This window comes from Primulina eburnea, chromosome 15, assembly GCF_022965805.1.
Source record: "Primulina eburnea isolate SZY01 chromosome 15, ASM2296580v1, whole genome shotgun sequence".
Classification (NCBI taxonomy): Eukaryota; Viridiplantae; Streptophyta; class Magnoliopsida; order Lamiales; family Gesneriaceae; genus Primulina; species Primulina eburnea.
In genome coordinates this window covers 26,190,998-26,263,086 of record NC_133115.1, presented here as the reverse complement: position 1 = coordinate 26,263,086, position 72,089 = coordinate 26,190,998, and the positions used below count along the sequence as shown (strand labels likewise).

Sequence of the window (72,089 nt, the reverse complement as noted above, 5' to 3'; positions counted from 1 at the left end):
ACCAAGCATATAGATGTCAGGCATTCATTAGGGATCATGCTTTAAAGAAGGTTATTCGATTGGAATACATTTCAATGGAACAGCAAGCAGCTGATATCTTCACAAAACCATTACCCGAGGCTACGTTTTCTTACTTTCGAAATATTTTTGGGTTAATTGATCTATCATAAACTTGTTATTAATACTGTCTTGATTATAAAATCATTTATCACAACTGACTACCTTCTGTCAACTGATGTCAGCTATCATATGTCAGTTTGTTATAAACTTTCTGTTAACAATAATTTGATTGCAGAAAAATAAAGTGACATTAAATGGTGAAGAAGTTGAAAAGACTAAAGCCAACCGAAACGTCATCGCAATTACCTAGGTTTTTTCTTCACTAGTTATTTATTATCAGTTGATACTAGTTTAACAATTATTATATTTTTACCCTCAACTGATATGAAGAACCTAAAGGGGGGGTGAATAGGTTCTTTTAGGCCCTTTAGCGTTTTTAAAACGAGTTTGCAAAAATTGCAAGCGGAAGACTTGAGGGACAATCACAAATAAAATGAATGCGTAAAGTAAGTGCGTAAAATAAATGCGTAGTAAAGTAAATGCGTAAAGTAAAGAGGGATAGAGATGTTTATGGAAGTTCGACGAAGAATCGTCTACGTCTCCCCTTCTCGATGAGGATCGAGGTATCACTATATCGACTTGGCTTTAGGAGCTCCAAGCTAGCTTTTACAACCACGCCTCGATGCGTCTACTTGGCCTTGAGGGCTCCAAGGATAGCCACGAACTTTACAACCCACTCGAGAGTATTACTTTCACTCTTTTTCTACAACTCTTTTGATATTACAACTCTTTTAATCAACGCACACAAGAGATAGTAGAAAGCTTTGTAAGAGACAAGAGAGTGGAGTGGGATGATTGAAAATGCATCCTCAAAGGCCTATTTATACTAGTCTTGGACGCCAAGGTTCGGATCTTCTGTTTATACTTCGGAACGTCCGATGTGATTGAAATCAATTTGCGTAATTCTGGGATGGCTTCGGATCGTCCGTTCTTGACTTCGTAGGGTCCGAACATATGCTTCGGAGGAACCGATCAAACTTCGTTGCTTCCGAACAGTTCTTTCAGACCGTCTATGCACAGCTTCGGAAGGTCCGAACTCCAGTTCGTACCGTCCGAACATTCCCGCGTTTCCGGAGATTTGAAATCTTCAACACTTCGTAGCGTCCGAAATGTCCTTCGTAGCGTCCGAAATCTTACTCGATCAATCAGTCATATCAATTTGTCTCCGCATTGAAGTGATTTGATTGCTTGTGTTCGGAACGTCCGATCACGTCTTCGGAACGTCCGAACTCTCTCCTCGCAGCTTCCGAACAGCTTCTATTTTGCTTCTGAATTGCACAATTTCGGACCGTCCGAACCGAATGTCGGATCTTCCGAACGTAACCTGTTCTTAATTTCCTGCATGCCTCAATATAAAACATTAGTACATTTTTAATCCAAGTTTTGGTATCATCAAAACAAAAACTTTGGGATATGTTACAGCATTAAAAACATTAATCTCATCCTCGAGATTTGTATGCGTTTAAGGCGTAACAATCTCCCCCTTTTTGATGATCACAAAACTTGGTTAAAAATTGAGATAACAATAATCAACATAATCGAAATTATTATTAAATAACTCCCCCTTAATCAAATAACAAGTCTAAGAAGTTGAATTAAGGCGAATTTTATTTAATAACCATTTAATAGCAATTTTAACCAAATAAATTCTCCCCCTTTTTGTGATAAGCAAAAAGACATAAACATAAAGAGAGACAAATAAACAGGTAAAATATCCACTAATAAATGCAAGTCTTTTATACAATGATGCATAAAGATAAAATAAACAAAAATAACAAAAACATAATCTAAGAATCCGCATCCCGCGACTCTCTATGTCTCCTCATCTCAGCCTCGATGGAATGTTGAGCCATAATTATGGATAAATACAATTAATTTGTATTATCCGTCATTATAATGCTCACATTAATAATACTCCCCCTCAATTTAACAAATATGTACGAGAGTATTCGACTAGTGTTTACAACTCAATCATGCCAAGTTCACCACGCAAACGAGTAAAAGTAGATTCATCTAGTGGTTTTGTAAAAATATCAGCAATTTGATTCTTGGTGTCAACATAGTGAAGTTCAACATCATTTTGCTCAATGTGATCACGAATGAAATGATGTCGAATGTCAATATGTTTAGTACGAGAATGTTGAACTGGATTCTTTGTTAGACATATGGTGCTTGTATTATCACAAAAGATTGGAATTTTTGAAAAAGTAACACCATAGTCGAGTAATTGATACTTCATCCAAAGAATTTGTGCACAACAACTACCGGCAGCCATATACTCGGCCTCGGTCGTTGAAAGTGCAACACAGTTTTGCTTTTTAGAAAACCATGACACCAAGCAATTTCCCAAAAAGAAACAAGTTCCACTAGTGCTCTTTCTATCCACCTTATATCCTCCAAAGTCGGCATCACAGTAAGCTTTTAAATCGAAAAATGAGTTCTTAGAATACCATAATCCGAGATTTGGAGTATTTGAAAGATATTTGAAAATGCGTTTTAAGGCGAATAAGTGTGATTCCTTTGGACATGATTGAAATCGTGCACACAAGCAAACACTAAACATAATGTCAGGTCTACTAGCAGTCGCATAGAGTAGGGAGCCAATCATGCTACGAAATAACTTTTGGTCAACAGGTTTACCTCCCTCATCTTTGTCGAGTCTGACTGTCGTGCTCATAGGTGTGGATGAGGCTTTGGAAGACTCCATCCCAAACTTTTTTAGCATCTCCTTGATGTACTTTCCTTGGTTGACAAAGAAACCATCCTTGCATTGCTTGATTTGGAGACCAAGGAAGTAGTTGAGTTCGCCCATCATGCTCATCTCAAAGTGATCCTGCATAAGCTTAGAAAAATCTCTACACAAGTGTTCATTAGTAGCACCAAAAATAATATCATCTACATATATTTGTACTATCAGCAAATCATTATTTTTAGTCAAGGTAAATAAGGTAATATCAACTTTACCCCTACAAAAACCATTAGACAGCAAAAAGGTAGATAATTTCTCATACCAAGCTCTAGGAGCTTGTTTCAAACCATACAAAGCCTTATCAAGTTTATACACATAATCAGATAAGTGCACATCTTCAAAACCAATAGGTTGCTCAACATACACTTCTTCTTTCAAATCACCATTAAGAAAAGCACTTTTAACATCCATTTGAAACAATTTAAAGTCTCTAGAGCAAGCAAAAGCAAGTAGCATGCGAATGGATTCTAGTCTAGCAACAGGGGCATAAGTCTCATCATAATCAATTCCCTCTTCTTGACTATATCCTTTAGCTACTAGCCTAGCTTTATTTCTAGTGATTGTACCATGCTCATCTAACTTGTTCCTAAATACCCATTTAGTTCCTATGACAGGTTTATCAGTGGGTCTAGGTACAAGATTCCAAACTTTATTCCTTCTAAATTCATTTAGTTCATCTTGCATAGCAATAATCCAAGAATCATCAAGTAAAGCTTCTTCTATGTTCTTAGGCTCTATGTGAGAAAGAAAAGCAAGATAATTGCACATATTAGAAGAGCGAGTAGATACTCCCTTCGATGGGCTACCAATGATGAGGTCCATGGGATGATCCTTGTGTGTAGTCCACTCCTTCGGAAGAGGTGCGTCCTCTTGATCTTTAGGAACATCATCTAGGCTTGTGGACTCCAACTTTTCGCCAAGGATATCTATATCATCATCATCAGAAACAACAGTTCTAGGCAAGCAAGGGTTAGTTTCATCAAATATGACATGAATAGATTCTTCAACTAGTAAAGTACGTTTATTAAAGACTCTATATGCTTTGCTAGAAGTAGAGTAACCAAGAAAGATACCTTTGTCCGATTTAGCATCGAACTTACCCAGGTTGTCCTTACCATTGTTGTGGATGAAGCATTTTGATCCAAAAGCGCGGAAGTAAGAAATGTTAGGCTTTCTCCCTCTCCATAGTTCGTATGGAGTTTTCTTGAGAATTGGCCTTATTGATACGCGATTGATGATGTAACAAGCAGAACTCATTGCTTCAGCCCAAAAATATTTTGGTAGAGAATGCTCACATAGCATGGTCCTTGCAATCTCTACTAGGGTCCTATTCTTCCTCTCAACGACACCGTTTTGTTGAGGAGTTCTAGGACAAGAAAAATTGTGACCAATGCCTTTGCTTTGACAAAAAATTGAAAAATTTTCATTTTGAAATTCCGTTCCGTGGTCACTACGGATTTGTTTGATCAAAAGATTTTTCTCATTTTCAACCTTTTTGACAAAAATTTTGAAATGATCAAAGGCATCATTTTTGTGGGCTAAAAACAATGTCCAAGTAAAACGTGAAAAATCATCTACAATGACAAAAGCATAAGATTTTCCTCCTAGACTAGTTGTCCTCGAGGGACCACATAAATCTAGGTGAAGTAATTCAAGGGGCATAGAAGTGGATACAAAATTTTTATTTTTAAAAGATTCCTTTGTGTGTTTACCAAGTTGACAAGCATCACAAAAAGAATCTAATTTTAAATTCAGCTTTGGCATTCCGGAAACTAGGTCAAGTTTTAAAAGTTTTTCTATGGTGCTCATCCCAACATGACCAAGTCGTCTATGCCAAAGAATGTTGTCATCAACATTTAATGTTACAAGGCTTTTTATTTTTGAAAAAGATGAAATCTTTAAATCGACCTTGTAAACATTTTCACTTCTATAACCTTTGAAACTAATGGTTTTGTCAGTTGTGAGTGATACAGTGCAATCGTGTGGTGTGAATTTGACTTCATAACCCCTATCGCACAATTGACTAATGCTTAGGAGGTTATGTTTAAGCCCTTTCACAAGAAGTACATCATCAATAATAGTAGAGTTAGATATACCTATTGAGCCGATGCCTTCTATGATCCCTTTGCTGTTGTCTCCGAAGGTCACCGATCCTTTTTCTTTTGGTCGAATGGATTGTAGCAGCTTCTTTTCTCCCGTCATGTGTCGAGAGCATCCACTGTCAAGATACCAAGTGCTCGATGACTTGTCTCCCCTTTGTCCCTACAAGGTTGAGATACAGTTTGATAGTTGGTACCCGTTTCTTTGGGTCCTTTGGGGTTAGTAGTAGTTGGGGATTTGGGGATCCATTTCCAATAACTATTCTTGTTGTGTTGGTGTCTAAGTTTCTTGCATTTAGGTCTTATGTGGCCTATCTTACAACAGTAAGTACATGTTGGTGGTGTTCTTGGTTTTGCCTTTGCGATAAGACTAGCGAAGTTGACTGATTTCTTTTCATATCCTAGACCTCCTTTGTCGAAGTTACACCTTTGCATGCTCAAGAGGTTTTCTAGTTTACCGCTACTCACATTGAACTTGTTGAAGGCTTTCTCTAAGTCTCTTAGGTTTGTCTTGAGCTTAGTGTTGTCATGCATCCTAGCTTCTAGTTCAGTTTTAAGTTGCTTATTCTCATTTCTAAGTGACTTAGCCTTATTGTACATACTAGTGTAAGCGGAGAGTAATTCATCGTAAGAGGGTACCTCGTCGTCATCCGAGTCGGTCAGATGATCTTCCTTCGCCATGAAGCATAGGGTAGACTCCTCTTCGTTGTCGCTGTCGCTCCACGTGGCTAGAAGGGCCTTTTTCTTGTCTTTGCCGGCCTTCTTCTTGGAGGGACACTCGTTTGCATAGTGACCCTTTTGTTGACAGTTGTAGCAGGTCACTTCCTTCTCAAACTTTTTGTCTTTCTTGTTGAAGTTGGAACTCCGCATGAATCTTTTGAACTTTCTAGTGAGGAGTGCCATTTCTTCATCGTCGCTATCTTCAAGTTGACTGGTCAAGGCGATCCCTTTCGCCTTTACTTTATCGTCATCTTTCTTTGTCTCCTTCCGGGTAGATACTTCAAGTTCATGGGTCTTTAGGGTCCCATGAAGTTGATCAAGGTCGTAGGATGCCGCATCTCCCTTGTTGGATTCAATGATAGCCGTGCGCTTTGCATCCCATTCCGCCGGTAATGCTCGAAGGGCTCTCCTCCACACTTGTTTAGTTGGGTAGTTCTCACCAAGTTGGGCAAGCTCATTGATGATTTGGGTGAGCCGCCGGAACATGGTGTCGATATCCTCCTTGGGTTCCATCTCAAAGGTCTCGTACTTGAGTTGGAGAAGGTCTATCTTCGTTTCTTTGACTTGATTGGTTCCCTCGTGGCAAATCTCCAATTTGTCCCAAATCTCTTTGGCGGAGGTGCAAGCCGAGATTCGGTTGTATTCATTCATATCTAGAGAACAATGAAGAATATTCATAGCTTTAGCATTTTGAGAGATAAGTTTCATATCGTCCTTGGTGAAGTCATCCATTCCCTTAGGAATTTCCTTATTATCCACCGTTTTCATGGGGATATAGGGACCTTTCACCGTTATTTTCCAAAGGTCGTAATCGACGGATTGGATGTATAGAGATATTCTATTTTTCCAATATCCGTAATTTGTACCATTGAAAAGAGGGGGACGATTTGTGGATTGTCCTTGGGCATACTCGCTTGCTAGATTGGCCATTTTAAAAGATTTTGAAAAGCCTACGCTCTGATACCACTTGAAGAACCTAAAGGGGGGGTGAATAGGTTCTTTTAGGCCCTTTAGCGTTTTTAAAACGAGTTTGCAAAAATTGCAAGCGGAAGACTTGAGGGACAATCACAAATAAAATGAATGCGTAAAGTAAGTGCGTAAAATAAATGCGTAGTAAAGTAAATGCGTAAAGTAAAGAGGGATAGAGATGTTTATGGAAGTTCGACGAAGAATCGTCTACGTCTCCCCTTCTCGATGAGGATCGAGGTATCACTATATCGACTTGGCTTTAGGAGCTCCAAGCTAGCTTTTACAACCACGCCTCGATGCGTCTACTTGGCCTTGAGGGCTCCAAGGATAGCCACGAACTTTACAACCCACTCGAGAGTATTACTTTCACTCTTTTTCTACAACTCTTTTGATATTACAACTCTTTTAATCAACGCACACAAGAGATAGTAGAAAGCTTTGTAAGAGACAAGAGAGTGGAGTGGGATGATTGAAAATGCATCCTCAAAGGCCTATTTATACTAGTCTTGGACGCCAAGGTTCGGATCTTCTGTTTATACTTCGGAACGTCCGATGTGATTGAAATCAATTTGCGTAATTCTGGGATAGCTTCGGATCGTCCGTTCTTGACTTCGTAGGGTCCGAACATATGCTTCGGAGGAACCGATCAAACTTCGTTGCTTCCGAACAGTTCTTTCAGACCGTCTATGCACAGCTTCGGAAGGTCCGAACTCCAGTTCGTACCGTCCGAACATTCCCGCGTTTCCGGAGATTTGAAATCTTCAACACTTCGTAGCGTCCGAAATGTCCTTCGTAGCGTCCGAAATCTTACTCGATCAATCAGTCATATCAATTTGTCTCCGCATTGAAGTGATTTGATTGCTTGTGTTCGGAACGTCCGATCACGTCTTCGGAACGTCCGAACTCTCTCCTCGCAGCTTCCGAACAGCTTCTATTTTGCTTCTGAATTGCACAATTTCGGACCGTCCGAACCGAATGTCGGATCTTCCGAACGTAACCTGTTCTTAATTTCCTGCATGCCTCAATATAAAACATTAGTACATTTTTAATCCAAGTTTTGGTATCATCAAAACAAAAACTTTGGGATATGTTACAGCATTAAAAACATTAATCTCATCCTCGAGATTTGTATGCGTTTAAGGCGTAACATGATATTAGTGTATCTTTTACTAATTATTAATTGTTAACTGATCTTAGTCAGAAGTCAATTAATATCAGTTTATCTGATCAGTTAGTAATCAACTCATTATTTTCAGGAAAAAGAAAAACAGAGTTAAAACCAGATAAATATTTCATTACTTATAAATATTGGTCTGGATTACATCATCATACTTCTCCTCCACGACAATTATCCAAAATTTCAACCAAACAGATAGAAAAAAGAAGCAGTCATGAGAAAGCTGTGAGAATGAGCTATGCGCCTTAGGATCTTCAATTCCTTGCGGAGCATCAGCTGATACATGTGACCGTCTTTGAAGACGTCCACCCACACATCAATATTCAAGTGCTTTCGCATTTGCTTCAGTTCTGCCACCAATTCATGAGTGGTGGCCTCCCCAGAATTGTACAAAAGCTCAAGCTCCTGCAATCGCTCCCAGTAATGCAAACTTTCGTAGAAGACTTGATCTTCTATCTCGGCCTTCCTGGCCTCCAGAGAGAAAGGAGAAAGACTTGAGTCACTCGAATCAGACATCTTTCTTATCTTGAATACTTTGGATGATATGTCTGAAACTGACTGAGCCATTTCTATTTATAGCCAAGAAGTTATGGAAGCTGAAGGGCCGCGGTCATTTATCATATAATAAATTTTTAAAGCTTTAAATTTGTTTTTACATCGTCATTTTTAAATGTTTTATGCACCAATTTAGGGGGAATATTAATTTTAAAAAGTTAACAGAGAAGAAAATTGTTTGTAACTTCTTAACTGAAATGAATCGGTTTCCCAACTGATCGTTCAGTTGGATTGTTTACAAATCTTCTCACATACGTTAACTAATTAAACTTTATTATATTCTAAATCAATTGACGTGACTGCAGATTGACGACATGGCTTATTTTAAAACCGCTAACCTTTATACACACGATTACAGCACACGTACACTTATTTTTTATTCAAAATTTTCATGGACTGACACGTGTCCAGAATTTGAACAGTCACGTACAAATGTATTATACCCGCTTTAATTCAGTTATTCTTCTTCACGCATACAATCAGTTCTAAGAGCATACCAATTTCCGAAGATTATTTTCTACGAATTTCAGATCATCTTACCTTCCGAAATGGCTAATCAGATCCCTGCTCACATGATGAATGTCATGGCAATCGATTTTGACTCAGTTTTATCAATTCAAGAAGCTGATATCAAAAATGTCTTTCTGAAGATTGAATCTGATGGGCTCAGAATGTTTTTGGGACAATCTTCACAAGAAATATACACGAAGGAAGTTAATGATTTCTATCTGAAAGGGTATGTTACTGGTGAAGGAAATATCTCTGTCAATATTAATGATCAGTTGCTGATTTTATCTGAAGAAAACTTTGTAGAAATATTTTCCTTGCCAACTGATGGATATGTAAGTTTCTCTGAAGTTAAAACATCCGATATTGAGGAAATGCAATCCTCATTATCTGCTGATGGGCGGAAAATCAAAGTCTCCGACCCAAAGAAAGAACTGAAACCAGAAATTCAGTTATTGGCTGATATTGTAGCAAAGAGAATTTTAGCTAAAGCTGGCTCATATGCAGCTCTCACTCTTGAAAAATTCCAGGTGATGACAATCATCATGGGTGAGAAGAAAATCAACTGGAGGTACATTATTTTCAGCATTCTAAAGAATATGCTTAAATCAATAAAACAGTCCATGGGGTTTGCTATTCCAATCAGTTATATTCTGAAACTCAAAGGACTGGTAGCTAACAATGCCGAAAAATCTTCAAAATTTAAGATATTCACTGCCAAGAATATCTTGCCACCAAAGACCAAGTTGGATCCCTCGCCTAAACAATTCATAAAAGTCAAGAAGAAGATTGGGATGCAGCAAGTTGCTCCTAAATCAGTCAAGAAAGCCAAGACGCTGGCCCAACTGAAGGCTGCAAAGCGAAAACTGATTCTAAGTGAATCATATTCTGAAAAAACTCCCTCTCCCAAACTTATCAAGAAACCAAGGACACAAAGAACCAAACCAATACCAGCAGTGAAACCAACCATTACTGAGAAATTGTCTCAGTCAACTGCTGAAAAGCCGATTCAGGCTATCCCATTGCAAGTCATCCCTCTTGATGATTCAGTTCCAACTGAAAAGATATCCACTAGAGTAAAAGCTCCCTTTACTTGTGTAAATCAACCCACTATTTTACCTCAGGCTAGACAGAAAGGCGTCACATTGAAGGAACCAGTGGAGTCTACAAAATCTGGCTTACAAATTCCTCATATTCTAACCACGGAGAAGGGAAAAGGAAAGCTTGAGAAGGAGCCAAGGCCATCTCACGCCATTCAAACTCATATCGATCTAATTTGGGAAGAGGTAAATACATTTGCCACATCAAAACTCACATCTTTTGACCGTTGGAAAAGCTTCAGGACCGAAATTTTTTTCAAGAAATTGAAGCACAAAACCCAACTGAAGACGTTTATTAAACTGAAAAAAATAGTTTTGAGAGTAGTTAAAGCTGCTACCATTATTCAAGCACTGGAAAGGAGACAATATTTCTTCGATCAAATACGGGCTATTCAACTCACTAAGATGGTTAGAAAGTTGAAACAAAACTACAACCCCACAGGACCAACTGCATATCAAGATAGAGCTGTGTTCACTCAACTGGATGCAGATCTTAGTGGCCTACAGAGGGAAATAAGGTTTTGGGAAGAAGATCAAGAACTTGTTCATCCAGAAAAATCTTCAGGAACAGAGGAATACAAACCTTCATCGTCTCAGCAGAATGAATCCTCTGAAGAACTCATTGTTGACAAATCAGTCAAGGAATTTCCACAAACAACAACCGAAGATCAACATCTGTATTCTTAGGCCGAACTGACTTTCGCCAATATCGATGAAATCATTCAATCAGTTGTTCAGGAAGCACAAACTGAAGCACAAAATTTTGAATTAGTTGATCCCCTGACTGAAAAAACAGAACAAGAATTTCTGATTTCATCTGACTACCCAGTTCAAACTCTTGTCGCTGAAGAACATGTTCAAACTCTTGTTGCTGAAAAACATGTTCAATCTCCAGTTGCTGAAGAACATGTTAAATTCTCTGACAACGCAGAACAAGCTCAATTTCTTGTTGCTCCAGAAACAGTTCAGCGAGTGACATCTGAAACTGAAGAGCAAACTGAAATACTCACTCAGAACCAAGAGGAAACACCTACTGAATCCATGGAAGAGCAGTTGCCTAATGTTGAAAACCTTCAAACTGAAGAACCACCCCAAGTTTCAGCCGTTGATCAAACAGAAGAACAAGGCCATGATTCTCTAATAGCAGTTACCACAGATAACCCTGTTATTCTAGAACAAAGTGTTTCTGATGCTCATAATCAACCTTCTTTCTCTCAAAGTCAAGAAGAGACAGTTTATCGCACTATGATAATTTTCACTCCACCAGAACAAGTGCCACATCAGGAAGATATAGGAGTCATGTCTCCTGAAATCTCAAATCAGAAGCATTGTTCGATGAAATCAACACCATCAAGACAAATATGAATCAAATAATGGATGCCATCAAATCCATTCACCCAATTCTATCATTCTGTAAAGCTCAATGGATCCGAAGATTTTGTTTTTACAAAGCTGAAGAATATTCAAGAAGTTGTAACTGAACTCTCAGTTGCCATAGAACACAAGCAGAACAAAGCTACAATTGCTGCTCTTTTCGTTACTCAAGATGTGATCAATCAACGAGTTGAATGATTAGAAACATCTGTTGCAAACAAAATAGACTCACTGCAAACTTCAGTTCTTACTGCCATCTCCAGTATCTCAGCTGATGTCGGCATCTTATCTACTGAAGTTCGACAATTATCTATTCACATGGCTCAGTTTGACAAAAAGGGGGAAGATAGTCAGAAGAAACATTGAAGAGCAGTTAGCAGTCTAGCAGTTTGTTTTGAGACAGTTTTTGTTAAGAAGCAGTCTATAAGAGTTCAATTCCTCAGTTACTATATGCTTAGTTTTGTCAAACACCAAAAAAGGGGAAATTGTTGGAAACCAAATTTCGGAGTTTGACAAACTAAAGAAACTAACTAAATTATGAGACAACTGAATATGCTAAAGACGCGACTGATTACTTAACAACTGAAACCAGCTGAACTAATGAAGAAAACTGATCAGTTGGAAACCGACCAGTTAATACACTCAGCCGCATAAGTTTCAGTTAAAACATATCTCAACTGAATGTTTCTCGGGAAAGAACAATCGACAAAAAGACATAGTAGACAGCAACTGAATATGGAAAGCCGCACCTCAATCATTACAGCATAGAACAACGTATTTCGGCTATTGCAATTAAGACGCCGTATTACAATCAATGAAGAGAACATTGCCCAAGGAATGATGAAGTGGCAATCAACGGATACTAGAATTCAAATGCATATCAAAGTTACCGTTGAAAGAGAAGTATATAAATATGACTGAAGAACAGAAAAGTTAAGAGACGATCGCTCAATCTTAAACTTTCTGTTACTCCGTAAAAATCTTAGCTCATCCGTATTTGAATTATTCGTAGCAATCAAGGCTACAATTTGAGCTTTCTAGCACTCTCCAAAAGTTGTTAGATTCAATAGTGCTAAGATCAGTTACGCACTGAGAATATTGTGTAGAACTAAGAGTTTCAGTTTTAGCAGTGGTAAGTCCAAACGGAAGTGGGTCTGTACAAGGGTTGTACTCGATCAAAGTCTTTTAGTAAATATCCTATCCTTGTGATAGAAGGGGTGACGTAGGAGTAATTGAATTCTCCGAACATCCAGAAACAACTCTTGCATATTTCTTTCAGTTTCGTATTCTATCTTTCAGTCAGTTATTTTCCGCAACTACTCTAGTTTAACTGATTGTTATTGACCAACAAGATTCCGAGATTCAGTTTGTTACCAAACTGAATTCAAATATTATTAAAGAATAATTTTAATTGTAAGTGTTTATTCAACCCCCCCTTCTAAACACTTTTGTTACGTCAACCGATCCTATCATAGTCTTTGCATATGAGACATTAATTAAATATGCTGATTGTGAGGTGATGCCTACAATTTTGAGTGCTAGGAGTTCAGTTTAGGCAGTGGGTAAGTCCTAGCTGAATGTGTTTGTACAAAGTGTTGTATAAATCAAAGTCTTCTAGTGAATCATTCCCAAGGAGAAGAAGGGGTGACATAGGAGTATTTGAAGTGTCCGAACATCCATAAAAAAATTCTTGTCTATTTGTTTATTTAATTTATTTATCATTTCCATATTTTTAAAGAAGTATTGTTGAAGCATTTTATGTGTTCTTCAAATACCAAAACATTGGATACCAAGTGTTAGATAAAATGCTTCAACTGAAATATTTTTACTCATTCAACTTGCATATATTTTAAATGGTTTACAAAATATTTAAACGGTTTCTACGAAGGATTATTTCGAGTATCTTCCGCTTGGTTTTTAACCAAATTTGATTTAATTCATCGATGTTCAATATTTCAAGAACTGAGCTATTGTAGCTCAACGATGATCCCCCTAACCGATCCCAACATATACATTTGAGAAGTACACTGTAAATGATAAATTCCTCACACACAATCACCCACACTTATACAAGAGAGTTGAAGTTCAAAGATTAGTTGAGTGAGTCTTGCACAAAGACGTAAAACTTGTGTATGTAGTCTTTGCATACAAGACATTAAACAATATGCTGATTGTGAGGTGCTGCCTACAATCTTGAGTGCTAGGAGTTCAGTTTAGGCAGTGGGTAAGTCCTAGCTGAATGGGTTTGTAAAAGTGTTGTATAAATCAAAGTCTTCTAGTGAATCTTTCCCAAGGGGAAGAAGAGGTGACGTAGGATTGTTTGAAATCTCAGAACAACCATAAACATCCATAAACAAATTTGTGTCTATTTGTTTATTGCATTTACTTATCATTTTCATAGTCTTAAAGATGCATTGTTGAAGCGTTTTATGTATTCTTCAAATATCAAAATATTGCATACTAAGTGTTTGATAAAATGATTCAACTAAAATATTTTTACTCATTCAACTTGCATATATTTTAAATGGTTTACAAAATATTTAATCGGTTTCTACGAAGCATTATTTTGAGTATTTTTCGCTTGGTTTGAACACCAAACTCGATTTAATTCTTCGGTGTTCAATATTTCAAGAATCGAGCTATTGTAGCTCAATGATTACCTCCCTAGTAGATCCCAACAAGTGGTATCAGAGCGGGTTGTTCTTGAAATAACATTGAAACTGATTTTGATGTTTAAAATTCGAAACTTCATATTTTTTACGCATATATATGCAAAACTGAATTTTCGTGCAGCTTGTAGCGACCATGGGAAAAATGGTATATCTCCTTGCTCGAGTGTCCAAATGACAAACCGCTTTTTGCATTGGAAACTAGACTTGTAGAGGTTTACAGTGGTATAAAATTTGCAGCATAATTATGCACGAGAAAATACAGTTTATCCGTTGAAGGCAGAGCATATGTGCTGCAGTAGAAAATGAGCCATGGAGAAAATTGGTTAGTTATCCCTCTTCTTTTACATTTTTCAAAATTTCAAAAATATAGGGCGAGAACTCATTATAATTTCAATGAGTAGATTATTTTTAAATATTGAGGGGGAGAAAATTTTCTTTAAAATGTTTTGAAAAATGACTTTTTGATTCACACAAAAAGGGGAGAAATATGTTAGTTGACTTGATTGTTTATCCAAGTTTTGTGATCATCAAAAAGGGAGAGATTGTTGGAACATTTCATGTTCGCAATCTTTATTTTGATGTTAACAAATCTTTTTATTGTGTTTCTAACATATTTACTCAACTGTGAAGTTATCAACACAAGAAGCAAACTGAAACCGAATTCTGCATAAACTGAATTTCTGGCAAGTTTCGGTGTTTTGATGATATCTCTTAACTGGATGATTCCAATGACATTCTGCCAATCGGACTGATCAGAAAACTCAATTTGGAACAAGTTGTATTTCACGTTAGTTGGACAAAATCGGAACAAGTCGTATTTCACGTTAGTAATTGTTCGAGGGTTTTTGGGTTAATTTCCGATAAGAAATCCCTTACGTTCAACACTATTAGATTTGATAGTATGTTTTGTTGCAGGGAGAATATATATTGCAGGTGTAGCCACGCATGCATTGCTAGATTCAGGGGCTACGCATTTGTTTATATCCGAACTTTCGTGAAGTGACTAGGAATCATACCAAATAGCGATGGATTCAGGGCTCAGAGTATCGATTCCATCCTAGGACCAGATGTTCACTTCTCGGATTGTGAGAGGATTGGAGGTTAAATTGCAACAGAAGGCAGTACAGGCAGATATGATAGTACTACAGTTGCCAAAGTTTGACATCATATTGGGTATGGACTGGCTATCTTATCACGGTACAGTAATAGATTTTCGACAGAGGTCAGTTTCTGTCAGACCACCCAGTGGGAATCCGTTTGTTTTTGAGGCAGCTAGACATAAGCAGATGTCGCATGTCATTTCCTGCATGTGTGCGAGGAAGCTAATCAAGAGAAGCTTCCCGACATTCTTAGCGAGCATTGTATCAGTGACAGAGCTAGTCAGTCAGAGACTGGAGGATGTGGATGTGGTCAGTGAGTTCTCCAGTGTATTCTCTGACGATATTTCAAGCATTCCACCAGACAGAGATGCGGACTTCTCTATTGAGCTCATGCCAGGGACAGTGCCGATATCTAAGGTACCCTACTGATTAGCGCCTGCATAGATGAAGGAGCTCAAGGATCAGATTCAGGATATGCTGGATAAGGGTTTCATTCTCCCTAGTTTTTCTCTTTGGGGCACACCAATGCTATTTGTTAAGAAGAAGGATGGTAGCATGCGACTGTGCATTGACTACCGAGAGCTGAACAGGGTCACATTTAAGAATAAGTATCCGCTGCCGAGGAACGAGGACTTATTTGATCAGCTTCAGGGAGCCTCAGTGTTCTCCAAGATAGACCTTCGATTCGGATACCATCAGCTGAAAGTGAGAGAGTCAGATGTGCATAAGACAGCCTTCCGGACACGTTACGGGTACTATGAGTTTATAGTGATGCCCTTCGGTCTGACGAACGCGCCAGCGATCTTCATGGATCTCACGAATCGCGTGTTTCAGCCATTTTTGGATCAGTTCATCATAGTCTTCATTGACGATATCCTGATCTATTCGAAGAGCAGGGATGAGCACAGTCAGCACCTGATGACAGTATTGCAGGCTCTACATGATAGACGACTGTATGCCAAGTTCAATAAATGTGAATTCTGGCCGGATAGAGTGGCATTCTTGGGCCACATTGTATCGCAGGATGGCATAGAGGTCGACCCCAGCAAAGTAGTGGAAGTCAGAGATTGGCCAGTTCCTAAGAGTGTGACAGAGATCCGTAGCTTTTTGGGATTGGCAGGTTACTAAAGGAAGTTTATCCAGGGCTTCTCTTCTATTGCAGTGCCTATGACCGCCCTGACGAAGAAGAATGCCAAGTTTATCTGGGGACTTGAGTGTCAGGAGAGCTTTGACAGACTGAAACTGACTTTGACCACTGCATCAGTACTAGCTATGCCATCAGGGTATGGAGAGTTTGTGTACTATATAGATGCATCTATGCTTGGGTTGGGTGCAGTTATGATGCAGCAGGAGAGAGTGATAGCCTATGCATCCTGACAACTGAAAGTTCATGAGAATAACTATCCGACTCATGACCTCGAGCTAATAGCAGTGGTATTTGCCCTGAAGATCTGAAGACAATATCTATATGGGGAAAAGTGCAGGATTTTCACAGATCATAAGAGTGTGAAGTACTTCTTCACACAGAAGGAACTGAACATACGACAGAGGAGATGGCTAGAACTGGTGAAGGATTATGACTGTGACATTAGCTACCATCCGGGTAAGGATAATGTAGTTGCAGACGCTTTGAGCAGGAAGTACGCTGTGATCGCCCATTTCTCAGTGCAGAGACCGCTGCAGGCTGAGATTCAGAGATTTGAGCTTGCATTTTATGCCAGGGGTGAGGCCCCGAATCTTGCTACTTTTATGGTACAGCCGACTCTAAGAGACATAATCCGGACATGGCAGATCTCTGACGAGCAGTTACAGAAATGGAGACAGAGGGACGAGGCTAGGGGCCAGAGACAGACCTCTCCGAGTGTTTGATTTATCAGCAGGTTAAGGCAAAGCATCAGAGACCTACAGAAAAGCTGAGACCACTCCCTATTCCCTAGTGGAAATGGGAGAATATTACTATAGATTTTGTGACAGAGCTTCCGAGGACTACTAGAGGATTCAGTGACATCTGGTGATTGCTGACCGGCTCACTAAATCAGCTCATTTCTTATCGATCAGGAAGACATTCACCATGACTCAGTATGCAGAGCTGTACATCAGAGAGATAGTCAGACTGGATGGGATTCCAGTGTCCATCGTGTCAGACAGGGACCCGAGATTCACGTCTGCATTTTGGAAGAGTCTCCACCAGGCGTTGGGTACGAAGTTATTGTTCAATACTGTCTTCCATCCTCAGACAGACGGTCAGTCGGGGGTGATTCAGATTTTGGAGGACCTACTCCGAGCGTGCATGATTGACTTCCAATGCAGCTGGGAGCCGAAGTTACCTATTGTGGAGTTCACATACAACAAAATTTACTAGATATCGATAGGTATGGATCCATATGAGGCACTATACGGGAGGAAGTGTAGGTCTTCAGTGTATTGGGATGATGTAGGAGAGCGAGCGAGTTGGGTTCGGATATTATCAAACAGACAACAGATTTAGTGGCCAGGATTTGGGACATGATGAAGACTGTACAGAGCCGCCAGAAGAGCTATGCTGATCAGAGATGGCGAGATCTTGAGTTCGCAGTAGGGGATCATGTTTTCATGAAGGTCGCATTGATGAAGGGTGTGATGAGGTTCGGGAAGAAGGGCAAGCTCAGCCCTAGATTCTTCGGAAAATTTGAGATCCTAGAGATAATTGAGACACTTCCGTATTTTGAATTACCGCCGAATCTGGCGGGATTTCATAATGTGTTCCATGTCTCCTTGCTGCGGAAGTACATGTCGAATCCTTCGCATGTTCTTAGCTATGAGCGACTTCAGCTGACGCCGAACCTATCTTTTGAGGAGAGACCCACTCAGATTTTGGACAGGCAGGAGAAGAGGCTCCGGAATAAGGTGATCCAGATGGTCAAGGTCAAGTGGCTGAATCATTCTGAGGAGGAGGCTACTTGGGAGTCCGAGACCGAGATGAGGAGTCGCTACCCGGAGTTATTCGGTACGTTCTAAATTTCGAGGATGAAATTTTGTTTAAGGGGAGGAGAGTTGTAAGGTCTAGGAATTTAATTCACGTAACCTGAATGCATTCAATCTAGGATTTTTAAAATTATGTGTTTAATTATGTTTATGCATTTTATGCATAATTCATGCATGGTAGAATTTATTTCATGAAATTTTATAAGTTCATGCATTAGGATTTCTAGATGCATTTCGCACTCGAACGAGGAACGAAGAACGGAGAATTTTTTAGGAAAATTATTTTATTACACGGTATATTTTTATTAATTAATTTAAGGTTTTCTAAGTGAATTTTTAAAAAAATGAGGAGCGTGTTTGGATTTAATGTGTCTACTTTTAAGATTTTTGGGCCTAAAACTCTTTTAAGCATTTGATTAAACAAATTAGGGCCCATTAACTATTTGTTTACTATATAATTACCACCTAAATCACCATTTAACCTAAACATTTCTCCTCCATAGCCGATACCCACTCCATTTAGATTATCTCCTCGGTTTTCAAGCCTCCCACAGCTAGAGGGCTTCGGCCAAAGCAACTTCTTGCAAGAAAAATCCTTTCAATGTCTCCGTCGTCTCGTTCTTTCTCTTCTAACACCAGCAGGCACACTGTGTACTCTCTTTTCACATCATACTCGTCATATACGTGTGGTTTTGTGTGCCATGTATGAAGCTTTTTTATATCTTGAATGATAGTGTGTGGTTGCATTGTTTCTATCAGTTTTGTGCATGATTCTTGTACAACTCACATTTCTTTGATTTCATGTGAAAGGGGCTGCGGTTTAGGGTTGGTAAGGGACACATGTTAGTCTCAATATGTGTTCTGAAGATGGAAACAAATCGCCGATGCTGTAGGTTGAGAGATTGAGGGAGTGTAGCGTAGTGGGGGCTCGGCTCCTGGTTTGTTTAGCGTTCAGGGTGCAACCAACGAAGCAGGGACCTAGCGGAGCCTGACCAGACCCTGAGAAGGCTTGGAAGGGCTCGGCTCATGCTGGAACCATCCCCAAGCGCTGTGGATTGAGTTGGGTTCGTTTCGTGTTTTGGGGAGTGTAGCGATTGGGTGATCTGTGCTTGATGCATGGGGATGATGGCATGGGTGCAGTAGGTTTAGGCGAGACCTAGGGTGGTCTAGGAAAGGATGGGCCGTACATTGTTCCATTGCTGTTGGGCTAAGACGCAAAAATCGGGAAGTAGTGGACTAGGGTAGGCGAAAAGGGAAGAGGCTGATGTCCAGCAGCTGGTGAGGGCTAGTCATAGGGTTTAAGGATCTGGTTTGGGAATTTAGGGCCTTTTAAGTGCTTATAAGATGTAGCAAAAATTTGGGAAAAATTTGGTTGAATTTTGAATCGATTCGGGTTAAAACTGGGACCCTGGTCCAAGTTTTAAAACGAATCGGTTAAGTTATGAATTGAGCTAGAGTTTACATCTAGGAATGCTTTCAAATATGTTTTGGGACATTTATCGTTCTTACAAAAGAACACTTCATTTAATGACATTAAATGAACTGTTCATGATCATTTGTTACTCTCTTTAACGAGGTCTACTCTTGGATTTAGTTACTCTTAACGAGAAAAAGAGCCGTTCCTTCTTGAGCATTAAAGAAAAACTATATAAAGGTCTCTCGAGAATTCACAAATAGCTTTCCGACTGTGAACTATGAATTTACTGTGAACGATCTTTAAAAGACTCGAGCTTTTCAAAGCCCTAAAAAACAATTACATGCTTAACGACTTATCAGATTCGGAATATAATTTGTGTTATCTTTATTCACAATTATTCATTGTTTCATCTACTGTAAAGTGTAAAGTATTCGTAATATGAGAAAGAGTCTTTCCCAGAACAAAATCTATTAAGGTGTTGCGTTGTAATACGAGGAATTTCAGTAGACAAAGGTAAGACCTACTGATTTGAGTTTGTACAAGTATGTATTAATCAAATTCTTCTAGTAATACTTTCTGGAATCAGAAGAAAATGAGACTTAAAGAATTTCGTCCTTCAAACATCGAAAAACAAGTTTCGTGTCTTTATGCCTTCTACTCCATTTAGTTTAATTAAAGTGTTGTGGGCTGTTTCTGTATTTATCAAAATAGACTGCTGTACTTTCAAAGAACAAGATCAGCTTTTGACTTCTTAAAACATTTTAAAAGCACACTTTTCAGAAGTAGAAGAGTTTGAAGTGTTTATTCAACACTTTCTAAATACTTCACTGATTCTAATGCACGCATCGCTTGCAAATGGACACTAATATTAATAATCGGTGTCCTCTCACGAATGAAAGGTGATTTTATTTTGTTATTAATGATTTTTTTAATTAATTTGTGTTTTAGAATACTCCATATTCTTTGTTTAAGCAAAAACTTGTGTGAGACAGTCTCACGGGTTGTATTGTGAGACGGATTTCTTATTTGGATCACTTATGAAAAAAATATTATTTTTTATACTAACGCAGCGTTTGGTAAATGGGTTTAGGTAGGTTTGCTTATTTTTGTCCCGGTCTATCCATTGTTTGGTCCATTTATAAATAAACCCACCTAATGTACTGTGAAGCGGACAAACTTGTACTAAGCTGTTTAAAATAAACTCTTGCTACCTGCCACTATTATTAGTCCAGCTTTCTATCCCAAGTCCCTTTTCCTATAATACCCTTTTCTTCCAAAACAATCCCAACAAAAGACTCTTCCTTCCACTAAACCACTCGTACGAAGGACGAAAGTGGAGGCGCTTAGGTATTTGCTGTGTTCTGCGGAATCTTCCTAAATCTGGTACGTAGTGTTTTAATTCTTGGATCTTCACTTGATTTTCCAGAAGCTGTTGTAAAAATTTTTTTCTTTAGGTTAATTTGTCGGATGGAAATTCCAAATTTTTTCATAAATCTGCTGACTCCGTGACTGTGTCGTTGAATGACTTTTCTTTCTGTTTCTGGTTTCTGCTCGAAATTTTTTTTTCCGTAGTTCGGGTTGACATAGTTTAATTGAAGATTCTCTTCTGTTGTGTTAGTATTTTGTGTGTTTCACGAGCACATTGTATATATCTCTCTTCGTCATATTAATCTTCTCCCGAATCTTCTATGTCGATGTCATAAATGTTATTTCATTACAATGGAAAACCAAATCTTAATATGCATCTATCCATTTATTACATAACATACAGTGCTAGATTTGCGGTTACAAATCGATTTTTACATAGTGAGGGTTTTTTTTTAATTGTAACGAAAGAAGTGCGCTTCGTAGTGAGTTCAAATTTTTTGTGAAATATATGTCGCTGTATTTTTTAGTAAGCCATCAACAAACAGACATCTGTTGTTGACTTTTCTGTGTTCGTTTACAATGTATGATATTGTATTGTGTATTTGTGAATGCAGTTTGAAATACATGTTAAATATATATATATTTTTAAGTATGTTCGATAGATGACCATTATGCGTAGAAACATTCTACTTTTTCTCATTCTTCACCAAATCATGTGTCGAGCTTTGTTGATTATGTTACTGTTGAGACGACATCGATTGAAGTTACGTGCCAAACGACTTTGCAAGACGCGTAGAACAACAGCCTCCTACAGCATGACAGAAAGATTAAATGTGCAAATGAACCATTTGCACCGGATTATTGAGATAGGAGATGTTCAATGTGTGGTCAACTTACAAATGAATAGGAATGCATTTGCACGATTGTGTTACTTGGTAAGTAATGTTGGAGGACTGGAGGAGTCTACGTATGTGCGAATTGAAGAGAAGGTCAGCATGTTTCTATCTATATTAGCGCATCACAAGAAAACTCGACTTGTTGGTCATGACTATGTACGTAGTTGTCATACAATCAGCACACATTTCCATCAAGTGCTCCGATCAATTCTGATGTTACATCCTATATTATTGGTGAAACCATCCCCCGTCGATGATGCTTGCACCAACGAATCTTGGAAATGGTTCAAGGTAAGCTCGAACCATTTTTAAATAATTGTTTGAAAATAACATTTGAACCATGTCAGAACATATTCGTAGTTACTTTGAATTTGACTTCTTATTGAAAATTTGTACAGGGATGTCTTGGTGCTTTGGACGGAACCTACATAAGTGTACATGTACCAACCATGGACAAGGCCCGATATAGAACAAGAAAAGGTACTATTGCAGTCAACGTTCTTGGGGTTTGCGACAGGGACATGAAGTTTATATATGCACTTACGGGGAGGGAGGGCTCTGCAGCAGATGCTAGAGTTCTGAAAGATGCACTGACTCGTGACGAGACATTGAAAATTCCAAGAGGTATTCTTACTATTATTTTTTATTGGTAACTTTTACGTGTGTGTTTTATTTTTATGATACTTGTTGGTAACATCGTTTTACATTTTCTCATATACTTTACTGCTTACATATTGTTACTAACATAAAAACAAATTTATTATTTTCAGGTTGTTATTACCTATGTGACAACGGATATGCCAATTTCGAGGGATTCTTGACTCCGTATAGGCGAGTACGGTATCATAGAGATGCTTGGGGAAATCGTGAAAATGGCCCACAGAATTATAAGGAGTTGTTCAATTGGAGGCACTCGCAAGCCCGAAACGTAATCGAGAGAGCCTTCGGTTTGTTGAAAAAAAGATGGGCCATACTTCGAAGTCCATCCTTTTATCCATTGAAGACACAAAACAGAATCATAATGGCCTGTATGTTGTTACATAACTTCATAAGGTGTGAAATGCCCGATGATCCAATTGAGGAATTGAATGACGATGTCGTAAGTCCGGCAAATGAGACACAAGATGATTTCATCAACAGCTTCGAGTCATCGGATGAGTGGGAGACGTCGAGGGAAAACCTTGCATTGTCGATGTGGCACAGTTTGAGCTAAAACATTCTGTTTTATGTACTTTTTTTCGTTCGAGCTTTTCCGGTTATGTACTTCTGTCATTTGATGTTCCTTACGTTTAACGGTTACGAACATGATTGAATTTTATGTTATTCTGTTTGTATTGGTTCTACCGTTGTAATGTAGTTTATTTTCTCTACTACAGATTGTGATTGTCAGCCATTGAACTTCTTCTCACATCACTAACGAGTTGTATGTAGTATTTGCAGGAATAGCCCAACGGCCGTAGGAACATCGTATTTATGGAAAGTGGAGGGATTTGGGAGAGTTGTGTTGGGAAGGTGAAGAAAGCTGATAAGACAAGACGTAGTTGGAGTGAACGTGAAGAAGAGTTGCTGATACAAGCACTGAAAGAGGCTTCCGTACAAGGTTGGAAGAGCGGCAATGGTTTTCGTCCAGGCTATTTATGTTTTCTTGAAAATCGTATGAAATTTGCTTTCCCTGACACAAACTTACGTGTCAACCCACATATTAACTCCAAAGTTCATGTGTGGAATAAATTGTACGGATCTTTGGTGACACTCTTAAGTAAAAGTGGCGTCGGATGGAACGACACAGAGAAGACCATTGAAGCTTCAAACGACATATGGGAAGCGCTAATTAAGGTATTTTTTTTGCTTGAAGATACAGTCCATTGCTGTTGTTCAACAAAAATATGATGACAGTGTATTGTTTACAAATTTCATAGGCTGACAACAATGCACGATCACTGCGACACAAAAAGTGGATCTATTACCATGATTGGTGCGAAATCTTTGGTAATGAACGTGCTACTGGAGAAAGAGCTGAACATTTTACTGCAGCAGTTCAAGAGGTCCTTACAATGACACCTGAAGTACCAAACAATGTAGGAATGAGCGTCGATGATTTGTTCTATGTTGACGAGGGAGCTACTGAGTCAATGTCACATTCTCTTACACCATCCTCGCGTCCAACATCAACTGCAAATTCGAAGGGTAAGAAACGGAAGCAGGTGGACGATGATGATACAGCGATAGTGGAAGCCATAAATAATTTCGCCATGATCACGAAAGAAACAATGACAGACCTTATCAAACATTTGGCAACAGAAAAATAAGCGGATGATGAGAAGATGCGCAATGCACAAGACAATGTGTTAAAGGTAATGGAAACAATTCCCGAGTTGAGCGAGGACGAGAAAGTTATAGTTATTGAGTTATTGGTGGAGAACCCTGCGAAGCTATCACTGTTTTTGCGTTTGGGTCATGCCGGAAGATTGAGCCTAGCGAGATGGTTGCTAAGCTGAAGTTGAAGATCTGCCTTTCAATACGGCACTTTTGTGGTAATATTAAGTTCCCATTCAATAATATTTCGCGAGTACTGAAGTTGTGTGCATGTCAAACATTCCAAAACTTTTGTTGTCTCAATTGTTGTTTTGAATGAGCGGCAATGTTGAAGATGTATTTTGTAGTTCCACAAGCTGTGATAAATTTATTAACAAGTGCAAAACAAGTAACACCACTGTTGACTATGAAAGTTGCGTACTTCAATTAGGTTGTTCAATAACTAGGAAAGATGTTCCACAATATTTTGTCACCGATCCTTTACAAATAAAGTTTTCATACGTTTAATTTGAATTTATTACATTTTTCTGTATAACTTACTTTTAATCTTCAATTTGCATTTTAGGAACGAAATGTACAAAAAAAGGAACCTGTCATTTTCTGGAATTATGTTTACTCACAACACACATATTATGCTTAAGTTGTTTGTTTCATTCTCGTAAGAACCCAATTTCCATCAAACAGTGGTGTTGAGCTTCAAATTTATGTACAATGCAAAAGGATGTTAGCTATACAGCTACACATCATAAGTTCAGTACAACTTACCGAAGCCAACTCATCAAAACGGGGGTAGTAATACGTGCTTACACAAGCAACTGTGACACACCAAAAGCCCAACCAAGTCTTGCACACCTAACCATCGCGTCCATATATACACCAAAATACAATCCAAAATAAACTAAGGGGTGGTTGCAAGACCGCATAACTTACTGACTAATGGAACATGTTCATCCACTTGAGTCGTCCGATGTTTCGATAATAACAACCGGCACACAATTATCTGTTGCAACACGCTTCTTCACCGAGCTTGCCTCTCCAATACAACCACGCTTCTTCGTGGTTAAATGTTGCATTAGTTTTTTCAGGTACGTATCTGAAACCGACTCCAAATTTTTTGTTCGGCCTGCTCTTTTCTTCGTGGAAACTGAAGGAGACGCACCCTCCATAATTTTCTGCTTCGATGCTTCTTCAGGTTTATCATCACCCTCGACTTCATCATCTGACAGCAGGGATATCACTGGTACAATGTACTTGCTGGTAACAGAAGCTTCGGAGTAGCTCGGGAATGTGACAGACATTTTTTGCCTACAAAAACAGAAGCTGTGTTACTCTCGCCTGCATGAAGTGCACAAAGGACTTCACACTACATCACTCCTTTAAGTACACAACAAATTGCATTTACTACACACAAATCTACCAAAATTAATGTGATATCTTGTAAGATATCAGAACTGATTGCATTTATATTGTAGGCATTGTAGGTCAAAGTCTATGCGGAGACAGTAAGTTGGACTCAGTACATGACAACTCAAAATTATTACAAAACGTAAGGACATAGGAAATAATTATTTATTGTTGAGAAGTGCATTTAAAGCTTACCCCAACAATCTGCATACATGTTTATAAATAATCAGTACAAGTGTGAGGACAACATACGAACCTAACTCACCTTCGGCTGCACGAAGAAGGAATTTTCAGCTCACTTTAATTGTTACACAAATTGAATCGCAGTGAATAAACACAACTCAGCAATACTCGTGCACCTTAATCCCTCTCCACTATTCGGCGGCTTGAGAATGGAAATTCCTGTACAGACAATTGTTGCAACAATTTTATGTACAATTTAAAGTAACTATTAAAATATGAAAATGCAAGGAATGTGTTTCTTACAGTCAACTTACCATTGTTTCATTGCATCCGGTTCATGGGACTACTACTGAGGCTACATTATTTGACGAAGGTAAGAAGACAAATGTAAATTTGGAAGTACATTGTAAATTGTATTGAGCATGGGAATGTTAACTAATATAAAGTATAGGTTGAGAACTGTGTCAATGAAAGCAGACACTAATTAATACACCACATCACACATATGATACAACAAATCAACGTCTTCTCCAATGCGCAACACGATATTACAAAACAACAAACCTACAGAAAACAGATTACTTACTTAGAAATAATAATAAGAAGCATGAAAAACATCATCACACAAAGTAACGTGCAAAAGCAACCAAAACAACAACAAACTTGATCCACAGTTAAAGGTGTGTGCTCCATTGCATTGTTGGGTGTCCCGGATGTGGTGGATGACATGTTCGACTTAGCTTCAACGTAGTGTTTCGGGTCAATTGTATCGTCATTCTTCAGACTAGAAGATTGTGAACTACAAGCTGCGTTGAATGGTTGTGTGTGCCGACGAATTGTAGAAGGGAAAGTGTGATTTGGTGACGAATTTGAACCCATTTCGAAGTTTGATGACGGTTCATCATTTCCAGAATCTTTCTCAACAGTACACTCATCGTACCAAATGAATCTGTTCGGATGTTTCAAACCGGCGGGACATATAAAGTAATGTTGGCCCGGTCGGGTCGAATATTGACCAGCTAAACGTAACACCATATACCCGTTGCCGCACGCGCATTTTGGCGGTGTCTTTACCTCCATGAAAGCTATGGAAAAGAGTAATTGAACGAATTCGAAAATGAGTTACACAGCTGCAGATATGTGGTCACCATAAACTTTGACGGACATATTTATTTCGAAACTAAAAAAACTTGGCTACGACTAAAAGATTGTCAACTGGTTTTCAAGTTCCAGAGCGATTTTGAAAATTATATCGTGAACAACGAAATACAGATAAATCAGAATTCAGTAACATGTAAAACAGACACCCACACAAGTACCCTGAATACCAGCTGCAATAGTTATGAAAAACGGAACGTAAAGTAAAGAAAGCTTGTAAACAAAAGAAACTCTAAATTTTTTTCAAAAGTACTCACATTTCCGGCTAGTAACAAGGTTGGATCTCAGATCTCCTTACGCACGAACTTTTATCTTTCCGAATGTATCTTCCTCTGCGACCGAATATGAACCTGCACACTCCAATTTCAATCCTTCGGATGTCGGATTCAACTGAAACACATCACGATCCAGAGTTTTTCGGGAAGAATTTCTACATCTAGGCATAACTTTTTCCGTTCATGTCACCTAGGGTTTGAATAGAGGAAAAGAAGCGGACGAGATGAGTCCAAGGAAATGTGCAGGTAGGTAGAAAGGGTTGGTGTCAATTTAGTATTTAAACCAAAAAGTCAAAGGGTAGTTTTGGGAAAACAAAGTTATGTCATTATTTAATCACACCTTTAAAAATCCCACCAAACACCACAAAGATTTTAGCACAAATTATATCCCTACTACAATCATTTTTTTTATCATTTACAGAGTAATCATTAGTTTATTTTATCCTCCTACCAAACGCTGCGTAAGAGTATTACTTTTTATGTTAAGAGTATTATTTTTTAATGTAAATATAGGTAGGGTTGACCCGTATCACATATTATGATCCGTGAGACGGTCTCACAAGACTCGCTTTTTGTTTAATATATGATTATAGAAATTTTCATATTAAAAATTTAATAATTTTGTGAATTTCTTTAAAAAAAATTAATTAGCCCGTTAGACACTCACTATGCTTATTATGTGATTATGGAGCTATTCGTAAGCGAAGGAATAAGGAGAGACCAGATAGAAAGCGAAAAAATATATATGAACCTAATTTTTATAAAACCCTTCAAAAGGGGCTGAAGAAGAATTGTATATTTTTAATGTAATAAAATATTAAAAGTAATCCCAATTGCATCGGCATGATAATTGAGAATAAATCTTTTCCGAGACTGAGTTTGCTAATTATTTTTCAAGTTTTCAAGGTTTTATTGTTGCTTCTGTCTGCTTCTGTTTATTATTATTATTATTATTATTATTATTATTATTATTATTATTATTATTATTATTAATTTTTTATTTTTTAAAATTTTTTAGCCGCAATCAATTTTTACACAGGAAAAAAAATTATAAAATTATAATAAACAATCGTTCTTGTTTTTGTCTCTCCTTATTTTAGTAGAGACAAAAATTTGTGTCAAACGATCTCACAGATCATATTTTGTGATACGAATCTTTTATATGAATCATCCATAAAAAATATGACTTTTTATGTTAAAAGTATTACTGTTTATAGTGAATATCGGTAGAATTCCCCGTCTCACAGATAAAAATTTATTAAATCGTACCTACTCTTTAGCACAATATGCATTATACTTGATATTATCCAAAAATATTTATATTCCTTAAAAGATAATATCTTCAAAATTGATTGTAATAATTTGAAAATTACACAACGCAGTCTATATTGAATTGAAATATATAAAAGTCCAGCCCATAAATTACATTTTACGAGACATATCTTGATCCAGAGTGATACAATTCTTAACCAAATAAATGTTACACGTCCATCTAAACAAGCCTACAATGAGATAGGATGCAATTAAAAATGCTGCAACCTTTCCCGATACTCCACAGGATACACAAGCACAGAATCTAAACAAAGACCGCCTTTTGTGTGCGTACAATCTATCTGAGTCATCGAAAACTTGACTCTCATCGATCTGCAAGAATTTGGGACGACGAAATTTCCAGCATGATAATGAATCCATTTTCCAGGTTCTTTCAGGTAACATTGTTTTGTTGCCTTCTGGCCTTCAGAAGTTGAGATATGGAATCGAACAGGTTTTTTTTCCCAACCGTGCACATGTTCTGAGTTGCAAACACGCCTTCCGAATCTCTTTTGGGCGCGTCCCAGATGGAGACGGAAAAAGAGGCTGTAGGTGCCGGGTGGGAATGGGAAATCGATCTCACCATCGACTTGGAACCACCATATTTGCTGGAGATATGCAACAGACTGGAACCTAGATGACAAAAAAATGAAAAATTGGCTGAATTCAGATTCCATGTTAATGGAATTATCTAGTTAACTGATAAAACTAACGAATAATGGCATAAGCCCTGGCGTCCGTAGTACCAAAAGCTATGGTTGGTTATAGCCATTAACCCACAAAATACTCTGTTGAATATGTTTCGAGATCATTTGCAACTGCCAATCGAACTAGTTGTCAGGACTCTCCACCAATTTTCAGATTCAACAAGTTATACACATGTAGCTTCTGATTTTCCAGATTGTTGTATTGCATCTGGCGTAGATCAGTATCAGCTCTCGATTCTAACATGTACAAGCGGATCACATATTGCGTATTGTTTAATAAATACAGCTAAACTTTGATATCAGACTCTTGACTCATGCAATCAGGTTCTTGGTTATCACTGACGTTCGAATACTTGCATGGTAGCATAACCAAAAACTGTTCTTGGAAAATGGTCCTGCATTGTGATTTATCTTAATCTAAAAACTATAAAATCAGACGAAAAATTTCAGATTTCTACAAGCAAAAACCAAGTGCTTGTAGTTGAGCAAGGGGTTAACCCAGCAGGAGGGATCTCTACATCAAATCCTTGAGAACAACTTTCAAACTGGAGCGTCAGGAACTAAAAGGAGGAGCACCAACTGGATAAGAATCTTTTACTACTAGGAATCTCGAGGAGAAACGCCACAAAATACTAGGACTCATAGCATCAACCAAATAACAGCCCACTGCCCACGTAAAATTCAGTTTTTCAAAGTCCAAGTATTGAATGGAGATATTTTGAGACCCTCACCTCGATTCTTCGGTTGGAATTCGACTCCAGTATCTCCTGTCATCAATCCCTGTTACCGACAATCCATTGGATGATATTGACATAAAAGTTTTGCCGGTGGACTTATCCAACCACACTTTCTGCGAATAAAAGAGTCATTATATTCTATTTGATCGGTTTTGATATCGCAAAAAAAGGGATCAGATTTCCAGACATATCACCATATTTCCCAGTCCTTTTTTCCTTATTTCTAAACAAAAAGAGTCATTATTTTTCTCAAAATCCAAAGAAGGAACCAAAATTTCAGAAAATTCAGGATGTTAAATTCCCATTTCGTTTTACATCCCACAAATAAATTCATTTCATCTTCACATAAAACCATATTATTGTTATAAAAACAGATAACTAATCATAATTTCAAACTTATGCCAAAGTAACATAACAATACAGCTAAAAATCGAAATATCTCCCCAAGAAACACTCTTCGGCATCTTCTTCTCAAATATAACCAAAATGCCAAGAAATCGAAACAAGATACCCAAAAAAACATCTTCTACAATCAAATCAAAAAATTCAAGAACAGTAATAAATCGTCATTAAAGGGCTAGAAAAATCACACCTTGGTACCACCATCAAAAGTATTCGGCCTACAAAGCGTGGAATAGATATCCCTTTTACACGAACCCTCACAAAAAACACCATCTTCCTCCCCAAAAACCCTTTGTAAAACAGAATTAAAATTCACAGGCAGCTTGGACTCCCAAACAAAATCCGCGTACGACGCCCCCCTGAAAGCCCTGTTCAAGCCCGCGATCCTGCAGATCTGAAGAGGGTCTAGATAAACCAGCACCGACGCCACGCAACTCTCCGGCAAGTCCCCCAGCCCCGGTTCCGGCGACGGGCCCGCCGCGGAGCCCCCATTTTGATCCATGAAAGAGAACGATAAACCCATCAAGAAATCACGGAATCAACTACGAATATGGGATTTAATCCAGGGTAAAAAAGAAGGGAAATGGGAAGCTCTCGTCGTATATATTGATCTACGGCGGGAGAGAAACTGTCCGTACAACGCGTAGGTTGGTAAGAATGATCATGTTGGGATACATAAAGGGATTAAGCTATTTATAGAATCTCTGTGTTTCTTAAAAATTACCAAGATTTTATTTATTTTATTATTAATTTATTTAATAAAATTATATTTTATACTGGACAGAATAGAATATTGATCGATTAGATAAATATATTATTTGGCATATTTTATACTTCAAAACATAATAAAGAAAATAAATACACCTCTTAGATTAATGAAGATAAATTTGATTTTTAAAATTCATGGCATGATATCTATTTAGATTTTATAATAATTTTATCCCATTAGTTGTACAATTATTTGAACGATAATACGGTTAATTAAGATTATTAATTTATCCTTTTTACTAAAATTAAAACTTTTAACTCCATAATTTTCTGTTTCTGGATAATGCATGATGGATTTATTTTTAATAATGAAACAACCTTATAATGCTTCATTTGTACTTTTATTTTTTCCCCACAAAAACTCATTTAAGACAATTTCATTATTTAATTTCACGAATCAGATCATCATCTCGATCCAATTTATAAAAAAATATTATTTTTATGTTAAATGGATTACTTTCCCTTTAAATATGTATTAAATTGACTGATTTTATATAATAGATCTGTGAGACTGTCTCATAAGAGACATACTTCTTCCTTAAAAATACTTTTCTACCTTGATCTTGGAGCTATGTCAATCCAAAACTAATCCGAAAATTCCATGTTACATTTAATATCTTAAAGATGTATTAGAGGATAAACATGTATACTAACATTTGGTATATTACATCAAATTCACTTGTCATTCAAAATTCATCAATCAAATCAAGTAAGTGACACCCAAATTTATTGGAAATATTTAAAAATCGCATGGGCAAAAATGCCACTTCACGTTGCAAAAAAAAAAAAAAAAAAAAACAAGAAGAAAAAATCATGGAACAATAAATTGTTTTTGTTGTGAAAAAGTAAAAATTTATGGTAAAAAGTAAAAATTTCAAACTCTCAAAATTTACCAAACTACACACTTTATAATATTTTTCTCTCTACTCAATTGTGATTTTCTTCACAAATGAGAGATCTATTTATAGAGTTTCATTACACATAATCCAAAAATAAAATACATCATTACCTACATCATCACACACAAATTTCTAACTTTACAACTCTTATTTTCAACATTCAAATATTCAACTATTACTTTTTCCATATTAAAATATATTATTTCAACACTCCCCCTTGTGATGATGATCATGATACGATGATGTCTTCATTACGTGTTTTGTACTGCCTCGTTAAAAACCTTACTAGGAAAAACCCATTGGGATAAAAACCATAGTAAGGGAAAAAGAGTGCAGTCACGTGAACTCCCCCTCATGTTGACACGAATAACTCTTCACAAATTTCGTAGATTGCGCATCCCAATATTATATATGTGCTTTCTGAATATTGACGTAGGTAGTGCCTTTGTGAAGAGATCTGATGAGTTTTCACTTGATTGAATGTGACGAACATCAATACATTTATTCTTCTCAAGTTCCTTGGTGAATGCGAAGAACTTAGGAGGAATATGTTTAGTTATGTCGCTTTTTATGTATCCTTCTTTCATTTGAGCAACACATGCAGCATTATCTTCATATAGTATCACAGGCTTCTCATCAAATGATAATCCGCATGAAATTTGGATATGTTGGGTCATTGATTTTAACCACACACATTCACGACTTGCTTCATGTAGTGCAATAATCTCGGCATGATTTGATGAAGTTGTTACGAGCGTTTGTTTCTGTGAACGCCAAGATATTGCAGTGCCTCCACGAGTAAATACATATCCAGTTTGGGAACGTGCCTTGTGTGGATCAGATAAGTATCCAGCATCGGCATAACCAATTATACTTGGATTAGCATCTTTTGAATACAAAAGTCCCAAGTCTGTCGTTCCTCGTAGATAACGGAATATATGTTTAATTCCGTTCCAGTGTCTCTTTGTTGGATATGAGCTAAATCTTGCCAACAGATTCACGGCAAAAGATATATCAGGCCTTGTACAATTTGTAAGGTACATAAGGGCACCGATGGCACTTAGATATGGTACTTCTGGACCAAGAATATCTTCATCATCTTCACATGGACGGAATGGATCCTTTTCTATGTTTAATGATCTAACAACCATTGGAGTACTTAAAGAATTTGCTTTATCCATATTAAAACGTTTAAGGATCTTTTCTATAATTTGTCTGGTGAACAAACATTCCACATTCTTTTTGTTCAATTTGTAAACCCAGACAATACTTGGTTTTTCCAAGATCCTTCATTTCAAATTCTTCCTTCAAGTATGACACAACTTCTTGAATTTCTTTATTCGTTCCAATGATGTTTAAATCATCAACATATACAGCAATAATTACGCATCCGGATGTTGTTTTCTTAATGAAAACACAAGGGCATATTGAATTATTTACATATCCCTTTTTCATCAAGTGATCACTTAGTCGATTATACCACATTCGACCTGATTGTTTTAACCCATATAATGATCTTTGTAATTTCACAGAATAACATTCTCTGGGTTTTGAACTTTGTGCTTCAGGCATCTTAAATCCTTCAGGGATTTTCATATATATATTACTATCAAGTGATCCATATAAGTAAGCTGTAACAACATCCATAAGACGCATTTCTAAATTTTCAGATACCGCCAAGCTAATCAAATACCGAAACGTAATTGCATCCATCACAGGAGAATACGTTTCTTCATAATCAATTCCAGGCCTTTGAGAAAAACCTTGTGCAACAAGTCGAGCTTTATATCTTACTATTTCATTTTTCTCATTTCGCTTTCGAATAAAAACCCATTTGTATCCAACAGGTTTTACACCTTCAGGTGTAAGGACTATAGGTCCAAAAACATTACGTTTATTTAGCGAATCTAATTCAACCTGGATGGCATCTTTCCATTCTATCCAATCCTGCCGATTTTTACATTCACCAAAAGATTTTGGTTCATGATCTTCGTTGTCATTTATGATGTCGATTGCCACATTATAAGAAAATATATCATCAATTTCATCTATATCTTTTCGGTTCCATATTTTTCCAGTATTAATGTAATTGATAGAGATTTCATGATTCTCGTCAGTTTGTGGTTCTGACAGAATATTTTCATCATCATGTGTTTCTTCAGGAACACCATTCTCTATTTTGTGATCATCATGTGTTTCTTCAGAAACATCATTCTTTATTTTGTGATCATCTTGTTTCTCTATGAATTTTCTTTTTCGAGGATTTTTATCTTTGGAACCGACTGGCCTTCCACGCTTCAGGCGTTTAATGACATCATGAGTATCTTCCATTTGTTTCTTTGGAATTTCAATTCGAGCAGGGGCATTTGCATCATGTATATATGATTTAGTTACCCCTTTTGTGTCTGCAAATGCATCTGGTATTTGATTTGCTATTCTCTGCAAGTGTACAATTTGTTGTACATCTTTTTCACATTGTTTTGTTCTTGGATCCAGATGTAACAATGATGATACATACCATGTAATTTCTTTTTCGGTATGTTTCTGTTCTCCCCCTAACATTGGGAAGATTTCCTCATTAAAATGACAATCAGCAAAACGTGCTGTGAACACGTCGCCTGTCTGAGGTTCAAGATATCGAATGATTGATGGACTATCATAACCGATATAAATTCCAACCTTTCTTTGAGGTCCCATTTTCTTTCGTTGTGGTGGTACAATAGGCACATACACCATACATCCAAAAATTCTCAGATGAGAAATGTTTGGTTCTTTACCAAATGCAAGCTGTAATGGGGAGTATTTATGATATGCACTTGGTCTGATGCGAATTAATGAAGCAGCATGTAAAATTGCATGTCCCCATATAGAAATAGGGAGCTTTGTTTTTCATAATCATTGGTCTAGCAATCATTTGCAGACGTTTAATCAATGATTCAGCCAATCCATTCTGTGTATGTACATGAGCAACAGGATGCTCAACAATGATTCCCATAGACATACAATAATCATTGAAAGTCTGGGAAGTAAATTCACCAGCATTATCAAGTCTAATTTTCTTGATTGTATAATCGGGAAACTGATTCCTCAATTTTATTATTTGAGCAAGTAATCTTGCAAATACAACATTTCGAGTTGACAATAAACATACATGTGACCATCTGCTGGAGGCATCAATCAATACCATAAAGTATATGAATGGTCCACATGGTGGATGGATTGGTCCACAAATATCACCCTGAATACGTTCAAGAAACATTGGTGATTCAGTTTGGATTTTGACTGGTGATGGTCTTATAATAAGTTTTCCAAGAGAACATGCTTTACATTGAAACTTATTATTCTGAAAGATCTTCTGGTCTTTCAGTGGATGACCATGTGTATTTTCTATAATTCTTCGCATCATTGTTGAACCAGGATGTCCCAATCGATCATGCCAATTGGTTAATATCGAAGAATTATCAATTACCATGTTTGATTCAATGGGACTTATATGTGTATAATGCAATCCAGTAGGGAGCATTGGTAGTTTTTCAATCACATATTTCTTTCCTGATTTATATGTGTAAGACACATATATTTTTCATTCCCTTCATTCATTGTTTGAGTATCATACCCATGGGAATATATATCATTAAAACTCAACAAATTTCTTTTCGATTGTGGTGAATATAAAGCATCATTGATCAAAAATTTTGTACCATTAGGTAACAAAAATTGTGCTTTACCACATCCTTTAATCAAGTCTACAGGACCTGATATTGTATTCACCGTTGTTTTTGTTGGTTTTAGTTCCAAGAAATATCTTTTATCTCGGAGGATAGTGTGCGTTGTACCACTATCGGGTATGCAAACTTCAGCTTTGCTCATAGCATTTTCCATATTTGAACTTCAAAAAAATATGCAATGAAATAAAATTACTGGCAATATATATTTAAATATAACACATATCATAATTATACAATAAAACATTATTATATGAATACATGAAAAACAAATTATTGTACATTTATATTCTACCACTATATTGTTCATTTTCAGAAAAATCATTGAGAAAATCTGCAGCATCAAAATTGTTCATTTCTATCCCACCAACATGTTGATCATTTCCAGAGAAATCATTCATAAAATCACCGGCATCAAAATGAGTTGAATCACTCAAATGGTCACTGCGTTCAGTGAAGTTGGTCTCCTTTTCTTTCCCCTTTAATGATTCTTTATAAAGTTTACAAAGGTGCTCAGGGGCTCGACAAACTTTGGACCAATGTCCTGGAGTACCACATCTGTAACAAGAACTTTCATATCTTTTTGAGTGATTCTCATTAACACTTGTATTCTCATGATGCCTTTTCTGTGGATGGTTTGGGACGTTTTTTTGAGATGAGTTATAAAAATAATTATCTCTATTATTTTCAAAAACCACGGCCTCGACCACGACCACGGCCAATTCCACGTCCACGTCCACGACCTCGACCTCGACCTCGACCTCGACCTCGACCAAAATCTTGTATTTGAATTTGATTTTGGTTCCGAGGTTTAAATTCATTTTTATTTACAGCATTTACTTCGGGAAATGCTGTTGATCCAGTGGGTCGGGACTGATGATTTCTCATTAATAGCCCGTTGTTCTTTTCCGCCACAAGAAGACAGGCGATGAGTTCAGAATATCTCGCAAATCCACGTACTCTATATTGTTGCTGTAGAGTAATATTTGATGCATGAAATGTGGAAAATGTTTTTTCAAGCATCTCAGATTCAGTAATCTCATGGCCACAAAATTTCAATTGCGAGATTATTCTATACATCGCCGAATTGTAATCACTGACTTTTTTAAAGTCTTGGAATCTCAACGTATTCCATTCATCCCGGGCGGTCGGAAGTATAACTTCCCTTATATGTTCAAATCTCTCTTTTAATCCCTTCCACAAAGCCATGGGATTTTTTTCAGTCAGATATTCACATTTCAATCCATCGTCGAGATGTCGACGTAAAAATATCATAGCTCTTGCCTTTTCTTGTGACGTACATATGCCATTTTCTTTAATGGTCTCACTTAAACCCAATGACTCAAGATGCATTTCTACATCGAGAGTCCACGGCATATAATTTTTTCCCGTGATGTCGAGCGCAATAAATTCGAGCTTTGTTAAATTTGACATGGTGGTACTAAAAAAAATTACGATGTATTTTATTAGTTAATAAATATTGTAATACAAAGTAACGGATAAACAACAAGTACAAGTATTTGTAAAAATAAAGAAAACGCACGAGGAGGATATTCTCCGATAAATACAAGGTATGTATTTGTATAATTTTATGGTAATAATATGGTATATATAATATTAGACATGTTTAAATAATTATGTATATCATATCATAATATTATAATGAGTGTCATAATTTATTTTGTTTAAAAACCTTATAGGCTTTTATACTTGTCGTATCCCTTACCGGGAGTATGGGATGTCGTCTTAACATCCTCCCAAGATTTATAACAAGTTTATGAAAAATTTATTTTTATTATTTCTAATAATAACATTATATTGTATATTAAATAAATACACAATAATAAATAACAGTAAAATAAATATTATTACTTTTGTTACCTTTTTCTTCTGTTTGGAGCTTGGAAAAGTATGTAGGACTTTTAGAGCTTCGTGCTGATAACGTGTTGTGAAAAAGTAAAAATTTATGGTAAAAAGTAAAAATTTCAAACTCTCAAAATTTACCAAACTACACACTTTATAATATTTTTCTCTCTACTCAATTGTGATTTTCTTCACAAATGAGAGATCTATTTATAGAGTTTCATTACACATAATCCAAAAATAAAATATATCATACCTACATCATCACACACAAATTTCTAACTTTACAACTCTTATTTTCAACATTCAAATATTCAACTATTACTTTTTCCATATTAAAATATATTATTTCAACAGTTTTGATTTATTCATTTATAAAACGAATTTGGCGCAATCAATTTTCTGCGGCTAAGAACAAATCTACTTGTATTATTTGGATTTGAATGCCATAATGAGTTACCTAATATTCATTCGTAAGCTTCCAAAGTTCCTGCAACACAATTATCGAATTAAACTCATGAGGCCAATTTCAGATTTGGACAATGAATTGCATTATTATTAATATTATCCTGTCATATGAATAGCATAATCATATCTATTTCCCACAAATATAAATATATATTTTAATATTACATAAACAAACAGGTTTGATGATAAAATAATATTTAGCATAAATTATTTTGGGAACGAAATAGAATTGAGAGAAGGTTGAATAATTTTTTAGAAAATATTTGCTAAAACCGAGCTTGCTTTCATAGTTTTTAGACTGTGAGTGGTTGGTTAGTTTTTGCTGGACCACTACAAATTAGTAAGTACGGAAACAAGTCTGACTAGACTACTGATGAAGTATATATATTCGACAAAAGGGGCAGTTTACGAAATGTGTAAGTGAATGAGACTGTGTTATTGGATTTTCGGATATGAATACTCTTGTGCCACCGATTCTTCCACTATAAATGAATCCACTAAAAAACATTGGTTTTACAACTTCTGTAAAATCATACTTTGACTAGGATTTATCACGGTCTAAATCAAAACTCTCGGTGATCACACAACAACTTCTGGTTGTCTAAGAACCCTCAATTCACCTTAAACAATAACGCAATCCAATTGCTAGCTTTTCAGGGTTTGATTTAGTAGGATAGCACAAATTGATCCTGGACTGATCTGATACAATCTGATAGGCATGTGCTAAAATGAGCAACTTGATATATGATAGCTTCATTTAATTTCCTTTAAATTTTTCCCGCTTTGGCACTTGCAATCTCTGAAAAGTTAATTGACTTTGGATATTTTGGAAAACATTTTGTCAATCAGACTGGGTAATATATTGTGTTTTATCACTTTCTCTAAATCAACTTGATTTCAGCGTATACACCTGGATTTGCCTTTATCTGACCATTGCAGTGCGGTTGGAGTTTAACAATTATACTCGTTCACTTCATTTAAGACTAGGTCTTGTCAGGAGCCATATGATCACTTGCAGCTAGAGTTCTTATATAAATTTGAGGGGCCGAAATTTATCCACTAGTTGGAAAGCCCGTAAATACATAAGAGAAGTGATTGGATCCTGAAACAGCTCGATGTTGTTTATTCATCAATCACCAAAACTTATGATAAAAGAAATATTCTAATAATTTCTCTTTTTGGTGATGACAAAATCAAGCTGCAAAAATAGTTACAATTGTTACAAGTAAGCAGTTAAGCAATTAATTATAAGAGATATTTTGAAACAAATGTATTTACTTGAGTAAATGAAATATTATTGATACATGTGCAAGAGATATAAAAGAAAAACAAACATATTACACCTACTAAAGGAATTGAAATCTATATTTTATAACTTGAACTTGAGCCACCACACCATCATTACTGCCTCCTTCTCTCTTTCTTCTTGCATTCTCTTCATACCTCACCCTTTCAATTTTTTTATGCTCTTCAGTTCTTTTTAATTCTTCGTCATTTTTTGCTTCAACATGATGCATAAACTCAAGGATTTCCTACAACTGGTTGCCAGGGGTAGCTTGTAATGTGATCAAGTTCTGCACCCATATGGTTTTTGAATTGTGTGATATGTTCCAAAAGTTCAACATTCATATGGATGGCTTTCTTTTCGCTTGTTGCTTGATCTGTGGTCATCAGTCTGAAGTTGTTTTCTATGGAGTTGAGATCACGAAGAACCTATTTCTTGAAGTTGTCTAATGCTACAATATGAGCAAAATGTTTGATTTTGACGTTGGTCACTCATTTTGGCAGGTCCTTCATATGAGAAAATATTTGTTGAAGCATAACCTAAGGAGTGGTTGTCTCGTCAAACTCGGAGAATACATTAATATTGATTCAAGGAGATGATTCTTCTTCTAAGTGTGGTTCTCGAGGGGAGGAAGTGGTCCGAATGATTAACTCTCTACCTAATGGATTTGCAGAAGAACTAGCTTCATGCAACACTAGTGTAGGTTCAGTGGATGAAGTAGTTATTTGAGTGGTCAGAGCTTCAGAGTCTTGACTTTGAGTGGGATGCAGCTCAGCTACTTCTTGCATGAATTCTGGTCTCGGTTGGACATGTGCATCATCATATATGAATAAACTATGAACTACCATCTATTTGTAGGTCAGATTTGCAGTATAAATAATATGATCTTTGTGTATCGACTAGAGTGGTTGGAAGTGATGCCACATTCAGTTATGCAATTGCATCTTCTTTCTCATTGATCAAATTCAAACTGAAACAATTATCAAATCACTTCATCCACATAGATCAATGGCATATCATGGCGATCTCCAGTTGGATTCACAGTCGTTGGAGGATATGAAGCATTTGTGGTTTCAAAGGTGAGCATATAAGACTCTACCTAATTCTATGTTCGAGCGGTCTGAGTATGTTCTTCAATTACAACTTCTTTAGCAGTTTGAGTGTGGGGAAATTTGGCTGGAATTACTTCTGAAATTTGTTGTTCTCCAGTTCATTATCTCCTTTGCAGTTTCATCAATGTGTAGCATTGTCAAGTTGATGACATCTTGAACATTGGACAACTTGGGTTCATCAGCAAATATTCATTTATCTTTGGCTTTTGGGTTGATCAAAGGTTGGCACCGATTGCATTAAGGGGATGTCACGCTCAACAATTGTCACACCCAATAGATATGAGGAAGTTAGGGATAAGAAGAGATCTAAGTGTCTAGCTGAAAAACTTTATCAGCTTGATTTCTTTTTCGGCTTTTCAGCTTTTTCCTTGGGCCCATCCACTTTCTTGGATGCACTGAACACGTGATTGCGGGGTCTTCTCCCTGTCTGCATACGATTCTGTTTCGGAGAAGATGACCAACTTCCTCTTGGTGTCTCTAGCTGGTGTATTGGTCTGATTAGATGGCTTGTTCTTCTTCTTAAAGGCCAGAGTTCCAGTTTTTCCAGTTTTTATGGACAACAGCTTGACACCAATTGGCATTTGTTTCTTTTGATATGTTTTGATTGAGTTCCAGTTGGTTGCTTTTGTAAGTTCTAGAAATTCAAACAACGTAACTTAACTGCATGCAAATATAGGGTATTATTAAAAATGATTAATTAAATGTTTTAAATGCATTTAATGCATGGTTATCACATGATTTTATGGTTATATGGAATGGTTTACTAGAATTGTATAAATTATAGCGTTTTGCAGTATTCGATGCTCGACCGAGAAATGAAGACCGGAGACAGTTAAGGGAAATGTTTTTATTAAATAATTATTTTTAATTATTTAATATTTTATGTATTTAATAAGTGATTTTTGAAAATATGGAATTTTATGATAGTTTTGCACGTCGAGCCATATTTTAAACCGATAGGAGATTTTTAGCAAAATGAAGGACTTTTTGATGTTCGGATAATATTTTTGAAAACGTACCAACACAAAATATTATGCGTGCATATTATAGGGCCTAATGGGCTTGTGTGAGTAGATTTTTGTACACCTCATTATTTTTAAAACCTAGGCCCATAGTCACACATTTTATTATTAAAAACCCACTCAAACCCTAGCCCTCCTCACTCTCTCTCTCGCTCAGCCACACCTCTCATACAATCACATCAGCAAGTTTCGGCTCTTTTTCAAGGTTATTTCAATAGGATCATCGTCCCGTCCCTCGGTATTCGTTTCTCACTCTGTTTGTTGGCGTATTTTTGAACATTTCTTCACCAAGGCACGTCCTACACCTTCATTTTCTCATCGATCAAATCATGATATGTATTCGAATTATTTTGCATGGTAGTCACTAGACCTACTGATATGAATCGATTTCACATGGTTCTTACACGAAAATATGGATTTTCCTTGTCATGCATCTCATGTTTTTGACTTCTATTGAAGGGGCTGCCATGGCTCAATTGTTAAGAGTGATTTTTTAGCAGGTTTTTGGTGTCTAGATGTAAAGATCGGATCTGGAGTAAATTCTTGTAGGTGGCCAATCGGATCTACTTGGTTGGCTTGGCTTTGGGTCTCTATCGGGTTTAGGAGAGGAGCAGCAGGGCAAGGGTCATTCCAGGCCTTGTATCAGACCTTGGTTGGTCTGATTTGTGGCCCAGGATGGCTCGTGCATGTCTTGTCATGGCCTAGGGGCAGATCGAAGGAGTTAGGATTGGTTTGGTCAGGTTTTTGCTTGCTTCGGGTAATTCATGCACATTCACGTGCATGGGACTGAGGCCCATGGTAGGTCTGTCCAGGAGGGTCCAGTGGTGGGCTAGGAAAGGTTGGTTAAGGTCAGGTCCAAGCTGGTTTGGTCTAGGGTCGAGAGTTTGAGGCAACGCAATGCTAGGGTTTCGGCCACCTTTGTGCAGAAATTCCAGCAGCTGTCCAATCGTGTTCAAGGGTATTAAGCGGTATGAAATAGGCTTTTTAAGTGCTGGTCATGTGTGGTTAAGTCATGGTTTAAATTTGGGAAAGTTCGGTTGAGTTTCAGCTTGATTCGGGTTAAAACCGGGACTCCGGTATAAGTTTTAAAATGAATTATAGAATTTAATGCATGAGATCGATTTTACGTCTAAGAAATGATTACAAGTATGTTGTAAGGTGTTTAGATAAAAGGTTACAGTCGAAATTTTTTGGTCCAATGGTAAAATGATCAAATTAGGGTTTCAGGGGAAAAATCGTAATTCTGCACCTGAATCGAGTTAGTAGTCCTGATACTGCCCTGAAAACTGAGAATGCATGTTTAAAATGTTTATTTTATATGAATATGAAATTTTCATGGAAATGCTGAAAATACGTTGAATGCTTGGTTTCAAGAAAATTTATGTTTATGTATGAAATTTTATTAAGTGATGAATACGATGACATGTTTGAAAGAGGTGACTTGGTTGTAACTAATACGAACACAAACAAATACACGAACATGAAATATGTAAGGCCAAGGCTAAGTTGAGGGGGTGAGAGTGTCGTTGATGTCCCCGCCGCCTGGTACCATGGTTATATGTAGATGGATCCCTCAAACAACAACTTCTACGAAAGTCACAACTAATGATCTGAATTCGGAAAAACAAACGTGTTTATGATGAAATGATTTGAATATGTTTATGTTTATGTTTATGTCATGGTTATGTATATGGACATGCCTTAGAATTATCATGAAAGTTATTTTAATTACAGTACTTTTCACTGTTGCTTGATATGTATATGTAATTTGATATAACGGTTCAAGTGTGTTGATTCTTTAGGCTCACTAGGTGTGATTGATACATGTGATCATGTTGATGAGGAGACTGGAAGTGCTAAGGGCTAAGTAGACTGAGCTGGTGGCGCATTGGAAGTCCAAAGACCTTGCGTTTCTTCCGAATTTCATGATTCTATGAGGGATATGGTTAAACAACATTTCAAAACATTTATGATTTTTATACTTAAGGTTTGGAAGGTTTTAAGTATTATGTTGTTGTTTTACTTCAAATAGTAAACGTTTCCGTTGGTCACACCTTTTATATTTTTAAACCGCAGTTATTTTATACATTATTTGGGTTGTTTGGTAAAACAAGTGGGATGAATTTATATATATGTATGTATGTATATTTCGGCCAAGGCTTACTTTAAAAAAATCAGTAATATCAGTAGACATTTCAGCTTTAGCATAGTGAAGCTAACAGAATTCACCGGTAGGATTTAGAATAGTTAGTCATTTTTGTGAGTTGAAACGAAAATGGTCGGGGTTAATCTCCAGAATGGTTATAGAACAAGAATGCAAAAGTGCAAAGATAGCAGAATATGTAGAGTTGGTAAATTAATTAGAAAGAATCAAATGTGTTAAACAATGAGTATATATACGATCAGAGTTGTTAGTAATGACAACCCTCGTTTTGTATGTCACAAATTGAAATTTGAAAATTTGAGAAGTCAGAAAGTTGTTTCAGGCGGTTCATATATTTGAGTAAAAATAAAAGAAATTTATGAGCGGATAATAACCGAAAAACCAGTAAATATGGAATTTAAAATAATTTAAAATTTTAATTATTAAAAATACTTCACATCAAATCGTTTAATATGTTTAAGAAACAAATGATCCAAGCATGTGATAATGTCAAGCTTTCACAAACTCTAGCCAGAGCGTTCATAGTTTTGCATCAGCTTAATATATTGTTTTATCAGCTCAAATTTTTTTCTCCCTAAATTTATGCAATAATTTATATCTTCTAAGCCAAGAATGTTTGGAAATAAGAAAACATAGCGCCAGGCAGTGAATTACTGGAGATGTCATGGTCTTGATTGTCTTTCGAAATGTATTCTATGATGATATCCTTCTCCATTACATGGTCTCGTGATGGATAATGTCTAATGTCAATGTTCATTATCCGAGAATGTAGGAAAATATTTTAGGCGATTGCTAAGGCACTCGTATTGTCACAGAAGATTGAGGATTTAGTGGCTTGAATTCCATAATCTCTTATTTGTTGTTGAATCTATTGTAGTTGTCTACAACAACTCCCAGCATATGGATATTTAGATTTAGCCCTTGATGTAGCAATCAATTTTTGTTTTTTTGCTGAAACAGGATATCAATCTGTCTCCCAAGAACTGACATATCCGCAGATACTCTTTTTATCAATTTTGAAATCTGCATAATGTGCATGTGAATAGTCAATGAGGTTAAACTCGAGTCTTTGGTATACCAAATACTCACACAAGGAGTACCCTTAAGATATTTAAGTATGCATTTGGCTAGAATATAATGAGATTGTTTAGGTTTAGCTTGAAAGCAAGCACATAAAAAAACCACAAACATTATGTAAGACTAGACATCGATCAAATATAGAAGTAATCTAATTAACCATCTGTACATTGTTATGTCCACTGAGATTCCCCTTCATCCTTGTCTAGTTTGATTGATGAGCTAATTGGAGTGATAACCACATCACATTTCTCCATGCCAAACTTATTTCATAATTCTTTGGTGTACTTGGCATGGTTGATGAAAATGCTTGTGTCTAGCTGGTCCATTTGCAATCCAAGGAAGAACCATATTCTTTCATCGTGCTCATCTCAAATTTTTTTATGCATTATCTTAGAAAATGTCATCAACATAAAATTTTACTTATATCGAATGATCACATTTATTAAATTTAAATAATGTCTTACCAATAGTTCCAATAAAAAAATCATACTCAAGACGAAATTTAGACAAATTATCATACCATGCATGAAGAGCTTGTTTCAATCTATACATTGCGTTGTCAAGTTTATTCGTATAACTAGGATGGATATGACTAACAAAAATAGGAGGTTTTTCAAAGTAGACTTCTTCTCTAAACTATTAAGAAATACATATTTAACATTCACTTGGTAGAACTTAAAATCCTTACAGGCAGCCAATATAAGAAATATTAATGACCTCAAGTCTAGCTATATGAGCAAATAATTAATCAAAATCTGTTCTTTCTTGAAATACAATTCTAGCTTTATATCTTACAATTGATCCACTTTTATTTAATTTATTTTTAAAAAATCATCTAGTTCCAATAATGTCTTGATCTAAAGGTCTGGAACTAGATACCAAATTTTATTTCTTTTAAATTAATTGAGTTCTTCCTGCATAGCTTCTATCTATCTTAATTCTAATAAAGTTTCATCTATCTTCTTAGGTTCTATCTGAGAAATGAATGCAACATGCAAGAATTTATCAATAATTTATTTTCTAGTTCTGAGAGGAGCGGTCGGATTATCGTTGACTAGCTCAAGTTAATGATTATTGTTCTACCAGAAGCTTGGTACAAATAGATTTGGATCTTGCTATTGAATTGTTTGGTCTTATTGATATATGCAGCATCCTCCTCTTGAGATATATCTGGCTGTTGATTAGTCACTGGCTCAACTCCTTCAATGCCTTTATTATGTGCGGTTACCTCATGTCCGACTAGACTTATTTCAGGATTGGCTCTAACCGTTGTTCTAAGATATACATCATTATTATTGCTAGAATCAAGATTGGTAGTATCCAATCTATTTCTTAAATCATGTACATCATTATTATTATCATGACATTGGGAAGATTCATTGAAAACGACATGCACAGATTCTTCAAAGGTTAGATTTCTATATTTATAAAATATATTTGCTTTACTATCCGAATAATAGCCAAGGAACAAATCAGCATCAAATTTAGCATCAAAAGTGGTCAAGTATTGTACATTATTATGAATGAAACACTTACAATCAAATAACATGATTAGGAGATTTCTAGTTTTTGCCACTCCAGATCTCGTAGGTTATAGTATTCTTATTAATAATTGATATGTTATGTGTATAAAACGTATTGTTTACAGCTTCCGCCCAAAATCTTTTAGAGATATCAGATTTAGCTAGCATGGTTCAATTCATTTATTTGAGCATTATATTTCTCTCCACAACACCATTTTGCTAAGGCGATCTTACGGTTGAAAACTCGTGCTTTATTCCATTGTCATCCATATAGGATGAAAGGAGACTGTTGGTAAATTTAGTTTGACTATCGCTCCTTATCCTATCCATCACAAAAAATCTCTAATTCTAAAGTATCTTTAAGATCTTGATAAGTTGTGCATTGATATATCTTTAGAACTCAAGAATATGACTCATGTGAATCTTAAAAAGTCATCAATAGTCACTAAATTGTACTTCTTTCCCCTTAAGCTCGTCATGGGTATTGGATCAAATAAATCCATATGAAGAAGTTCTAAACATGGAGCCGTTGGACTTGGATTTTTTCGAAACCAATTCAAGCTGATGTAATGTAATGCCTGAGATTTAATTACTTTAATCAGATGTTGATTAATTGACAAGATTGTGATGAATTGAGGTTATAGGAACTCAAATGACGAAGCCGGGCGTTGGTTTATTTTAAGCCGAGATGTTGAACCGAACATCTCAAGATGTTAGGCCGAACATCTCGCGCCCGAGCGGCAGAAAAGCACCGCCCGAGCGCCAATTTTATTTCTTGGACAGAATGTTTGGCGCTCGAGCGGTAGAATATTACCGCTCGAGCGCCAGGAGATGTTCAGCCGAGTATCTCGACAGAAATTGCCGCGCCCGAGCGGTAATTTTTAACCGCTCGAGCGCGGGTCATGCAAAATGAAGGGGTGCCATTTGGCCTCTTGCATGCAGCGTGTATATATATATATATATATATATATATATATATATATACAACCACCGTTCCTTTGGTAAAAAGGAAAAAGGAAGAAAAGCTCCAAGGAACACATCTCGGGAGATTTGAGTGTTGTGAGGAATCCGTCCGTCTGTTTTTAAATCCGACTTCGGTACTGTGTTCCTATCAACGCAGGCTACAACTGGACGTAAGTTTTGTTACGTTTTGAGATGTTTTGAAAATATGATATTGTCAGAATTGAATATGATTCAAATATGGTGTTTCTGCTACCGTAGACATCGTTTAATTGAAGTCAGATTGAAGAACAGATTGTTTATGTATTTGTTATGATTTTCAGAGTTGATTTGACTGAGATTTCATATCAGATTGGTATAATTATTGAGATTGGGACTGATATTGTTATTAATTACGAAGTCTGATATTATATCTGTGATGGTTAGACTGACGGGGTTATCGAGACAGTATTGTTATACCGTCGAAACATCAGTTAAATTAGATTGATCAGATTCAGATATGATTTAGAATATATCGTGATATTCGTTGATAGAAATCAGATTGTATTTTGTTCAGATATTGATCAGATTATATACAGTGTTGAGTATTGACCAGAACAGATTGTATATTGAGTTATTCATTGACACATTATATGTGATATTGTCATTTCAGATTAGAGATGAACAGACAGGACTTCGAGACTTCGTCTTCCTCAGACGGGGACGACAAAGGTATAATTCATGTGATATTCGGGAAGAACAACTCAATTGAGATCGCGTTGAGTTGCCCAATAAATCACATACTATACTCTTGTTTATGTTTATATGATTATGCAATGATTATAGATTGTTATTCATGCATTAAGATAGGACAGTCTGGAGATCAGGCAGACTCTAGACGTTCGGCGATATCTCAGCTCTGGGGAAGATCACCGCCCCTTTGTAGATGTGGATACAGATCAGGCCGAAGTCTAGGAATAAGACGTACAGCACCTCGATTGGTAGGGTAGGTGACAGTCAGTGACGTCTTATTCACCCCGGGATCCCTAGAGTTTTAGTCGAGTCAAGTCTAGACATGATTTGATTAGGACTGCATGATTATATGGATGTGGCTTCCTAGATCATGGGACCCATCGTTATTGCTTTCAGTTATGATAGCATGTTTTTATGATTGAGAATGTTTATATGCATGTTTATTTGATTTGAAGTGCATGCATATTTTGATTAGATTTCATAGATTATGAAATCTATTATTTTGATTTTATTCATAATAGTATGCTTCATGATTTATGTTGTATATATATATGCTTACCATGTTTTATACTGGGATTTATTCTCACCGGAGTTATCCGGCTGTTGTCTTGTTTTGTATGTGTGCATGACAACAGGTGGGGCTGGATCAGGGTCGAGATGACGATGAGAGAAGACGAGTTAGCGTGGTGATTCCGGACTTGTAGCAGACTTGGTTTATTACTTGAAATTAGTAATTGAACCTTAGACTTAGGTTGTACAGTATTGTACTTTTCTAATGAACTGTAGTTTTTATACAGAGATGTATATTGTTTAGATTCCATTACCTTCTGCAGTTACATTTTAAAAAGAAAAATTTTTAGACCCTGTTTATCAGAATTGAAAATTAAATCCCAACGATGATTAAGAAGATGATTAGCGTCCGGGTCCCCACATGTAACCATCTTGACCTTTTCTGCATTTAAACTATGCCCGGTTAGAATTAAAACTCTCCGATTCAAAATAACTTAAACATCTATGCTTGTTTCTGTTCTCAATATTTACTTTCCAACTAGGTTGTATTTATGGCTGATCATGTTTATATATAATGATAAAACATACAAAGTTTATCATATTAGACTTGCCTTTTTCTAGACACGATTGAGTATCTGCCTAAAAAGAAATACATTCATTGTTGTCAGACCCTAAAAAATTCTGTCTCCGATCGATTTTTGCAACTCGTGCATCTTTTCAATGAAAGCATAAGACTCGTTCTAAGAACTGACTAGTAACATCAATCATTCACTAGTAGTTTCTTGGAACACTCTTCGTATCTAATAACTATCAATAGCTAGAAGATAGAGTTTCACCATCACACCGTCAAGTTCTTTTCGCTGAAAGCAGCTATTGCTCGAGTTGCTTGACTTATCTATTGGGCTTATATTCTCACCTTGACTTCCTTGAATGATTGCGAAATTCTTTCATAATCATCTATCATGTTATGTAGTGTCGTAACAAGATCTGCTTGTGTAAATTTATCAGAACCAAATTCAAATACAAGATCATCTCGACAGTCTCCAGCTCAACATCTGTGGTTTTCGACTCAACATGAGACATTGGACCTTTTCATCACCACTCTCGCTGGTTGAGGTTTCTGAGCATGATTGGTCAGAATATGAGTCTAACCACTCTCTTTTTTTTTTTATCACCAATAACAAGCACCTTTTGATCTTTCTCTTCCTAGAGAATTTCTTCTAATATCTAGATCTCCTCTTCCTATAAGGCTTATTTTCGTCTTTCTTGTGCCTATTACAATCTACAATAAAATTATCCTTTTTTCCACCATTAAGCAGACCTGATTATCATCTGCTTGATTTTTTTGATGATAAGAATTAAATTTAGACGAGTTCTTTCTCATCAATTTCCCAAATTTTTTAGCAAATAAAGACATTACTTCATTGCTTATCTGATCATCAGATTTCTTGTTGGAAGATTTTTCGTTGGCGGTCAGAGTTGGCTTGTGGTGGCTAGAGATTTAGTTGGTTGTGAAATGGATGGATCCTATTCTGTCCAGATCTCTAGCTCAAACTCATTTGGTTTTAGCTCTGCAAACAAGTCATGAAATTTGAGTTTGTTGAGGTCTTTGGACTCTCTCATAGCCACAGTCTTTGCATCTCATTCTCTGGACAGTGCTTTCATCACCTTCAAAGCAAGTTCACGGCTAGATTAGTCTTTAACAAGTGAACAATACTACTAAAATATTCATCAAACTTGTACAAAGTCTCGTCAGGTTTCATCTTTGCATTATCGAACTTATGTATTGCCACGATCAAATTGTTTTTTTAGTCTGATTATTGCCCTCCCAGAATTGAGTAAAATTTTCCTAGATCTCTTTAGCGATTAAACATGTTTTTATCTTGCTGAACATGTTCTTATCAAGGGTCTTGTACAGAATGTCCTTGTTCATATTATCTGAATTTGCTTCTTTTTTTTGTCCTCGGTGTTTCAATCTAACCGATCCTTTTCAACCATATATGGCACACCCTCTGATATGGATATGACAATGTTATCTTTGAGTATTTTCATTGGGCCTTCTATGATGACATACCACATTTCATTATCTTGTTATGCTAACTATGCATGCATATATAGTTTCCATTAATCATAATTATCTTTTGAAAATATTAGAATTTTATTAAAAGATTACATAATGAATATATGAATACCAAAGCTCAAGAAAAATTCACTATAATACCACTTGTTGGAATCTAAATAGAGTTTAGACAGGAATGAATAAAATCTTTTAAAATATTTGCTACAATCGAGCTTGCTTTAAACTTTGCTTTAAACTTTTTTGAGCCGCTAGTTTGTACTGGACCAATAAAAATAAGCAAGTGTGAATTTTCCGACAAGACTAGTGATAAAGTGTATATATATATATATATCCATTAAAAGACTTTGGTTTTACAGCTTTTGTAACATTTCACTTCGATTAGGACATATCACTAAACTCTTAGTGTTCATATAACAACTTTTGGCAGTTTAAGAAACATCAACAAATCCAACAATTAGCTTTTGACGGCTTGAGTTGGTAGGGTAGCACAAATTGATCCTTGATTGATATGATAGATGAGAAACTTGATAAATCATAGCTTGAGATTGCTCGGATATCTTCAAATAATACACATTATGAGAATTGTAGTTTCCTATATCTTATATCACTACAACAAAAATGCTAAAATACAATGTATTTTATTCGTTGTCGTAGGTCATTTAAAACTGTTGTAACTAACATAATTTTTGAAAGTGCGTTCAACAACAACGGTTTTAAACATCTATCATATTACGACGATTTTTCAAAAATCGTCACCGTCGCTAATTAGCGATGGTTTATGATATACCGTCTCTAAAATTAGTGACGAGTTTTGACTAAGCCGTCGCTAATTAGATAAACAATAGCTAAAATTAGCAACGGTTTTTGACTAAGCCGTCTCTAATTAGCGACGGTTTAGACATAATTCGTCGCTAATTTTTTCAGTAAAATAAAAAAATTACTTTTATAATTTAATAAATATACCAAAAAAACTTACAATCTGACTAAACTAACAATATTCATGATCTTAACTAACACTTAGAAATTTATCAAGAATTGAAGCGAAAAAACTTACCTTAAATCGAAACTAAAATCGTCTAAGAGATAAAAATTTATTGTAGATGTGAAGCGGTGTGGAGGAAATTTGACCGAAAACGCAAATATTTATAGACAATTTGCGACGGTTTTACAAAAAATCCATCGCTATTAGCGACAATTATAATAGCGATGGTTAAGCAAAAATCAGTGACGATTTTTGTTTAAACTGTTGCTATTTTAAAAATTGCGACTGTTTTATCAAAACCATTGCTAAATATTCTCTAAAACCGTCGTCAATTAACAACGGTTCGCTAAAACCGTTGTCGTTTCTCGTAAAAAACACGCTAATCAACAACGGTTAGCTAAAATTGTTGTTTGTCCAAAAAAACATGCTAATCCACAACGGTTGTCCAAAAAATACGCTAATCCACAACGGTTTTAACAAAAACCGTTGTCATTTGTTCTTTTGAGTGTTGTTGTAGACATACTTTCTTGTAGTGTGTCCTGAATCTACATATTTATAGTTGAAAAGTTCCAACAGTCGTAAATTCTTTTTAACGATCATCTGTAGTATATGCTGATGGAATGGTCTTGTCGCTTTCATTCATCATACCCAACTATTTATTGTCCCAGATCTTTTTTCGGTATTAGTCCTTATAACTTCTGAAAATTTGATTGACTTTGGACACTTTGAGAAATATTTTGTCAATCGCAGTTGCTAGGATACTATGCTTTATCACTTTATTTTCAACAACTCGAGTTTTATATATCCACCTTGATTTGTTCATATCTGACCGGTTTTAGTGCAGTTGGAGTTTAAGGGTCATACACGTGCACTTATTTTGGACTATGTCTAGTAAGAACTCAAAAGCATCTAGAGTTCTGATATAAAATTGAGCGGTTTAACTTGATCCAGTGATTGAAAAACCTATAAATACATAAGACAAGCGGCTGAATCTTAAAACAACATGATGTTTATTTGTCAATCACCAAAGTTTAGGGTAAAATAAATATTCTAAAAAATTACATTTAGCATTCATGTTAAAATAATGATAAAAAAATTCCTCCATGAAATTAATTGTATTTTAAAACATTGTTTTTTTAAAAATTAGGTACAAAAATTCTGGCAAATGGAGGCAAGTGTGCGTGATTTTTTTTATTTTTTTTAGAACAATTTTAAAGTGCTTCTTTCGCTACCAATATAAATGTCATATTTCATTTTTTTATATGTCTCAAATATATAGTCCAATATATATATTTAGAAATTATGTTATCTATTATTTATCAATACCTCTATTAATTAAATACATCAATTACTTTCAATAAGTTCTTACGTAAATAATGGTAAAATTATATTTTTTTCTACATAAAATTTCCAATAATTTTTTTTAATTTACATGGAAATACACATATATCTATATGGTAGGGAATGAGTATTTTTATACAAAATATGGTGAATGACATTTAATTTCGTGTTTTTAATGTAGTGAGCTAGCTATTTCGTTCGGAAATTAATTAGAATAACTCCACGACATATGCGGACCCAATTATCAAAATTATAATATATAATATATATATATATATATATGTGTGTGTGTGTGTGTTTGTGTGTGTATTGTCAATAAAATAAGAAAAACACGTTTTCCATTCTCAATTTTGATAAGTGAATAACATGTTCATCAAAATATATATGAACGGTTCTCATTCGCGATAATTAATATATTTTATTATTATCTATTATTCTTTCTTTTTTTATAATAATAAAAAAACAAAAATCCAACCAAAAAAGTACTATTGAAAAGATATGTCGCCGCCTTTAATGCTTATTATCCACCACACAACTTGGCTATCAAAATATCCTCCCTATAATTAATATTAAAAATCACATTAACATATATTCTTAGTGATTTTTTTTGAAGGACAAGATACCATCATCGAGGTTGGAGGTATATACTAGCTAATATATAAAAACTCGTGTGAAACAATTATTAATTTTATGAGACGAATATTCTATTTAGATCATACATAAAAATATTTTTTTTATTCCAAGAATATCATTTATTTATTATAAATATGAACAATAAAGATTCATGAGACAGTTTCAAAATAGACTTACTATTGTATTTACCATATTTTTAGAAGAATTTTCGATTTTTGATTGCTATGTATTTTCGAATTTCTACGAAAATGGTCAAAATGTAGCGTTCAGAAAACTAAGAAGTCGATTTTACAATCGAAATCAGAGTGGAAAATAAAGACTAGAGTTCAATGTATGATAAGAAAGTTGAGGCACCACCAAATAGTTTTTGGATCTTAGTAGCAGTGTCGGAGGAAATAGTTCTCCAAACGCATTATTGGACCTTCAATTTGGAATGAGGTGTTTCCTTGTCAACTGTCACTTGTCACAGCTGGCAAAGTACATATTTTTTTTTAAAAAAAAATGTGCGTGTATAAACTGATGTCTAGAAATGACTAGCTTGAGTCTATGTTATATTGAGAGTAGATTTCTCGATTTTTGTTTTATATGAGATGGTCGATCAATTATCTCACTTGAAAACAAAAAAATGAGATTCGTCAATATTATTTTTATTTTGAAATGAGACGATCAACCAATCATTTTATACAAACATCAAAACTCACCTGAATGATCAAGAGGCACGTAAACTCACACGATGTCTAGAGTCATAGAAGGTTGGAGATTGGGAATGATAAGATTGGAACTTGGATCTAACTCAACCTCAAAAGTTAGCTCAAGAGGAGAGGATTTTCCAAGACCATATATACAACTCCCATGTATTTTATCCAACCGATGTAGGACAACTAACACACCCCCTCACGCCCAGGAATGAACATATGGAACGTGAAATTTACAAATGACCTAATTATGGACAGAACGAGTGGTCCAACATATAATGGTGGAACCTAAGCTCTGATACCATGTTAAGATTGGAACTTGGACCTAACTCAACCTTTCAGTGTTAATTGTCCTATATCGGTTGGATAAAAAACCTGAAAGTTGTATATATGGTCTTGGACAATCCTCTCCCATTGACCTAGTTTTTGGGGTTGAGTTAGGTCCAAGTTCTAATCTTAACCGAGAAGGGTAAACTTGGCCAAGTCGATCCCCTCCCTGTGCATATTCTTAAAGGTTTATTCCTTCCTACCCCTGCAGGCAGTGCCTGCAGGGGTACATCCAAGGGCCAGAATTTTTTCTGGCCCAATTTTTATTTTTTTTTAAAAAATTTTTCCTGCCTGCAGGAGTACAAAATTCTGGCCCAATTTTTATTTTTTTTTAAAAAAATTTTCCCCATGAGATTGAATCTCAGCCATTGATCCTGAGTGTGGGCACTGCCCCACACCCAGGATCGAACTTACCATTCTTAAAAGAGGGCCTGCCCTCGAATGATCGAAAACTGGGAAGGGAATGACATTTGCAAGAGGGATGGGGTTAGTTCATATGTCAGACGGGAATTAAACACATCTTTTTACTGAGAACTGACTAACACGTCAAGGTAAAAATCATTCACAGCATTAGTTCCGTAGTAAAACAGTAATTGCCCGAATGAGCAAAGACAAAAAATTTGTAACCATTTGATGTTTGGTTTGGATGATGTAAATATTTGAAGAAGTAGTGGCTGAACATGGTTGCCACAACCCATGAACTTCTTTCTCCGATAGTATCTCCATTTGTTATGACTTCAAACTTATATTTTAAATAAAAAATATTACAAATATATTTATTCTTCATTTGAATTGAATATTATCAAAAAAATATATAAGCGCTGGTCTTTAAATTTTATTTATTTTTATCCATTGGAGCTAATAGTAGAGAATTTGATTTTGTTTTCAAATTTTTTTTTTTTGTTTTTTTTTAAACCCAAAATAAATGTAGTATCAGTACGTTTGCTTTTAAATTTATCCCAGAATATTTTTCTTAAATCTCTCCATTTCCTAACATAGTACTTCGACTTTTGCAACATTTGCTAAGATTATTCTTATCATTATAATTTAATAAATGAGTAAATTGGGGAAAAACTTAGTTTGCACACTCCCCGATTTTCAAGTTAGAATTCATTCCCTTTTACATAAAAACTTAGTTTGCACTCCCCGATTTTGGCAGAAATTATAAAAAAACATCCTTGGTTTTATTATGAGCCAGAAATAATATCCGAACTTAAGATAAATATTTCAAATATATAATATTATTGCCGTGTAATCAAATGTTTGAGAAAAAAGATTTTCTCAAATTATGGATCTGAATATACGTTCGAGATTAATTATTTACAGGGCTTATTTAAAAACTTTAGAATATTTGAGACAAGAAGATCTAACCAATGTTAGACATCAGGAACAAAGAGGAACTTATCAGAATCTTAAGATAAATTTATGATTCAAAGTTATAGATTTCTAGAAATAGTCTCGGATTCAACTACAGTCTCAGGAGATCTTAGAGAATTCCAAAATACTGTACAAAACTATGACAATCAACTATACTATGTACGACAGAAAATTGAAGAAATCATTGAGAAAAAAGAATAAATTTTTGGAATGTTAAAGTATAATCAAACAAAAATCCAAATTCTAGAACAATAACTAAGTTCTAGAAAAAGAATATCGAAAGAAAGGTTACCACAATCTTTTGGTACATAACCCTTATTACATCATAGGAGAAACGCCAAAGTAGTAGTAAAACCTATAACTGACAACAAGAAAATGATCCATCTTATCAAAATTGTCTCAGAAAAGAAAACAATTTGATGACAACTACAGAGAGAATTGGTTTAGATGATTTTCAAGACCTTACATAGTCTTTTGCGAACCTTAAGCTTGTAGATCTGAAGATGAAAATATCTGAAGGTGAAAATTCTATGTTAATAGAATATTTTTACAAGAACCACCTAGGGAAAGCATGAGATCCTATGATACAAACATGATAGGAACTCGTACAGACTTAAAAACCGGTGGAGAATCACACATAGCGAGAACATGGTCAAGGAAAAATCAAATTATCTTGCACCAAATGCCCAATGGAAAGACTGTTTTAGAACCAATAAATTTTTATTGGGTTAAGCTTTAACTTTGATATATTGAACTTCAAAACAGAGAAGATCTCCTTGGTGATTGAACATCATCAATGATAATCACAGCAAGAACACTTGATCTCAACAAAAAATAATATATTAAATTTTTAGAAATGAGTATAATGAGATAAGTCAAAATCACCTGGAACATGACTTCAGCAGTAACCAAAGTGTCAGTCTTAGTCAGGGAATCTCTCAACAAGATAGCCGAAAGAATGGATATCCTATTTAATGCACAATTTATGGGTATACTAATTTAACAGTCAACACACAAAGAAGAGAAAAAATATACTCAAGCTCTATGCAGTCTTAAATTACATGACATTTGTTTAGTGGATTGTTATATTATGTTATTTACTAAATATATATAGAACTCAGGGGTCAAATAAAATACAGCGACATAACTTTTCTTCCCCAAAATGCAAAGTCCATGGAAAGAAATGCTAATAAGAGAATAAATCCCTGGTAATCCAGACATTCTGGCCAAAAGTACCTATTTTTTAAAGAAAAATTGGTAGAACAGTGGAAGAAGTGGAGGAAATTCTTTGAAAACAATAGAGTATGATCTAGACAAAAAGCCAGATCTTATAAATCTGGACAAAGAAGTGAACCATAAAAGATTAGGGTTTCATCCCAAGCATCAAATTCATCTTGAATCACAGGATGAATACCAACAAAGAAAACTTTTAGAAGATTTCACACCAGAGCTAATGCAAGTTTTAAAGATTGTAATTGAAAGTTTTAAAGATTGTAATTGTTAGACACGTGGAGCAAGATTTCATATCTCAACCAACTATTCAAAAAATGACAGAAATGGAATAAGGAGTTTCGAATCAACTTAGGATATCGGAGAAGTTGTTTATTACTAAAATGTAGTTCATGTATATAAGTTTGAGAATATTCTCAAGAAGAGATTATATTGAAGAAGATGAAGTATTGTATCAAGAAGGTTATGTTAGGATATAATCAGGATCTGATTGAAGATGAAGTTTTTAGACACAAAACACATAAAGATTTGTCTGGATTTTTTGGCCAGACAACTACATCTCATAACACGGTCCAAAATATCATGAAAGAAAAATTCTAGTTTACTGATATATCAAGGATACTCTATAGGACATGTAGAAAAGTTCTCAGAAAATCTCGGCTTATGAAATAGAAAACATCATTTAATCTATAAGGTTTCCAAGAGGGAAATGACAATTTTCATATAAATTATGGGAAATCAGAAGGAGATGCAATTAATTCCTCTGAAAAAATAAAAAATTACAAAGAAATCAAGCTAGAAGTAGCACAAACCTTGTCCTGGATTCATATTGGAGCAATTCAGATTATGATAAATAATACTTTTAAAGATGAAATAGATTCACCCATTGATATTGCTATATGCAATAAATGAATAGGTAGTTTTCAAAACTCAATTCTGGAACCATCTTAGTAAATCTTTGTGCAAAAAAAGTTGTAGAAATAATTTATGAAACGTACCGTACTTTTAAACATACTTAAAAATTTGCGGAAAATAAAATTTTCTTGGATATGAACTAAACCTTCAAATTTCGATTAAAATAAACTGTTCATCCAAAAATATTTGCAATAAAAAGATCACAAATAAAGTTTGCTAAAAATATTTTTTTAAACATCGTCAACAGAATCATGAACTCAGAGTATTTGAAACAATCATAAAGTTATTAAAAAAACATAGGCGGTCCTCATGTTTAGCCTTCTGCGCAGACCGAGCCGACTCATTGGTCCCCACACCTCGTCTTCTCATATTCGTCCTCACCTGCATCAATCAAGTCTAGCGAGTCTAAAGAATCAACATGTATAAATTTGAGATAACAAATAAAATATAATAAAACCACATGCATCTTTAAAGTAGAACGTACATAGTTGAAACTTAAACGTGATAACACAAACATAGATGTTCCATCATTATAAAACTTTTCATAAACGTACTTGTATCATACATACTTGAACATGCATAAACTTCATCATTTTTCCTAGAGATATATTTCAAAGCAAGTGACCCATACAAATGTGCCTGATCAGACTAAACTACAGTATTGGGCTGGCAGGTAACATCCACTAACACGTACATGAGATCCTCGGTCATGCTTTACCGGGTGGATTGGTCCCTAGTCATGCTTTATCGCTTCCCAATCCTGATCAAAACCCGGTCATGCTTTACCGGGGTGGAGAGTTCCTCGGCCACGTTCACCCAAAAATGACAAATTTCTTATGATATTCTAAATCTCTCAGGACTCGACCTCGTTTAATCATCGTACTAAACCCTGACATCGAGCCCCAAAACAATCCCTATATTTTCCCAAACATGGAAGACACGGACCCGTGTACACATCCGGGTCGGGGTCTGTGTAGACTCTGCAAACTTAACCTACGGAAATAACAAAGGCACGGACCCCGTGTCAGGGTCCGGCTAGGGGTGCGTGTAGACTTTGGAATTTCACACTCCGGAAGAAACAAGGGCACATACCCCGTGTCAGGGTCCGGCTTCGGGTCCGTGTAGACTATGGAATTGTAAACCAACGGGAATCACCACACTTATGGCTTAATCCTCCTAACTCAATCACACGGACCGTGAACCAACACCTCGAGACCCATCCTAGTATGCTATGGCAATGATTCAAACTCCCATGAGGCCTCAAAACAACGATAAAAATCGTACAACGCAACTCAAACCATGAACACGACATTTTGACTCCAAAATACTTCCTACGACTTCTAATGCAAACAATTGCCTATCGACATGAAACGAAGCACCAAAAATCATCCCAACATCATACTCACAATACTTAAACACAGCAGCGATCACCCAACGGTTCCCAACAAATCCTGCAACAAATAACTTCAAGAACTCATCAAGAACACATTTTCAGAAAAGTGCAGTTTGAGCCGTCCCACGAAAACATTCATAACTCACTTGTTTTTTGTCCAAAAATTTCGAATCACTGTCAAATCGAAGGTCTCGAAAAGTACTACGTTTTATATGTTGAAAGGTTTTCCAGAAAACTAACCGATTTTTCTCCTAAATCGACATGACAACAGAAATGTTTTCAGATCTAAAAAGTTTGATCAAAAAATCATTTCAAAAGTTTTTGCTCAAACTTTTCACAACATACGTGGATTTTTACGCATAATAAACATCACAACACATAATATAACGAGATCGATGCAAAACAATATATTATACATGCATATTTAAAGTTACCGAAACGACGATACCGAAGCAGGAAGGATGCGGGGGTTGATCCGGAATGAACGTGTAACGATTTTCTTGAAGAAAAGTGACGAAAAATTGCTGGAAAATTCAAAGGATAGGGGCGGTTGCTCTTGGTTCTTAGAACCCTAGGTTTTCTTTTCAAAAATCTGAAATGTGATTTAATGAAATGGGTGTGTGTGTGTTGTCGTGTATGTGTGTGTGTAAAAGTGTGCGCGCGTGAGTTTTGGTATGTGTGTATGTGTTTTAGGTAATTAGGGAGAGTGAAAATTGCTTAATTACATATATACAAGGTAATTAAAATACTAATTCCTTTCTCACCTCTAATAAAATCCCTTAATTTAAAATAAAATGCATAAGTACTAAATCTTTAAAGTTTTAAAATTTTAAAATCACCTAATAATTAAACTAGGCTTTAAAAATGCTAAAACTTAATGAATCGTTTAAATGTCATTTTCTTGACTTGAAATAAAATACCCCGTTTTAAAATCGCCTAAAATCGTCGCCGGTCTCATTTCCTAGATTCCGCCTCGAATAATCGTCTGAAACATAAAACTCATGGAAAATTTTTTAACGTGGATCAACTAAACATATTATAATTTAAAATAATTCATAATCATGAATCAAAGCCCAATTTAATGAAATAAACATGCATTAAAACTGTTGGTGCAATAATTGTCCCTGCTTGGTAGAGCAATCGAACAGTGGGGCTTGTGCTGCTGTGCGGTTTAAAAGATTTGATTTGCACCATTACCACCAGCTATAGCTTTTGGTAAAGCGGCAAGCGCTCGGTCCTACAATTGGTATCAGAGCCAAGGTTACGGGTTCGATTCCCATTGATTGCAAGGAGTGCAATTATTAGGAGAGAGTTTGTTGGGTGCAATAATTGTCCCTGCTTGGTAGAGCTATCGAACCGTGGTGCTTGTTCTGCTGTGCGGTTTAAAAGATTTGAGTTGCACCATTACGACTAGCTATAGCTTTTGGTAAAGCGGCAAGCGCTCGGTCCTACAAAAATGATTCAATACAATACCTAAGGAATTTAATAACTTACATGCATGTGGTTCACGTGGACCTCAAATTTTCTGGGCATCACAATTTATCCAAGAATTGCCTGCAACCTGGATGATCGAGACTTCAGTTGGGCCTTAAAATTGCATAAAAAATTCAAAAAAAAAAAGGCTGATGAAAGAAGGCAACAAACCATATTTTATTTTCTATCAAATTTCATATACTCTATCTAATACATATTATTCAGAATTTTTTTATATTAGTAATGAGTTTATAGAAATTCTAGAAATATTTGGAAAAGTTTCTCAGGCAAGTTATCTGGAAATTATTGAGTTTCTTTTAATACAAGAAATCCATATCCAAGACAAACCGATTCTTCAAATAATTCTAAGTCTTAAACTGGAAATAAAAAGACTTTGTCTCCAAGGAGATATAATCACAAGTTATAGGTGGGGAAAAAACTTGCCTAGGAAATTTAATCGATAACAAAAAGCTTCTCGACAATAGGAAATCTAAAATGTTCGGAAGGATTGAGTGAAGTATAAATATGATTTGATATTACAAAAAAATAAATAAATTTTCTTGTAATACCGTTTACTATTTAGAACAAACTATGATAGGAATTTACAAAGGTACGATAAATATTGGTGGATTGAAAGTTCATATCAAACTAATTATAAGAAAAGAACATGATCAATTGGTTTTTGGACAGGAGTTTTTCGAGGAACACGAACCATGAAAAATTATAGATAATGGAATGAAATTCATGGTAGAAGAAATGATGTAGAAAATTGAATGATTACGAGTCTATTCTCGATATACATCCTAGTAAAGATGTTATATGAATAATATAAAGCAGAATATTTGGCCTCTTATATTGATTTATGAGCTGGAATATGTACAACAAAACAAGGAGTTTTCCATAATAATTGGAGGAAAAATTCCTCAAATAGCTGGACGAGATTTCCCAAAGTGAATATTAATCTTATGCAACGGGATTAAGAAAGCAGAAAACTTAGTCGTAGGTGCAGGAGAAACACCTTGGTACAAGGTAAAAACACCATTGATTATTTTCATGAAACATGAGAATACATATTGTTAGGAAATAATTTCAGGAATGTTTGAATCTTATACATGAGAAAATAAAACTAGAATATTAGTCTTCTCTATGTCGTGTGATCACAAGGTCATAGTTCATAGATTAAGAGTGGTATTTTACAAAAAAATGTCAATCTGCTTTTACAGCAAGCGTGGTGATGAAGAAAAGTATCTACGCCCGAAAATGAAGGATTTTAGATGGTTTGGAGAAACAATACTTCAATTGAGAGTTGAGTAAAATATCCAACCAGAAGAAATAGGATTCTTAAAGATAGGTTTACACTAGAATGATGTAGAGTTTGAATAAAAAGTCTCTCTAAAACATTTCAAGAAAATGAACAAAGAAAACTACAATGAGGATCATTTGGCAAGGTGGGAAAGAAACCAACTCCAAGCCAGCCTTAAATTAAAGAAGGCAAGGAATATGAATTCTTCAGAAACCTATCCCAATGAACATAGTTGATAAAAAAGATATGCAGATTATTATTAAGGATCAATTGAACCTCGGTTTAATCAAAGTAAAACTATAATCATATTGCAGTCTAGGTTTTCTGGTAAGATATTGAAATCAAAATGAACAAACTCAGGTTAGAAATTAATTATCAAGAAATTAATAAAATTATGAAGTTTGATGAGTATTTTTTATCAAGTAGAGATCATTTGATTATTTGATACACAAGGAGACCGAGTCAAATATGGGAAATCAATAACAAGAGTTATTTGGTAAGTAGAAATTCGATGGCGAAATTCATTTAAGGGGGTATGATTGTAGTGCCCAAAAATTTATAAGGATAACCTAGATTGTATGATACTTATCTTATATTTTTTGTTAAGATATTTAAGTTAAGGGATTAAGTTTTTATTGATTTCAGTTAACTGATCTAAAGTTTTCTGGTGTTTGGTTTTAGAGTGAAAACTTTGAAGAAAGATGCTCAAACACGGTAAAAGTTTTATTTCATTATTCGAGGAGAGAATTTTTCAAAAAAAAAAAAAACCAACCTTTGGTTTGAGAAATAAAATTTTGAAGCCTGAGTTTTATATTTAAATAACAAGTTGCTAAAACTTTAGTGGTTAATCGAAATGACATTTTTAAGCTAAGGATCAGGTAATTTTAATTAATTGACAATTTGTTATTGTGTTTGCACTTTTAAAACCAATAATAAAAGGACAAAACCATTCCTCATAACCCCTATTCACATTAAAAAAAACTACATAAATCTTAGAGAGCGCGGCTTGGGTCTTCGTAGAAGGCCGAGTTTTTTATCGTGAAAGTTAAAAGATTTCGAGCGTGTTTGCATGCAGGGTTTATTAGTTTAGAATCAAGTTTCAGTACTTGTGTATGTGTGTAAGTGTGTGTGTGGATGTAGATGGGAAGAGAGTGCGAAGAATGTGCAAGGCGGTGATGTAGGCTGAGAGGTTGGCTAGGGCTCACCCGATGGTGGCCATGCGCGCACATGAATATTGAGCGTTTATGTAGCAAGAAATCCAATTTGGAGACTTGCAAGTAGCATGGGTGGGTGCGTTAGCGAGAAATTTGAAAGGAATTTTATTCCTTGACATATTTTCCTTTTTCATAAATTCCTTTTTAATATCTCTAATGTTTTGCCTTTCTAAACTTGAGAATAATCTCTAATTTATGATGTGATCTCGTGTAGATTTGGTATTCGATATGAGAGTCATAATATCTTTAATTTATGGAATCTTAATATCTTAAAGATATGAGATCCTTATTCTTTAAGTAGTTTCTTTCTAAAAAAACTCTGTGTAAGCTTTAATAGGACATGAGGGCGAAAAAAAAGGATGGGTGAGATACGAAGGAGTTCGAAGAGTTTTTCGAGACTGTAGCCATCTCGTGTGATTGATAACTTGTTGCTGTGAAGTGCTGCCAACATCTGAAGACAACACCTAATCACGGTTGTGATTAGTGTGTTAAGTCTCGAAGATTTTTCACTTCTCGGTTGATGCATCCGACATAGTTTTGTTATACGGTTTGTTAGAGGTGTAGGATGCAATTTGTTACTCGCTTGTGTAAGGGAGTTGTTTTATTCTTTCACTAGTATTGCTTTTTTGTAAACTTACAAGTTTTCCTAGTGAATTATTTTTGCCCTGAGGCACCGCACAAGTACTTGATACTTGTGCATAATTTATATCTCGTCTCTCGTATTATTATTATAATTCAAGTTGTGTGTTAACTTCTTAAACTGAAACTTCCGTTGCATGTTGTCGTGGGTGTTACAACATCTACATACAACACCTACTTTCTGATACACACAACAATCACCCTCATCACACTCACACTGTGGGAACAGAACTTTCAATTGGTATCAGAGCCTCCACTTGACGCTACTAAGTGAGATCCTGTTTTGTTTTGTTTTCTCAGAGTGAAAAAGGACTATGGAAGAATCAACAAACACTGTTTTTAGACCTCCCGTGTTGGATGGATCAAACTATGCATTGTGGAAAGTAAAGATGAGGGTCTTTATAAAGTCTATTGAAGAAAGAGCTTGGCTGCGTGTACTTGATGGCTGGAATCCACCAAAGATCGCGGATACTGATGGAGACTCTCGGCTCAAACCCGAAAGTAAATGGACAATTGATGAAGTGCAAACTTCAAATTTTAATTCCAAGGCTCTCAATGCTATATTTTCATCTGTTGACACAAGGATGTTTAACTTAATCACCAATTGTGTCTGTGCCAAAGAAGCTTGGGATATACTTCAGAAACATTGTGAAGGATCCGAGAGCGTGCGTAAAACCAGGCTTGATAGGACTCGATTTTACGTATTTTTAGTATTGGTTTTGAGTCGCATTCATGCATCATATTAGTTTATTTTAGTTTAATTGTGCATTTTTCTAGCATTATGTAGCATATGACTGATCTCGTGTATTTTGTGGTCATTTTGTAGGAATTGAGCCAAAAAGTGGATAGGAATTGAGCAGCTTATTCGAAGTACCTCGCTAGGGCGGCCAAAAGTGACCGCCCCAGCGAGCATTTTAGTCTTGCCGAGGAGTTTTATTCGAAGTCTCTCGCTAGGGCGGTCAAAAGTGACCGCCCCAGCGAAACCAAGGACATGGTCGAGAAACTTATTCGAAGTATCTCGCTAGGGCGGACACTTTTGACCGCCCTAGCTAGACGCGAGATTTGGAAAGATTTGTTTCCAAGTTTGTGGACTCTATCAGATACCTAGACCTAATACACGAGATTGGGGCGCCGTTTTTCAGACTATCACCATTATTTTCATCATTTTTCTTGGGAGGAAGGCTAGGAGCAAAGGAGATTTCGAAGACCTCGAGATTTCCACGCGTCGTGGCCATCATCCGTCGTCATCTTTAGTATTTTCATGATTCAGTTTTCATTTCTTAGATTGTTGTTGGTTTTTATTATGAATTTTAGTAGCTAAGCGCTAGATTTGTTGGGATTTGAGGGGATCCTACCCCGTACTCGTTGTTTAACATTATTTCTCGACGTTGTTATGAGTGATTTGTTTATGCTATTGTTCTTTCTTATTTCAATCGAAGCCTAGCTAACTTCCTTTGATTATTTCATGTTGTTAATGATGTCGAGAGAATAATTAACAATAAGATCACATAGTATAAACCACGGATTTACAATTTTAGTAGATATACGGAATTGGGTACGTGTCGATATTGATAGTTCACTCGGATGAAAGCTAGTGGATTCCATAGGAAGTAATGCAATCGTAAACTGTTAAATACTTGAGGACACTTGAGTACTGCATGTTTATGATTAGTATTAATATCGCTCGACAGATTATATTAATTAGTCTAGGGAATTCCGTCGATTGCACGAGTAAAAGTCGAGTGTAATTGTTTAAACACGAGTGGTAGGTGAACTGATAATTTCCCAAAAAATTCATTTCTCCTTTGATTTAATCTAAATTAATCATTGCATTCTTGAGCACATTTCCTTTGCATTTTAATTGTTTTACTTGTTTAGTCTACATTAGTTCAACCCTCAAATCAATTTATCGTTGCTAAAGAAATTTTACTTGAAAATAAAAAATAGTGTGACGCAGTCCTCGTGGATCGATACTCGTATTCACTTACGTTTATTATAACTTGACTATCGTGCACTTGCGATATTTAAATCGAGCTTTCATTTATAAAATAAATTTTGGGACTATTCACTGTGCAAGTTTTGCTCGATCAAGTTTTTGGCGCCGTTGCCGGGGACTGTTGATTCACGATTTTTTTTATTTCTCATTTAAATTCTTTAGTATTACTTATTTTATTGCTATTTGATACTCTCCTTGTGTTGCAGATTTTTCTGGTGGTGCATGCGAAGATCACTCGAATTTAAGCTTGAGCCTTTTGACCCCGAGATTGAACGCACAGCTAGACGTCGAAGACAACAACAAAGACTCAAAGAACAGATGGAAAGACACGAGCAAGAACGTGGAGAGGAACAGCGTGACAATAGACAAGTTGAGATACCACGTCGCATTCCAATGTTGGATTATGCACAGCCGTCTCTTGATGGAGCACGTCCAAGCATCGTAAGACCAGTCATCCGAGCTAATCAGTTTGAGATCAAGCCAGCTATCATCCAGATGATTCAGAACACTGTTCAATTTGGGGGAAGTGCACTTGACGACCCTAATTCTCATATAGCTGACTTTCTTGAAATTTGTTATACTTTTAAGTTTAATGGAGTGTCTGATGATGTTGTTCGTTTGCGCTTATTTCCATTTTCACTGAAAGATAAAGCTAAGTCGTGGTTAAACTGTTTGCCTGTAGGGTCTATCACTACATGGGAGGATATGGCAAAGGCATTCCTGATCAAGTACTTTCCTCCGTCGAAGACTATGAAGCTTAGAGCCGACATTACTACGTTTGCTCAATATGAGAACGAGTCACTTTACGAGGCATGGGAGCGCTACAAGGACTTGTTGAGGAGATGTCCACACCATGAGCTACCGCTTGGGTTAGTTGTTCAAACTTTCTACTATGGTCTGATTACTCCTAACCGTACTATGATAGATGCTGCTGCATGTGGTAACTTACTGAGAAAGACGGCTGAGGAAGGATATGAGTTATTGGAGGAGATGGCTGCTAGTAGCTATCATCCTCAGTCTGATAGGCAGAGACGAGGCACAGGAGTTAACCAGGTTAATGATTTGTCGGCGGTTTCAGCACAGTTAGAGGCTTTGAGTAGGAAGATTGATGGGATGAGCATGAGTGGATCGGCTATGCGTCTGCAAGAAATTTTCTGTGATAAGTGTGGGGGTGAGCATGACAATCCATTTTATGTGCCTGAGGGAGCACCGGTGAAACAAGTGGGATTCCAGAACCGTCCTAGAAATGACCCTTATTCGAATACATACAATCCGGGATGGAGGAATCACCCAAACTTTTCGTGGGGAGGCCAAAACAGCCAAAATCGCCAACAAAGAGGTCCACCATATGGGATGCACCAAGATTCAAACCAGAGCCGCCTCGGGAGGAGAAGTCCAATTTAGAGCAAATGATGACTAAATTTATTTCTGCAACAGAGACGAGATTTCAGAATCAAGATGCATCCATAAAGGGGTTAGAGAATCAAATCGGACAATTGGCTAAGTTGATTGCTAATAGGAGCAAGGAACTTTGCCAAGCAACACGGAAACTAACCCAAGAGAGCATGTGAAGGCTGTGGAATTGCGGAGTGGAAAAGCACTCGAGTCTCATGAGGAAAAGACCAAGCATGGCGAGGATAAGGTGGAAAATCGAGGAGGTAAGTCTTCTAACTCTACATTTACACCTATTGCACACAACAAAATTGTTATCCCTCCACCTTTCCCTGCCGCATTGAAGAAAGCTAAATTAGATGCACAATTTGGTAAATTTCTTGAGATATTTAAGAAATTGCATATTAACATTCCTTTTGCTGATGCTTTATTGAATATGCCAAGTTATGCAAAATTCTTGAAAGATATCTTAGCAAATAAGCGGAAGCTAGAAGATCACATGATGGTGAATTTGACTGAAAATTGCTCCGCTTTAGTTCAAAACAAGATGCCTCCTAAGCAAAAAGATCCAGGGAGTTTCTCTATACCTTGCATTATTGGTGACATTAATTTTCATAGAGCTCTATGTGATCTGGGTGCGAGTATTAATCTGATGCCTTTTTCTGTGTTTAGGAGACTGGGCTTAGGTGAACCCAAGCCAACTAGGATGTCGCTGCAGCTGGCTGACAGATCTGTCAAGTATCCACGTGGGATTATCGAAGATGTTTTGGTGAAAGTGGATAAGTTCATTTTCCCTGCAGATTTTGTGATACTTGATATGGAGGAAGATGTAGAGATGCCTTTGATCCTAGGGAGACCATTCCTGGCTACAGGGAAAGCACTGATTGATGTTGAAGAGGGAAAATTGAGACTGAGAGTTGGAGAAGAAGAAATTATTTTTGATGTCTTTAATACTCTCAAGCACACAATGCACAATGATAGTTGCTTTCGTATTGATGTCTTGGATTATCTTGTTTGTGATTTTGTGCAGGATGGATTGAAAGAACCATTGGAGGCCACTCTCACTACTGAAAAGCAGGAGGACGAGCTAGACGAGGAAAAGATGGAGATGGTAGCTCACTTGAATGCCATTCCACCTTGGAGAAAGCAAGTGAGGCTTAGACTTGAGGATTTGGGAGACAGAAAAGATTTAATGCCTCAAAAGTCAAGCCTAGAGGAGCCATCTACTTTGGAGCTCAAACCACTACCTCCACATCTCAAGTACGTATATTTAGGAGAAAATAATAAATTACCTGTTATTATTTCCTCTTCTTTGACAGATGACATGGAGGGTAAACTCTTAGGAGTCCTTAAGGAGCATAAAGGCGCATTCGCTTGGAAGGTTGCGGACATCAAAGGGATAAGTCCTTCAATTTGCATGGACAAAATTCTGATGGAAGATCAATACTCCCCTCTAGCACAACCAAAAAGAAGACTCAATCCAAAGATGCAAGAGGTAGTAAAAGCTGAAACGATTAAACTTCTGGATGCAGGTATTATCTATCCTATCTCTGATAGTGCGTGGGTAAGTCCTGTACAATGTGTGCCAAAAAAAGGTGGGATTACTGTTATTACTAATGAAAAAAATGAGTTGATTCCCACTAGAATTGTTACGGGTTGGCGTGTGTGCATAGATTATAGGAAATTGAATGATGCAACCCGTAAAGATCACTTTCCCTTGCCATTTATCGATCAAATGATTGAACGTTTAGCAGGTTATGAATTTTATTGCTTTCTAGATGGATATTCGGGATACAATCAAATCACAATTGCACCTGAGGACCAAGAGAAAACTACTTTCACTTGCCCTTATGGTACTTTTGCGTTTAGGCGTATGCCCTTTGGTTTATGCAATGCACCTGCAACATTTCAGAGATGCATTACTGCTATCTTTCATGACATGATTGGAAATGGCCTTGAAATTTTTATGGATGATTTCTCTATTTTTGGCTCCTCATTTAATGAATGTTTAGAGAACTTGAATTTGGTATTAATTAGATGTGAAGAGAGCAATTTGGTGTTGAATTGGGAGAAGTGTCATTTTATGGTTCAAGAGGGAATTGTTTTAGGACACAAGGTATCAAAGAATGGAATGGAGGTTGACAAGGCCAAGGTGGAAGTAATCAAAAACCTACCACCACCGGCATCAGTGAAAGGAGTCAGGAGTTTCCTAGGGCATGCTGGTTTCTATAGGCGGTTCATTAAAGATTTTTCTAAAATTGCTAAACCGTTATCCTCTTTGTTGATGAAAGATGTAGAATTCAATTTTGATTCTACTTGTCTGCAGGCATTCGAGATACTCAAGGAAAGCTTGGTGACAGCACCTGTTCTGACTGCCCCTGATTGGGAGTTACCGTTTGAGGTGATGTGCGATGCTAGTGATACGGCTGTGGGTTCGGTGCTGGGTCAAAGAAAGAACAAGGTATTTCATACCATCTACTATGCAAGTAAGACTTTAAATGATGCTCAATTGAATTACGCTACTACTGAAAAGGAATTACTTGCTATAGTATTTGCTTTCGATAAATTTCATGCATACCTTGTTCTGTCTAAAGTAACGGTGTATACGGATCATTCTGCCCTCAAATACTTGCTTGCTAAGAAAGATGCGAAACCTAGATTGATTCGGTGGATTTTACTATTGCAAGAATTTGATCTCGAAATTCGAGATAAAAAGGAGGTGGAAAATGTAGTTGCTGATCATCTGTCTAGGCTTGAGCATGTTAGAGTTAAGTGCGTCGATGATGATATAGATGACTGGTTTCCTGATGAACAATTACTTGAGATAAATGCGTACCCGTGGTATGCCGATTTTGCTAACTTTCTTGTCACTGGCACACCTCCACCTAATTTATCGTTTCACCAAAGAAAGAAATTCTTTTTCAGACGTGAAATACTATTTTTGGGAGGAACCATTTTTGTTTAAGATCTGTGCAGACTCCATGATAAGAAGATGTGTGGCGGAAGAGGAAACCAATCAAATTTTGAACCATTGTCATGACCGTGAGGTAGGTGGTCACTTTGGACCCATACGGACGGCATCTAAGGTACTTGAATGTGGCTTCTATTGGCCAACTCTTTTTAAGGATGCTCGTTTGTATGTTCTCAATTGTGATAGATGCCAACGCACAGGTAATATTTCAAACCGTCATGAGATGCCTTTAACTAATATTGTTGAGTGTGAAATATTTGATGTGTGGGGTATTGATTTTATGGGTCCGTTTCCTATGTCTTTTGCAAAGAAATTTATTTTGGTGGCAGTGGAGTATGTATCGAAATGGGTGGAGGCGGAGGCTTGTGCCACTAATGATGCACAAGTGGTGTTAAAATTTTTGTAGAAACGTATTTTTAATCGATTTGGTACACCACGTGCAATCATAAGTGATGGTGGCACCCATTTTTGCAACAAAATTTTGATAAACTGCTGGGCAAATATGGTGTCACCCACAAGGTTTCCACTCCATACCATCCCCAAACGAGTGGACAAGTTGAAGTGTCCAATCGGGAAATTAAGAGGATTTTGGAGAAAACGGTCAATGTGAATAGGAAGGACTGGTCCGTTCGGTTAGATGATGCTTTGTGGGCTTATCGTACTGCATTTAAAACACCTATAGGCACTACACCGTATAGGTTACTTTTTGGTAAAGCATGTCATCTACCAGTAGAATTAGAGCATAGAGCATATTGGGCGACCAAAGCACTAAACTTTGATTTTGCACTTGCAGGTGAAAAACGGTTGCTGTAGTTGAATCAGTTAGATGAGTTCCGAGGAAGAGCTTATGATCTTGCACTGTCCTACAAGGAACGCACCAAACGAGCCCATGATAAGCACATTATAAGAAGGGAATTCAAAGTGGGTGAAGCGGTGTTGTTGTACAATTCTCGCCTGCGACTCTTTCCGGGCAAACTAAAATCAAGGTGGTCAGGGGCCATTCACTATCGCCAAGGTGTTCCCATCGGGTGCAGTGGTATTACATGATGGAAAGGAAGGGACGTTACTGTGAACGCCCCAAAGATTGAAGCACTATCTTGGTGGCACAATTGAGCCACAAATTGGAGTCACTCGACTCCATGACAGTCCTTGAGACAATGGGTGAAAAAGTCTAGCTCTAGACTCTAAATTGAGAACTACTTCTACTCCTTATATTGTTTTAATTTCATTTTTTTTTTATTTTTTTTTATTTTTTTTTTCGCATCATTTGCATTTAGGTCATTGCATGGCATGGCATTCGTGTTTTCGCCGAAGCTTCTCGCTAGGGCGGTCAAAAGTGACCGCCCAGCGAGCTTCGTTTGGTTTCAGTCATTGGTTTAGCCGAAACATCTTGCTAGGGCGGTCACAAGTGACCGCCCCAGCGAGGAACTCATACTTTTCAAATAGTTTTTTTTCCGAAACTACTCGCTAGGGCGGTCAAAAGTGACCGCCCCAGCGAGGACTCGTATCTTTAAAAATTTTGTTTTGCCGAAACTACTCGCTAGGGCGGACACTTTTGACCGTCCTAGCGAGTCGCGCAGCTATAAAACGTTTTCCCCTTCTCTTTCTTCCTCACTTCGAACCCTACTCCCCTCCTCTCGTTTTTCCGGCGCCCCCATCCCCTTTGTGTGCATAAAATTCATTATTTGGCAATTTTTCAGGGCAAAGACTCCACCTTGGTCTCTCCTCTCCACAGGG

General features: G+C 36.3%; 2 protein-coding genes and 1 non-coding gene across 5 annotated transcripts; 1 reads left to right on the top strand and 2 right to left on the bottom strand.

Moving 5' to 3' along the window:
* Positions 1-20,667: 20,667 nt before the first annotated feature.
* LOC140814201 (uncharacterized) lies at positions 20,668-24,400 on the top strand. Of its 3 annotated transcripts, XM_073173105.1 has the most exons (5): positions 20,670-20,906; positions 21,542-22,078; positions 22,186-22,411; positions 22,558-23,623; positions 23,707-24,398. In XM_073173105.1, the coding sequence occupies exons 2-4, from the start codon at positions 21,554-21,556 to the stop codon at positions 22,998-23,000; spliced, it is 1,194 nt and encodes a 397-aa protein (XP_073029206.1). In that variant the 5' UTR covers positions 20,670-20,906; positions 21,542-21,553; the 3' UTR covers positions 23,001-23,623; positions 23,707-24,398. The 3 variants fall into 3 exon arrangements, with proteins under 3 accessions (XP_073029208.1, XP_073029206.1, XP_073029205.1); XM_073173104.1 differs by lacking the exon at positions 20,670-20,906 and having other exon boundaries at positions 21,488-22,078; XM_073173107.1 differs by lacking the exons at positions 21,542-22,078; positions 22,186-22,411 and having other exon boundaries at positions 20,668-20,906; positions 23,228-23,623; positions 23,707-24,400.
* A 4,107-nt stretch (positions 24,401-28,507) lies between these two features.
* On the bottom strand, positions 28,508-30,954 carry LOC140814283 (F-box protein PP2-A12-like). Its single transcript, XM_073173223.1, has 3 exons — positions 30,471-30,954; positions 29,873-29,991; positions 28,508-29,067 (listed from the first exon to the last, which is right to left on the bottom strand). The coding sequence occupies exons 1-3, from the start codon at positions 30,801-30,803 to the stop codon at positions 28,647-28,649; spliced, it is 873 nt and encodes a 290-aa protein (XP_073029324.1). The 5' UTR covers positions 30,804-30,954; the 3' UTR covers positions 28,508-28,646.
* A 35,788-nt stretch (positions 30,955-66,742) lies between these two features.
* Positions 66,743-66,849, bottom strand: LOC140815786 (small nucleolar RNA R71). Its single transcript, XR_012114431.1, has one exon. It is a non-coding gene; the product is annotated as a small nucleolar RNA R71 (small nucleolar RNA).
* Between the last annotated feature and the right edge of the window lie 5,240 nt (positions 66,850-72,089).

Excerpts from the sequence above, each read along its gene's own strand:
- LOC140814201 (XM_073173105.1), top strand. The coding sequence starts at position 21,554 with ATGACCATTATGCGTAGAAACATTCTACTTTTTCTCATTCTTCACCAA. Across the intron at positions 22,079-22,185 it reads AATCTTGGAAATGGTTCAAG|GGATGTCTTGGTGCTTTGGA; the intron begins GTAAGCTCGAAC and ends AAATTTGTACAG. Across the intron at positions 22,412-22,557 it reads GACATTGAAAATTCCAAGAG|GTTGTTATTACCTATGTGAC; the intron begins GTATTCTTACTA and ends TATTATTTTCAG.
- LOC140814283 (XM_073173223.1), bottom strand. The coding sequence starts at position 30,803 with ATGGGTTTATCGTTCTCTTTCATGGATCAAAATGGGGGCTCCGCGGCG. Across the intron at positions 29,992-30,470 it reads CTTTTGATGGTGGTACCAAG|AAAGTGTGGTTGGATAAGTC; the intron begins GTGTGATTTTTC and ends TTTTATTCGCAG. Across the intron at positions 29,068-29,872 it reads ATTCCAACCGAAGAATCGAG|GTTCCAGTCTGTTGCATATC; the intron begins GTGAGGGTCTCA and ends TTTGTCATCTAG.